The sequence below is a fragment of the Odontesthes bonariensis genome, chromosome 22 (assembly GCF_027942865.1).
Source record: "Odontesthes bonariensis isolate fOdoBon6 chromosome 22, fOdoBon6.hap1, whole genome shotgun sequence".
Taxonomy (NCBI): domain Eukaryota; kingdom Metazoa; phylum Chordata; class Actinopteri; order Atheriniformes; family Atherinopsidae; genus Odontesthes; species Odontesthes bonariensis.
The window spans coordinates 4461022-4530596 of NC_134527.1; the positions used below are offsets into that span (position 1 = coordinate 4461022).

General features: G+C 42.1%; 5 protein-coding genes across 7 annotated transcripts; 4 read left to right on the plus strand and 1 right to left on the minus strand.

Annotated features, from left to right (window-relative positions):
* The first annotated feature begins 2613 nt into the window (after positions 1-2613).
* On the plus strand, positions 2614-34180 carry ghrb (growth hormone receptor b). Of its 2 annotated transcripts, XM_075455885.1 has the most exons (9): positions 2614-2678; positions 11315-11402; positions 20929-21064; positions 23238-23416; positions 25662-25840; positions 25936-26080; positions 26200-26290; positions 29882-29951; positions 32019-34180. In XM_075455885.1, exons 2-9 carry the CDS (start codon positions 11324-11326, stop codon positions 32883-32885), a joined length of 1746 nt encoding a protein of 581 aa, XP_075312000.1. In that variant the 5' UTR covers positions 2614-2678; positions 11315-11323; the 3' UTR covers positions 32886-34180. The 2 variants fall into 2 exon arrangements, with proteins under 2 accessions (XP_075312000.1, XP_075311999.1); XM_075455884.1 differs by lacking the exon at positions 2614-2678 and having other exon boundaries at positions 11300-11402.
* Positions 34181-36198: 2018 nt separating this feature from the next.
* On the plus strand, positions 36199-44162 carry ccdc152 (coiled-coil domain containing 152). The gene is made up of 8 exons (XM_075455326.1): positions 36199-36261; positions 36808-36913; positions 39075-39143; positions 39242-39306; positions 39994-40129; positions 42419-42546; positions 42806-42938; positions 44026-44162. The coding sequence occupies exons 1-8, from the start codon at positions 36199-36201 to the stop codon at positions 44160-44162; spliced, it is 837 nt and encodes a 278-aa protein (XP_075311441.1).
* Positions 44163-45312: 1150 nt separating this feature from the next.
* On the plus strand, positions 45313-57081 carry nim1kb (NIM1 serine/threonine protein kinase). Of its 2 annotated transcripts, XM_075455725.1 has the most exons (4): positions 45313-45397; positions 46067-46333; positions 52987-53255; positions 55941-57081. In XM_075455725.1, exons 2-4 carry the CDS (start codon positions 46069-46071, stop codon positions 56706-56708), a joined length of 1302 nt encoding a protein of 433 aa, XP_075311840.1. In that variant the 5' UTR covers positions 45313-45397; positions 46067-46068; the 3' UTR covers positions 56709-57081. The 2 variants fall into 2 exon arrangements, with proteins under 2 accessions (XP_075311840.1, XP_075311841.1); XM_075455726.1 differs by lacking the exon at positions 45313-45397 and having other exon boundaries at positions 46066-46333.
* Positions 57082-57759: 678 nt separating this feature from the next.
* On the minus strand, positions 57760-59647 carry LOC142372470 (growth arrest and DNA damage-inducible protein GADD45 gamma-like). Its single transcript, XM_075455377.1, has 3 exons — positions 59402-59647; positions 59078-59285; positions 57760-58671 (listed from the first exon to the last, which is right to left on the minus strand). The coding sequence occupies exons 1-3, from the start codon at positions 59542-59544 to the stop codon at positions 58558-58560; spliced, it is 465 nt and encodes a 154-aa protein (XP_075311492.1). The 5' UTR covers positions 59545-59647; the 3' UTR covers positions 57760-58557.
* Positions 59648-64905: 5258 nt separating this feature from the next.
* LOC142372478 (growth arrest and DNA damage-inducible protein GADD45 gamma-like) lies at positions 64906-67417 on the plus strand. Its single transcript, XM_075455389.1, has 3 exons — positions 64906-65172; positions 65658-65865; positions 66456-67417. Exons 1-3 carry the CDS (start codon positions 65072-65074, stop codon positions 66567-66569), a joined length of 423 nt encoding a protein of 140 aa, XP_075311504.1. The 5' UTR covers positions 64906-65071; the 3' UTR covers positions 66570-67417.
* Positions 67418-69575: the final 2158 nt, after the last annotated feature.

Here is a 69575-nt window from a genome sequence, read left to right on the forward strand (position 1 = left end):
AAACGTGAAACGTGAAAGCGAAAGGGTGTTGTATTTATGACAGTGTAACCGTACATTACCTCCAAGCCTGTAGGGGGAGCTCCAGAGTGGGCTTTTTGAGAAGTTACATTGTATTGCTTTAAGAGTAACCTGGCCAAGTTTGAAGTGTGTAGCATTAAATCTGTAGGACGAGTTCGATCATATGCAAGGCGTGGAATCGGTCAAAAATGGCACAAAAACTCACTTTCCATCCAAAATGGCCGCCTTCCTGTGGACGTGTGACCATGGCGGCAGGAGACTTTTTTGTGCGTCTGGGCATGATGAATGAGTGTACCGAATTTCGTTGTCCCACGCGAAACTAACCCCAATGCGGGGGCCATTTTTAAGCATCGTAGGGGGCGCTACAGAGTCAATGAGCGACTCCCAAAAATATAAAGTTTAGATTCTTTCATGTCGTCGACTGGCAGGTGGTGCTCGCAAAATTTCAAGAGTTTTCAAGCACCTTTTGCCAAGAATCGGACGGAAGACGGACGGAATAATAAGAATCCTTACAGATACAATAGGGTCCATGCAGTTTCACTGCTCAGTCCCTAATAAAAATAATGATGATGATGACTGAGGACAACAGCAGATGTTTCAATCAGACCCCCTGATTGTGTATCTGATCTTCTCCAACTTGATATGGTACATGATTTCCCTAATCCAATGACTGTATGTTGGAGGTGCTGGGTCTTTCCATTTCAATAATATCTGTCTTCCAGCTAACAGAGAACAGAAAGCCACCATTATTCTTTCCCACATCTCAAGACGGGAGTCTATCTGGGTTACACCAAAAAGTCCAATGAATGGAGAGTGTTCGCAAAGATCTTAGAAAAGGTCTCAAAGATGGGCTGCCAGAAGGTGCAAAGCTTTGGACATGTCCAAAACATGTGTAAGAGCGTTGCTGGATCTCGCCCACATCTATCATTGCATACTATGGTTTTATGTTGTCTTGGTGCCTAGACTCTTGTGCAGATGTTCCTGAAAAGGATGTTGAATCCTAAAGTACTTTCCTGCATTTTTGGACTTGTTTTTCGTCTTTAGTCCAGAGCAAACAGCGTATATTTATTCCATAGCAGATCTGGAATACAAATTGGTCTGGGCACAACACACATTTCCACTGTGTGATGGATACAGAAACATTTCTGATCCACACCGTGATCTCTGCCCGTGTGGTTGTATCAGCTATCAGTGAAGGCTGGTCCATGATCAGAGATCCTTAGACTGAGGATTGCTCCCTTGCCCTTGACACACTGAAATTCCTCTAGTTTCCTTGAGTAGTTTAAGGAATTGTGGCAGAAATATGCAAATCCCTTCCAAACCTTTGGATGACTTTTCTCACAGATGGGCTTTCATACACCAAACCGAAGGTAATGACCCAGTGGTGACTCACTTTATCCGGCCAAAATGAACTGATGGTCAGGATGTAAACTCAACTCCTGCACAAGAGGACATAGCTTGTAAAATGTAGTGTGTACATTATAAAATAATATAATGTGTGTGTCTGTGCAAAGCATATAGACAATCTGTGGGTGGTCCACAGGGGTGGTCTGATGACACGGAGAGAAAAACAAGTCATTGCTGACATATGAGTGGGTCAGAGTCACATGTAGCACCAACTGGACTGAAATGTGACTCCACTGGCAGGAAAACTCTCACTCAAAGACAGCGGAGAAGCGGTTCTGTCGACTCTGTCAGGCTTTTATTTTGTTAAAGTCTGTTGCTGTCTGCTGCGGAACCGGGAAAGAAAGTAATCGGCGGATCCACCAAACATGGAGAAGGGTACGGAACTTTTACTCGACCATTTTCATTTTAAAGTTCTTCCAGACGGCGGAGTCGACAGAACCAAAGTCATCTGTAAACACTGCCAAGTTGAATTGTCTTCTCAGCGTAGTAGTTCCAGTCTAAAATATCACTTAAAGGCAAAACACACAACTGATCGCAGCAAGTCATTCAAGGAAACAGACAGTGGAGCGAGGCTTCTACATAAAAACTACAGAAAGATGCTGATGTTAAAAGTGTGTTTGCACAACAAATGTTATGGCACTTTCATTCATATGGCAGCACATTTAAAATAAAGCTAAATGCTAAAAGCTATACAGCCCTAATATTTTCACTGCATATCAGGAGAGAAAACTTTTAATTATGAAGGTGAAACTTTTTTGACTGTTTGTTCTGCCTTCTCGTGTCTTTTTCTATTCTTTGAAGCTTAGAAACAGAAGCGAACAACTGGAACAGGATCATGGGTTCAGACACTTTGCTTGTCGGCTACCGTCGATCCTCCTGCACTACCCAGCCTCCACCAGCAGATGGCGCCGCCCGCTCTCCCCGCGGTTTACTTCTTTTTTTTCCTCGCTGCCGTTTCAACCAGCTGCAGGCGGACAGGCGGAGGAGCTGGTCTTGGACAGCTTCGTTTGCACTCTCGGAGAATCGCTCTCACGGCTGGCTGTTAAACTGTGAACGCGCAGCTCCTTCAGAGCGACTTTGTGTGAAATATTTGTGTCAGTTTGTTGCGGTTTTCATCGAGGACACCAGTGAGAGCCGCAGCCCGGGGAACAGAGCAGGGTAGCCCGGGGAACAGAGCAGGGTAGCCCGGGGAACAGAGCAGGGCAGCCCGGGGAGCAGAGCAGGGCAGCCCCGCTGTCCGCTCCGCCGCAGCGGTGAGTGACTTCTCCCGTCTGTCCTGCACGTTGCTGCCTGTTTACTCCCCTGAATGTGAACCAGCAGGATGATTATCTAAAGAAAGCTGAGATTTCCCCCCCTTAAATCAGTCTGAGATCATGTGGGGAAAAGTTAAGAGCCATCCCTCTAAAAGTGAAATGGAGTGATAGTTTTAATGATTGATTATAACAATATTCAATATTTTTTGCGTATAAATGTTTTTGCATTAATATTTTAAATGTGAAATAGATGCTTTAAGAACCATATTCTTGCATACTTTCTTGTCTGTTATGCTGTTGCACCTTTCACTGGACTTGTTAGGATTTTTCCTTGTGTAATATATCCCTTTTTGCCTTGAATACAAAGAGTTTTAACTCTTTTTTTTTTCTTTTTTCTTTGCACATTTGAGTCCAGCCTCAAGGTTGAAAAATGTTTAAAAAAATTTAAAGCGTTATTCTTGTGGTTACTTTGACAGAGGAGAAAAAATTTGGTTCAGTTGGAAAATAATAGTTCTGTTATTTCGAGCATTATTTGGTACAAAAGCTGTATGGACCAAGAGAAAAAAACAAGAAAAAAGCCGATTATTTGAGGCAAATATGTGTGTTTTGGAAGAAATGGTTGCCTTGTGCTCTGAATCTTAAATGGAAAGAACCATCCAGAATAAAGGCTGTGATTTAATGGGGGTGTATCAATGCAAGAATGGGTTCACATTAAAGGGGAAGTTCGTTTTTTTTTTTTTAAAGCTGGACCTTATTTATGGCATTAAATACCTTCATCTACTCACCGATAACAGTTTGGTGAAAGTCGGCGTCCTTCGGAAGATATTTATGGCGTGTTTCCACGAGCACGCAGTACCTGCAACCAGGTACACTTTTGGTATCACCTCAGCCCTGGTTCCAAGCGAGCCGAAGCGTTACTAAAACGTGACGTCAGCCGACTGCCTTCCACTGATTGGCCGATGAGTGTCGTCACTGGAAGCGTCATAACCGCGCGACGACCAACTAGAATGTAAATAAAGACAAGACTCCACATTTTACTGCTTCAGTTTGTACTGCTACGAGATGGCTTCGCAGAGGAAATCCACTCCTTGGTCGGTTGAGGAGGTCCGGATTTGTACGTTGCTCGGCGCCGTGTAAATGACGTCACGGAGGTTTCGCGTAGCCGTGATACTCTGTTGTAATGGAAACACAACCAAACCGAGCCGTGCCGAGCTAGTGGAAATGCGCCATTAGATCACTGGAGATCGGCGTATATCCATATAACGGGAGAGAACAGGGCAGAGACCATACAGCCTCTAAATAAGGCATTATCTGTCTTTATTTCACCAATACTTTAAGACCAATGAATGAATGAACGCGTACTATTGCACTGTTAGCCCAGAGCTGCCGTGTTGTTGTTATCTGGGGCTTTGTACACACGCGTCTAGTGGGATGACGTCATCAACGCGCACCGCTGCAGCACAGCTCATTCACTCCATCGTACTCAAAGTCGTCAAAATCTGCTAAATATAGTAGTGTAGAAAGCCCCCAATAGCAACAACACGGCAGCTCTGAGCTAACAGTGCAATAGTACGCGTTCATTCATTCATTGGTCTTAAAGTATTGGTGAAATAAAGACAGATAATGCCTTATTTAGAGGCTGTATTGTCTCTGCCCTGTTCTCTCCCGTTATATGGATATACGCCGATCTCCAGTGATCTAAATATCTCCCGAAGGACGCCGACTTTCACCAAACTGTTATCGGTGAGTAGATGAACGTATTTTATGCCAGAAATAAGTTCCAGGTTTAAAAAACCCCAGAACTTCCCCTTTAACAAACTAAACAAACCATGAAATACGTTGGGTTCGTCCCATATGCAATGAAACAGAAGTCCAAATAAATGTTCTATATGCCTTTTCCATTCTGTCCCAATTTGATTTGTTGTACGGATCTGAAGTGCCTCTTTTCCAGAAGTATTCAGACCCTTTGCTGTGGCGCTGCTGGTTGTCATCAGGTGCATCGGGTTTGCTTTGTTGGTTCTTCAGATGGGCCTCGAACCCAAATTGAGTTCCATGATGGCAAACTTTCAGACGTAGTTCTGTGAGGCCAACGCCCGTATGGTTGCAAAGTGTTGGGACAAAAACCAAAGTCCATCCAGCGCCGTGCAGACTGACAAAGCATCAGATCAAAAGCCTGAAACCAACCCTAAAGGTCCTTCCTGTTTGGATCCTGAGTATTTACAGGCGACGCAACAGGATCCCTGTTGTGTTTGGGTCTGTTGGGTATTTATTTTGATCTAAAAAACAGTTTAAACCATTCTAACAACTCTAAAATTCCCTGAGCAACAGTGTTATTTCATGAAAACGATAAACCTTGGATGAAAGGATCTGGATCCAGATCATTCTAAACCTCTGGTGCGGGCTCTGAAGTAAAACGAGACGAGGCTTTCTATTGGTTGAGACTTTGTTTGACTGCAGTTTGCAAGTGAGGAGGAAAATGGTGTGCAGGGAGAAGGTGATGAAGACATGTTCACTTTGTAATATTGTCTTTTAGGTTCAAGGAATCGGGACATGTTGACTCTTTTACCTCATTTAACATTTAGCTAACCTGGAAGAATATCGCGTGTTGGAGCACCTTTGTTGTTATAGTTACAGTCCTGATCGGATGGTTATCATTTTGCTTCATTAAAACAATGTCGACTTTGGAGAAAAACAGTCGTCATGTGTGTTTTTCAGAAGACTAGCTCGGCTGAGTTTGCAGGTTTGTGTCGTGTTAACTGTGTTAGCCGACTTTCTGCAGCTTCAGGCGAGCAAATAACTTATAAGACAAAACAATAAAGCAAAACGAGGGACTTAGTGTGGCTCGGAAAGCAATGAAAACCGGCCTTGAACTTCTACCGTGACGCTCGTAGCGTCCCCTTCTCTTCATCCGAGTAGATTCCGTGCTGACTGCAGCAGTGAGGTGAGTCGAGTCTGTTGCTGTTACAGAATCAGTGTGAGTCATCCCAGAGGTTAAAGACACAGTCAAGTGAAAGTGGCGAAAAGGAGCATCACTCTTTCAGTGTTAAAGGGATAGTTCGCCTCTTTTGACATGAAGCTCTATGACATCCCATATCAGCAACATCATTTATGAACATCTTCTTACCCCCTGCTGCGTCCTGTGAGCAGAGTTCCAGCCTCGTTTTGGTGTTGACGAAGGTAGTCCGGCTAGTTGGCTGGGGTTTAAAAAATAAAGCGTTTTGCTTCTCAAAACAATATGCGTTCAAAAGAGTAATACATTTGCATCTCAAAATTGTTTTCCAGGAAAAAGTCAGACCTCACAATCGCTTGGCCCTATTTTCTCTCCCTTCGTATCACTCCCTGCTGCAGACAGCCGCGCCTGTTACGGTGTTTGCTGCTCCACTGCACTTCGGTCTGCACGGTCTACACAATGTTCATAAATAATATTGCTAATATGGGATGTCATACAGCTTCATGTCAAAAGAGGCGAACTATCCCTTTAATGTTTTATGTTTCAGGACAGAATGACAATAAATCATCTCACCAGGTCTTCAAACGAGGTAAATACATGCTCAGTGTTTGACATATTACGCTTACACTGGAACAAAAACTAGAGAAAGATTATTTACACGTGGAAAACATTCAAGAAAACTGTCAATCCTCCCAGAAGCGAACGTTCCAGCAAGTTCCCTCTCAGGTCCGACTGTGTAATGTTCTGAGAAAACATGGAGCTGCGTCTCTGCAGGCATCGGCGTTATTGAGCGCCAACAACGTGACTCGTTTGGAAGGGTTGCAGGAGAAAAAGCCTCCTCTGTCTGAAAAGAACAGCTCGAGTTTGTAAAGCTGCACCTTAACAAACCACAAGACTCATAAGCTTTCTGAAATGAAAAGATGCTAATTCAATAGAATAAGATCAGAAAATCAATAAAACAGACTTTAGACTTGAGTAATTTGTTGCAGCGTTCAAGCCTTTAAATGGCCTCTCTGACCAAAAGTCCGAATCCTGTAAAGTCACTTACAGAAACTTCTGTTTAAGAAGCTCAATACTTTGTTTCCTGCCAAATGTCGAAAAACATCTATTGCCTTCAAACTAGATACTTTGTGGGGAACGTTTGATACTATCTCATCTCTCCTCATACGACAATCTCTTAAGCCGGGTTCAGACCGCAAGATTTACACTCAGTGAGGTTACATGGCTCTGAAAGGATCAGATTATTGGCTAAATTACAATCAGAATGAGCTGAGCGAGGGTAATTCTCCTTGGATATATGGCGGTGAATGAATGGGATCAGAGGCACAAAGCGTGTCATACCCCGGTATGATAGGTGGCGCTGTGCCCATTCCAACTGTTGCTAATAGAGCCGCTTCCTGTTGACCTCTTCACCACCAACAACAACAACAAACTCAGGCATTGGAGAAAGATGGAGAACGCAGAGCCAGATGAAGCTACGTCCCTCTACATTTGCTCTGTGATGAGCTGCTTGTTGCACAAACTCGATGCCCAACGGAGCGTTCTCCATCGCGTTGTTTGTTTCTTTCTGACGGCGACAACAACAGGAATATCGTCTCCTTTGACTTCCGGGTCACGACCCCGGGAAAACATCTGGAGCATGCGCAGAACGCAAAGTCTGATTCACCACGAGCTTCAGCGTCTACAAGCAGGTTTAGAGTGACTTTCAACCCAGTTATCTCGGGGTCTGAATCCGATCCAATTCTTAGTCAGATTAATTAACATGCACTTAATAACTCAGTCTGATTGTAATTTAGCCAATAATCCGATCCTTTCAGTGCCATGTGACCCCACTGTGTGATGTCGGACCCAGCCTCTCTTCGTATGCGCTCAAGTTACGGAGCTGATCTGTGACAATGGGTCACGTCTGACTGGTCTTTATCCAGCTGTTCCAGCTGCCATGCCGACAGGCCCCTCCCTCCTCATTAACATTACATTGCAGCTCCCCATGGGGCCCTTTGCACGCCTAAAATCTGTCCACCTCAACATTTCCCAAAGACTCCGAATTCTAATGACTTTAACATAAAGACGAGATTTAATTCACTATTGACAATAGCTGTTCCTATCACACTCTTTAGAGCAGCTCAGATACATTTCACATACACGTGTGAAAGGTGGTGAGAGGGAATGAAAGGGGTCTAAAGGTGAAGCTCAAACTGGCGCCACGTCCTTCCTGAACTCCATTTCAACAGGAAAAAGCACAAATAGTCAGAAACCTGTTGCTGAGATAGCAGCTGTTAAACAATCTCTCATGTGTGCAGATGGAGGGATGTTGGAGCACGGGGTGCAGAAAATAAATGCCATTAATTCACTGCAATCCAGGTTAATGACACCAAGTGGATTGTTTTTTTTTTAACTTATAATCTTTGTAATAGCAATGAGCTGAAATTGAGAGCCTAAACTCTGGATTACTGCAGGATTACTGATTAAATTTTGAATATCTTTAGTCAGACACGAGGACAATGCCTCCCAAAAATCCTGTTTGAAGAATATGCGACCTCTGCAGGTGAAGTGTAAACATTTGCTCCAAGTGGTGAATGACTGCATGGTAAAAAGGGAAATATATATATTAACTAGGGCTGGGCAAGTTAACTCGTTATTATCGTGTTAACCCATTTATTATTTAACGCTGATAAATATTTTATCGCGCATTAACGCATGTTTTTTTAATTTATTAATTTATTTTTTTTAATTTTTAAAAATCAAACATTTTGGGGGGCTTTTGTGCCTTTTAATGGATAGGAAGGTTGAGAGACCGGAAAAGAAAGTAAATAGCGGATCCACCAAACATGGAGAAGGGTACGGAACTTTTACTCGGCCGTTTTCATTTTAAAGTTCTTCCAGACAGCGGAGTCGACAGAACCAAAGTCATCTGTAAACACTGCCAAGTTGAATTGTCTTCTCAGCGTAGTAGTTCCAGTCTAAAATATCACTTAAAGGCAAAACACACAACTGATAGCAGCAAGTCATTCAAGGAAACAGACAGTGGAGCGAGGCTTCTACATAAAAACTACAGAAAGATGCTGATGTTAAAAGTGTGTTTGCACAACAAATGTTATGGCACTTTCATTCATATGGCAGCACATTTAAAATAAAACTAAATGCTGAAAGCTATACACTACTTTTGAATTCATCTTTGGATTTTGCGTACAAATGCGATTAATCAGGGAAATAATGTCATTAATTAGATTAAACATTTTAATAGTTGCCCAGCCCTAATTTTTATTAAGTATTAATTAAGGCTTAATGGTGTTTCCTAAAGGGGGAACTGTTAAACCTGGCAACGCAGCCCGCTTAAACCACCTGCACGCTAGCTCCTTTAGCCAGCGCGAGATGCAGGCACAATGGATCGGTTTTTAATTAAAAAAGGGCAAAAACCAGCACAAAAACCATGCTCATCCTGAATGTCTCACTATGATTACAACAACAAACAACAAATACAACATGAAGAAAGTCAAGGACATGCACGCCAGCTTCCGCTCATCCCAGTATAAAGGCAAATGTGGTCTTTAATTGAAAATGTATTGGCTGTGTTATTTCTTTTTTATATGTACAGGCATGCAAACTTGCCACCTTTCGGCGAAATTCGCCGTTTTGAAATCAAAATGGGTCATTGTTCTGAATCGCATAGATCCGAGGAGAAAAAAAAATGGGGGGGGGGGGGGGGGGTTGAGCATGTCAACTAGCGAGTGAAACTGTGAACCTCAAAACTACACTAGACCTATCACCGCCGCTCTCTTGTCGTGACAACAAATGACTGACAAGAGTGGCGTGTGAGGGCGAACCCCTATTCCCCCCCCCCCCCCCCCCCCCGGACCCCACACGGTGGAAATTGCGACAAGGACAGGTAGGGATTAATGTTTACAGTTGTTAACTTCTGAAGCTAAAATGCTACAATTTGACTGATGTCCTGAAATAGTCTTCATAACGAATTGTGTCGTTAGATCAATTAATGTGCTTTTAATAGTGTCTTTAATACAAGTGTCAGCTAAATGTCTTGATAACAGACTTGAAATAGTCTACAATTCCTCGATATTTCACCGCCTCACAGAACGCTGTTTGTGTTAGTGCTACTCGAGGTAACTGTAGAGTGGCTAACTAGCGCCTTCCACACAAGTTCAGGGCTTTGCTAATACTTTTAGCCAATGTCAATGGAGACCTTAATTGTCGCCGGACTTGGCTTTTTAACGAGGTATGCCCCTTCATAATACCCTCCGATAATCACGGAAAGGGAACATTTTGCCCATTTGAGGAGGTCGTTTCATTCGTCGTGAGTTTATCAATGCAGAGTCCGGAGAGCTCTGCCACAGGTCGTATTTGAGAGTGTGACCCCCATCCCCTCGCTGTTCGCCCACACCCCCGTTGATGATGACAGCCTACAGGTGCACTCGTGTTCATCCAGTATGATGCACCATCAATCGAAGTTAAAAGGGGCACAATGTAGGATTACGTAGTGCTCGTGGCATGCATGTTTCAAAACTTACACTGTCATGAAAAAATGCCGTTTAACTAAGCTTGCCGCGAGAATGTTTTTCATGTTAGAGTGCCAGCTGTCGATACAAATTTGTCTCTGGCGGTACGTCAAGTGAATTGCTGATATAAGTTTTTCCCGTGGAGCTCGTTTGGCTCGGCGTGGCAAACGTTCACTTTCATGGTTTAATGACAGCGGACCGCGAAAGTGGTCGGGAGAGTTATCGTTCACTTACTAATGACATACCGGTAGGCTATTACTAAGCATAGGCTGTCTTGGGGCAGTAATTAATTAAACTTTTAATCCTACATACTTGTAGTATTCCTTTAAGGACCATGGGACTAACTTTTTCGTTAAATTTAATGTAATTAAATGTATGATACTACAGTTAAATGCTTTTGAAGACCTGTGATGTTATATGTCAAACACATAGGCTAATAGTACAGTAAATGCAATTGATAGGCCTACTGTACCTATAAATTCATCTTTTATGCTGCACAGCTGTTCTCTACTTAATGCAAATGGGACATACTGTATATTTTATAATATATATTTTGTATAATTTACAACTTAATGCGTCTCATGTTTTGATTTCAGGATGAGAGATTTAGGAGTGGAGGATGCTCTTTGTATTAGTTAGTTATTTTGTAGTGTATTTATTAATTCAATAGTTGCACTTATAACACAAACTACGAAATCCACTTTTCCGCGCGTGCCGTGTGTCCGTGTACCCTTGTCACCTTTTTCACCCCTGACCAGTTTGCATGCCTGTATGTAGAAAAGCATATTTCCAAAAGGGGACTTTAGTATGTTGTCGTAAAAGTGGCTCTTCCCTTGATTTTGCTCTGCTAATGTGGTGCTTGTGAAAAAAATAGTGAGTATCACTGCTCTAGTGAATGGAAACTGGACTTCTAAATAACAAATTCGCTGCTCAGAGAGCATCAAAGGTTAAGAAATGCAGAAGGAACTGTTGTGCTTGGCAGAAATGGTTCATATTTTAGATATTCATTGCCAACAGAGCTCATCCAGCCAAATTGTGTTTTATGGAAACGTGATTGGATAACTGATCTGAAGCAGCCTGTTTGATGTTGTGTGGGTGGGTTGGGCTTTCATGGCTGGTGCGGTTCATCTGGGTGGACCTGAGAAACTAACACTAGCCACATGTTTCCACTACAGCTCAACACCATGGCTGCTTTTCTCAGCGGGCTCCTCGTCCTCCTTCTCATCCTCACAGCGTCAGCGCTGGATCCAGACCCTGAACAAGGTAAGATTTTTGATTTTCCGTTCACTCGTGTTGCATTGGAAGAGTTTAACTCGGCTCTAAATGATGCTTAATGCACACCACATGCTGACTTCTGTTGTTTGGCATTTGGTTAAAGCCCAGACTTTGGTTTTAGTAAACACTTAACATTCCATATGAAAGGGGGCTTTTAATTTACTGCTGCTGAGAGCTTTTTAAATCATAACAAGTGTATGCTTGCCGTGCAGCTTTGGCATTTAGATGAGCACAACATGTGTTGCACAACACTGAAGCCCTCCAGAGAGAGCCAGCAGATTTCCAGTGAAGTGGCTCACCAGGAATTCTGCAGAGCAGAGAGCTCCTGAGTCCTGAACAACGGGAAACTGTTCAGCGGGGAGGCCTGCTCCGCTGCCTCGGTGGCCGACCAAAGGCTGTGTTTTCACACGTGTTGTCCACACACATAAAACTGGGTCTGGTTTTCCCGTTTAAGTCCCCCGCTGACATCCTGTGTTTTGTCTCGTTGTGTAACGCTCTGGGTAAGTGAGCGGAGCTGCCGCCGAGGACGTGTTCTCCCGCTGCTCGGCTTTGTTTTTGTGCTTTTTTTGTGGCCCCGCACACAAGGCCGCTGTGTGTTGACGCGAGCGCTTTATCACCGACAGTGAGGGCCACCGGCCTGTTTGCAGAAATCAGCGGATTATTCAGAGTTAATTTGAATCTCTGCCGTCTTCTCAGACTTTGTTGAGTGATTCCCGTTGGTGCGATGCCACTGGGATCTACAGATAAAGAGCTCTGCACATAACCTGGTGAAAAATCTAAAACCTGTTCATGATTTCAGTGTTTCTCCTTATCATTTAGACTCAGGCTAACAGCTATTAGCAGTCAGAGGCAGCAGAGACAGCCAGTCTACACCGGCCAGCTGCCTCTAAACCTTAGATTCACCTTATCTATTGGTGAAAGTGGTGATGAACCTGCAGCTAACCTTTTTAGTGCCTTTATTTTATATCATTCTGCGGTGATAATACAACAAAGTGCACTCAGATAGCAGTAACTTTACCTCTGCTGGGAGTTTTTATTGCAGTATTGCAGGCAAAACATCCTCTCTCACACACAAAATGGTTTCTCCAGATGTATCTTTTTTGTTACTACTTACCTTTGCAGCCTTTTGTTGCCCCCGGCGGCCCACCGCTCCAGTGCATGGCGTTTGCCTCCATGAGTGCGTGTTCAGGTGCCAACCTGGATGGGTTCGAATCTGACAATAAATCTGATCTTAAACCTATGGAGGCATGACGATGCCATCGAATTTGGTGTGTTTTTCTATTAATAAAGTTAATAGACTGACATCATCTATGAAATTTCCTCGGTTGAAAAAGCTTTGACATTTTTACGCCTCGAAGGCAATAAATGTTGTTTTTTGTGGAAATGAACTTGTGTGATGACCTGATACGACCCCGCGCCATCGCAGATGCTGGATTTTGGAATTGTTTTTGGTGATAACTGTGTGGATGATCCTTTTGGTCTTTGATCTGGAGCACACGGTGTCCCCCTGTTCTGACCATAATAAACATTTCCACTGTGATGTGGTCCATCCTCGATGCCTTTAAAAAAGTATCCGCTACCTTCTGCATTTCCTGTATTTCTGTCTTACAAGCTAAAATTTTTGTAATGTTTCTTTCGTTCGATCAATCAAATGGGCCCGTTCCTTTGACGGTGCAAAATATTTGTGATTGAAATAAGTCAGCAGCAGGTTTCTCTGGGTTTATCAGTTATGCCTATGGCAGAACTGCCCCATCTCCTTTAAGTTGGAAGAATCCTGTTCTTTTGCATCTTTAAGTTCTGCCACAGACTCTCTGTCAGATCGAGGTGCCATCTTTGACTTTTAGTTTACTTATCGTCGTCAACAAGCTGCAAGGGGAACCACAGAATCAGTCTCAATTCTCTGAAAGACTCAGTGGTTAGAGTGGGTTGATCAAATTTGGTGGACACTGGACTGACAGCTGGAGGGGTGGCCACGGTCGAAGTGCCCTTGAGCAAGTCCCTGTACCCCCATGCTCCCCGGGCGCTGTGATTGGCTGCCCATCTGTCTCCATCTGCTCGTGTGTGTGTTCAACAGGAACCTGGATGGGTCAAATGAATGTTCCTTTTATGTAGCATCATTCTTCCAATAATGACCTACTGGTGCTGCCATCACCGTACTTCACTGTGGGGATGGTGCTCTTGAAAATGATGAGAGGTGTTGGATTTGCTGATCTGATGATGGTGTCACTAAAAAGCTATCTTATTATTATTATTTTTCTTTAAATATAGCGCTTTTCTGGTCTAGTTGATCAGTCACAGGCTGTGTTCCAAACCGCATACTTCTCCTACTACTCATACTAACTTTTTGAGTTACAATGCGAGTTTGAGTAAGCGAGAAGTTCCCGGATGCATACTAGATTCACCGAAATGTTGGGTATGCATCATAGGGTTACTACTCATACTCAAACTACCCAAGATGCAACGTTACGTGATGTCGCCGATCGTCATTTCCTGTCAAAACGACTACCTTCTCGCCTGAAAATGTTTCAAATGTTTCTAAAGTTTACAGAGTTTAGAGCTTAAGCGAAATCAGCTTCAGGCCGGCTGATTTTGGCTCGGGCAGGAGCGAAATGCATTGTGGGTAAACGCTCTGCATACTGTCTGATCGACATTATACAGTATGCAAGTATGTAGTATGCGGTTTCGAACACAACCACAGTGTGCTACCCTACAAGCCACATTCACCCAGTCACACATTCACAGAGCACGTCTTAGTGGATTTTCACTGGCTGCAGAGGTCTTTTTTCCTGGATCGCACACCGATGGACACATCAGCAGGAAATGTAGGGTTCAGCGTCTTGCCCAAGGACACTTGGATACGTGGCCCAGGGAAGCTGGGAGTCTAACCACCGACCTTCCGATTTCAAATCCAAAGTGTTTTTTCTTCCATGACACCCAGTTTTCTTGCGCCTCTCTCTTAGGGTCACCTCTGGCCTCTTCGTCACCTCTCTGATTGATGCCCTTCTTGCCTGGTCAGGGTTCTAGCTAGGATGAAATTATAGCGTAGTGGTGTAGGCGAGGGAGCGAAGCGACCATGCCCGGGGGGGATGGTGCGGAAGGGGTGCGATGTGGAGATTTTGGAAATTTAAGGGAAAAACTGGCCATTCTAGGGGTACCCAAAGGAAGAAATTGTACTTTAAAAACAATAAAGTCTTAATGGGAGATGTTCCCATCTTTGCTTTTGGTTAATTAATTCAGTTAATAGAGGTGAAGGTCAGAAGCCCCCGGCATCAACAGAGTGTCTGCCCTCAATCTCTGTGCACCACTTTTGGGAGTTTACGTGCTCCCTGTGCTATTTCACTGCAGTTTCGTACAGCTGTCTGTACAAACGCACCTCCTGACTGAGCCGGGCTGCGCCGTCTTTTCAAGGCAAGCGCCAGGCCTGAAACGTCATTTTGACGCCACGGTCCGCCACCACCGTGACAGACGCGACAACCAAGCTAGCGCCTTCAGTCAATCGCGCCTCGTGGAGAGGAGTGTTTCCTGTTCTTTTCTCGAGCGCCAAGTCAACTGCACGTTCAGCTTAAATGATAACCTGATCAGCTCATCACATATTGTATGTAAGAAGCTTTGAAAAAGCACACCCACCTTGACCGTTTTTGCTTACTTCAAATAGGGACGGGTTAAAATAGGCTACAGCTATTCTAACATGATTTCTGCCGAATCCCCTTACGTGTGCGCTTCTGCGTGTGAGTAACCATGGCTACGGAGCACTCTTACCAGAGATTCTAAGAGCCGTGGACGCGGAGTGCCTCTGTCTGGAGCTACAAGCCCTTTTTCCATCAACGACATGATTCGCTTTAATTTGATGCGCATCAAGAAGTTAGTGCGATACATGTGATGGAAAAACGGTTAAATCGCTAGAACGCCTGTTTTGTCGCATTAAATCAATTCGCTCGAAATAGGTGGTTCAGGGCTAAGTTGTATCGTTACAGAAGTGATGGAAAAGGTTAATGCGATTCAGACTAGCCACGCATGCGCAGATGGTATCGGTAAAGCGCGAGGATTCGAATGTTGTTGAGCCGCTCAGCCGCCCCATTTCACCTATCCTGTCGGTATCAAAACAGCAGCAACAACTAGTAACAACAATGTCCGATGATAAAAGAAACAACTGGTCGAGAGCAGAGACTCTGCTTTTTTTAAACACAATTCGGGAGGTCCTGAAGCAGCATAATTAATTCTCGCCTCGCTCTCATCGATGAGAGCGAGGCGAGAATTAATTATGCTGCGGATGAAGGATCCTCCTTCTTAAATTTCTGACGGCTATAAGCTGACATAGCAGCACTAGCAGCATGTTTAGACCTCTAAATAAGTAACTAGCCTAATAAATAACGAAAGCCGGTGGTGAAAAGGTACGTAGCCTTGAAAGTTATAGCAACTGTTATAACAGGAGGCTGACAATAACAGCGCGAGCAATTAAATTCCCGCTACCGAGCATTCTAATTCGCTAAAATTCGCCACTTTTGTAATGGAAAATCATCTGATCGAGTCAGAATGATGCGCATCAGCACGTTCCGGTGATGTCATTTTATTTCGCTAGAATCGTCCTGTTTGATGGAAAACCAACCGAACGCATCTTATATCGCAACAAAGTAATGCGATATAACTTTTAATTCGCTACAGAATCTGATGGAAAAAGGGCTACAGTTTCGTCTGCAGTTGTACTGACAGGCAGCGCAACCTTTCTTGGCTGCCATCGCGAAAAATGTGTCAAGTTTGTCAGAAAGGTGAAAATGGCATTGATCTGGCGTTATTGTACAAATAAATACAGACAAAATGCCGCTACGCTGTATTGAAAATAAGCGTAGCGGTCCAAAAATGAGCGTAGCGGGCCGCGACGCAAGTTTGCGCTAGCTAGAAACCTGCTGGTTTGGGGAGTTTCAGCGGCATGCTCTCTTTCTCAGCAGGTTCGTGGATTTAACGGCGTCCCGGAGATTTTTTTGTACTCTTTTGCAACTCAACTGGAATTTCGTATTTCTTCAGACTTTGCCTGGTCGTCTTCACTGTCGTTACTGACTCTGAGGCCTTTCACAACAGGTGTATAAATACTGAGATCGTGTGATGTAAATACGCCCTAAGGGTGGATTTACCCGATCTAGAGTTCCTGTAGAAATCCCAAAATATGTCCTTTTTTTCCCCCACTCTATTCAGACATTTTGGACCCAAAACATAATCTTTTCTTCAGTCGTTTTTTATGCCTAAATCGAAATGAGTCGACCAGCACACACCGTTTTTCCCATTAATAAACTCCCACGGTTCACATCGGAGGGTAGCAGCGGGCTGACGTGGTCGTTAAAGTTTGAGAGCTTAATAGAAGCTGTATGAGACTTGTTATTTTAAGATCACCCAGAATAAACTCTTCTCACTTCCCAGCTACTCTGAAGCCACCAGCTGTGGATGCACTACTTCTAGGAATTGATTGGACTCCGTGGGGGGATAATGAGTGTTGTTTTTTTCCTGCCCGTGCACCCCTGTTCCTATCATTAGGAAACAGGAAATTGGCTGTTAATGTTTACATTTGTTGACTGGACTCTTCACATTTCACCCATACAGCCTGTTAGCTCAGTAAAAGGTTTTGAAGCATAATCTCCGGTGAGTGCATTGTGTAGGAAATGGCTTTTCTAAATGCCGAACATAAGGCATTTCCCCCTGAGGGCGCACTGATTGATGTCTGAACATGTGACCCTCTAAATAAGCGCTTGGCCTGTGCGCTCAGAGCTAAGACATTAATGGCAGCTTCCCACCAGCGCTCAGTTAAAGGAACGACACACAACAGTCATCATCCAGAGGGTGTGTAAACAAAGATAGACAATGAGCTATGTTCTCCATCAAAAGTATTGGTCTATCCTTGGAGGGAAATTCATGTTTGCTCCCATTTCCTGATTCCCTCCGAATCCCAGCTTAGAGGAAACGCATCTGGGCTTATCAGAACAGATTGAGCGAGGATGTTGTGCTTCACCCTGAAATAGACTTTTGGCGGCATAGGGAGGGAAGCCACGATGTAAACATGTTTACTTGGTATCCCAGCGGCAGTTCGGCAACTTTATACACTGGAATCACCAGAACGTCTGAGCGTTCAGCAGTTCTGATGGCCGTGTTCAAAGTGCAGTCTGGATCTGCTGCTCATGTGTTTGCTTACAGCACAAGTGAACTCTGCTTGACAGCTGCTGAGCAAACACAGCAGCACTTACTGTGACGTGCAAGCACAAAAGGAGGGCTCAGAGTGTGCACGTCTGTCTGCCAAGAAGGACCCAGCTGTACACTAACTTTACATTAGATATCTCCTCAGGGTCTTCCAGAGTTTGGCATGTCAAAACTTTACCTTCTTTCCTTTTTGCCGGCTTTATATCACTCCTTTACTCCCACAGTCGTGAAGGAAAGATGTAGAAAATGACAGAAAAAACAAATTGAAGTCCACATGGAAAAGCATTTTACTTTAGTCCTAATATCACAGAACTAAACTAGGCTTCAAACTGACCACAGAACCCTTCTAAAGGTCCAGTGTGTAAGATGTAGTGACATCTAGTGGCAAAGTTCAGGACTGCGACCAACCGAATAAAATCCCTTCTTCGTCCCCTTTTAAGATATTAGAACCGGATTAGTTTTTAAGTGGTTTGGTTTGTCACAAGTGTGTTTATGATACAGGATATACTGAGTACAGGTACTTGGTTAAACTAAAATGTCGGGTTTTACGCATCAAAATAAGAGAACTTTGGATAAATGTGTTGATTCTTTTATTTTTTACCCATATTCCTTCCAATTTGAAAGTCAATATTTGGTCTGAGCTCCTTTATTCTCCAACTCAGCCTGAACCCTCGTTTCTTTAAGGAGTCTTCAGGAATAGTTTTCCAGGCTTCTCGAAGGACTTCCCAAAGCTCTTCTTTGGGTGTCGGCTGCCTTTTGTTCCGTAAACATGAAATCGGATGCCGAACGAAACGAAAAACAGTAAAAGTCTCAGAAAATATCTCTATTTTTCTAGCACTGCACAGATCTGTTGTTATCATATCCAGCGGCCCATAAAGGAAGAAAAACAGAGACTCTGGCTGTGTTCGAAACAGCATACTTCTCCTACTACTCCTACTAACTTTTTGAGTTAGTAAGCGAGTTTGAGTAAGCGAGAAGTTCCCGGATGCATACTAGATTGGCCGAAATGTTGGGTATGCATCATGAGGTTACTACTCATACTCAAACTACCCAAGATGCAACGTAACGTGACGTCGCCGATCGTCATTTCCTGTCAAAACGGCAGTTTCAAGCTAGCTACAACGAGGGTAGATTCACTTCCTGTTTTCAAAACAAAAGCACCAATTGTATGGTAATGGCTTTCCCTATGATAAAAGGCAATGGGTATTTTATTTTGTGAAAATAACAGGAAGTGCGTTGCTCACTGCGGCTAGCTTTAGGAGCGCCGAATTCGTGGGAACAAAATTGTAAACAGCCGGTATTTTGTCAGGTTTTCAACACGTTGGGGATCTAAACGACTACTTTTCTCACCTGAAAATGTTTCAAATGTTGCTAAAGTTTACAGAGTTTAGAGCTTAAGCGAAATCAGCTTCAGGCCGGCTGATTTCGGCTCGGGCAGGAGCGAAATGCATTGTGGGTAAATGCTTATATACTGTCTGATCGATGAGTATGCAGTATGGAAGTATGCGGTTTTGAACACAGTCCATGTTATAAAGTGAAACCGCTCTTTAAATGTGAGTTTCTGTTAAAGCGAGTTAAGGAGTTAAAATACACCACTTATGATAATCTTTTCATAAAAGATTATAGCGTAAAACTGGCATTCTGCAGTGAGCAGAACTACTTCGTGCCACCACATCAGTGCCATAACGTTCCAGCAACTACAAAGCAAGTTATTACTATGAAGGGAGCCGCATATACAAAAATACACCGTGCACAGCAGGGTGTCAAATGGACTCTCCTCCTAATCCCGAAGAAGAACATTTCAAAGGAGGATCTGGTAAACAGGTTATTTTTACCACGTAACTTCCCTTCTCAGAAGCAGCCCCGAGGTATGCATCATCTGCTCGAAGCGCGGCCTCTCGGCCGTGAAAGAGCCATCCTGTTCTCACATTTATCAGCACTCGGCCGCCCTGGGCTCGTGTGTTGATCCCCCCTGAAATGTTGACATTGGTCAGCTGATGCCCTCCGGGTCGTACAATCAGAAGTGTTCGACAGCATGTAACTATATCTGCTGATAAAGACCCTAAAGGTCGAGAGGAGAGGGGACCTTTTAAGATGTTTTGAAGAACCCGATCCTGTTTTTTGTTGTTTTTACGCTTCAAGTTGAGAATCACAAAGAGACAGACTGACTATAGGGATGCATTATTTGTTATTTTCTTTTAAATTAATAGCGTGTGTGGCCGCATAAAATGGGCAAAAGATGAAGAATTCATTGTCCTTCTTCTTGTAAATTATGCCATATTTGTTTTTAATCTATGAAAAAAATAGGTTTTCAAACAAAACAAAACGGTGGAATAAAGTGTTAGAACATTTTATTGTATTGTTTTTTTCCATAGTGATTAAACAAGAGTGCCTTCAGCCAGAGGCTTCTTCAGCCAGAGGCTTCTTCAGCCAGAGGCTTCTTCAGCCAGAGGCTTCTTCAGTCAGAGGCTTCTTCAGTTCTTCTTTCTGCCTTTTCACGGCAAATAAAGAAGGGTTTTGAATAGAGAAACCATGACGCTGATCGTTTGCTGTGGCCTCCACAGTCACCTGATCGAACGCCAGCTGGATATTATGGCAGATTTTGGACTTAACATAATAGACGGTGCTCTGTACCCTTATCATCAACGCAGCAAATGAGGGAATATCTCCAGGATGGTAGAAACAAACTCGAGCTGCCCTGAAGCTTTAGATTGACCTCAAGATTTGAACATTTTCCATCTTTTCACACGTGCACGCATAAAGGCATCATTGGATGTTCCTGCCGTCGTGCATCAGCGCAGTTGATTTCCAGAAAGTCTTTTTTTTTTTCACTCGCAGAGAAAAAAATGTGGTTTTTATTTGCGATCCTTTGCGTTGGGTTGGGAATTGTTTCTCAGTTTTGCCGTGTGAACACAAGACACACAAACGGGCTGAAGCCTGCTGCTGACAGCTGTAGAAATATGCGCCGTGCACATATGGTTTGGATTTAGAGGCAGTAAAATCTGATCTACATGGCTTTTTCTGTGCAAACGGGTTTCTGAGTAAAGCGAAAACAAACAGATTATTCCACGAGAGCGGAGGCAGTGAACTCCGCGGCTGCAGCTTTCTCCTGACAGGCCATAAAACGACTTCCAGGAAAAAGCCCTGCGGCCTGGCTGCCTGCTGGATTCAGGTTACAGCTTTCTCATTGCTTAAGAGCAGCTCAGTTGTCCTCCAGATGCAACAAAAGCACAGAACAGTAAAGAAAGCAAACTGATATATATATATTTTTTTTATTGTAAAATGTGTTATTAGACGCGTAATTTTCCTCTCCTTCTCCCTTTCTCTAAAGCTCCCCTTCAGCAGCGTCCACACCTCACCGGCTGCGTCTCCACGAACATGGAGACGTTCTGCTGCAGATGGAACGCCGGCGCCTTTCAGAATCTCTCAGAGCCGGGAGATCTGCGCCTGTTCTACGTCAACACAAAGTGAGGGGAAAGACTCGGTCCTCACAAACACACATTGTTTGCATTTGAATCTAAGGTGACAAATTTAAGGTCGGTTATTTCCAACGAGACGAATACGTCTTAGGAAGCAGGAAAAGGAGAAACAAAGTAAGGAACACAAGAGCATAGAAGGAATAAAACATTCGGGGATAATGCATAGAAACCGGGTGCCCCCATAAACTAGCCCAAACACTTTCTGTGCCGACACGCCATGACTCGTCTGATCAAGGCTGCTTTATAGATCTTATGTGTACAAACCTTATCTGACTCAGGTGCACCGGCTCGCTCTCTGTTGACAGGGCGAAGTCCACTTTGGGGTCACCGTTGTAACTTTGTTACTTTTAAGATGTATAACACAGTCTGCAGAAAGTGCATTTTTTTAGGTCTATTTTCAGGTGTTATTTATATTTTGTATAGGGCTGGGCAACAATTAAATTTTTTGATCTAATTAATCGCGATTAATCGCATTTGTACGCAAAATCCAAAAATGAATCCAAAAGTAGTGTATAGCTTTTAGCATTTAGTTTTATTTTAAATGTGCTTCCAAGGTAGGAGGTGGCGAGCTGTCTTATCTTTGGTGTTTTTCATGGATACGACTAAAGAAGTTAGAAAGAATGTTGTGTCTTTGTGACAGGCTGCTGATAACAAAGAGCCTGAAGATACGAGTTAAAACGGCTTCTTTGCTAAGTTGTCTGTTATGTGTCGACACAACACTGGTTCATCCCTTGAATTTGATGTTTTTTGTGGTGGGTCAGTGTTAAATGGCGTTACAAACTAGCTGAAATGGTCGGGTACAATTACTAGAATGGGGGGGTGGAAGAATGAAATGCCTTCAGAAAGCCTGGAGAACTACTTAAAGCGCTCCAGAGTTGCCAAAACATCTGGCTGCTTGGAAGCAAAATATAGATGAAGAATGAGGGGCGGCTCGAGACTTTTAAAAGCGCTGTAATGCGCTCGTTACATCATTCACTAACAAAAGAATAGTCGAGTCGGGATACAGTGATTCTGACTCAAACAACTGTGATTTCAGAGCATGAGCAGAAAAATGAACGGGCAAACTGTGCAGGAACAAAGCTTTGTCACAGAGAGGACCCCTGTCCCAAACTCTCAGGCTGTGTTCGAAACCGCATACTTCTCCTACTACTCCTACTAACTTTTTGAGTTAGTAAGTGAGTTTGAGTAAGCGAGAAGTTCCCGGATGCATACTAGATTATCCTAAATGTTGGGTATGCATCATGAGGTTACTACTCATACTCAAACTACCCAAGATGCAACGTAACGTGACGTCGCCGATCGTCATTTCCTGTCAAAACGGCAGTTTCAAGCTAGCTACAACGAGGGTAGGTTCACTTCCTGTTTTCAAAACAAAAGCACCAATTGTATGGTAATGGCTTTCCCTATGATGAAAGGAAACGGGTATTTTATTTTGTGAAAATAACAGGAAGTGCGTTGCTCACTACGGCTAGCTTTAGTAGCGCTGAATTCGTGGGAACAAAATTGTAAACAGCCGGTATTTTGTCAGGTTTTCAACACGTTGGGGATCTAAACGACTACTTTCTCACCTGAAAATGTTTCAAATGTTGCTAAAGTTTACAGAGTTTAGAGCTTAAGAGAAATCAGCTTCAGGCCGGCTGATTTCGGCTCGGGCAGGAGTGAAATGCATTGTGGGTAAACGCTTTGCATACGGTCTGATCGATGAGTATGCAGTATGGTAGTATGCCGTATGTAGTATGTGGTTTTCGAACACAGCCATAGTCTCTGCTTTGCAGCATATTTCTCAGCAGCAGAAGCATGTGTTGTTTTGAGTCAGATTACAGTGTGATTTCATTTGAATGGAGAAACGTAGCGGCGGTGAGGGAAATGTGTCCACACGGCAGCCTGTGCACATCATTTGAGTTCAGAAAGGGCTCGAAAATGTCTTTGTTCCCGTGTTATTACATCAGGAATGCAGCTGCACCCAAACTCTCCTCCACAGCTGCTCCCAAGGCAAACTGTCAGCCTTGTTTTTCCTAATCTAATCTGCAGTTGGCTTTCAAAGTTTTGGAGCTCAACCATGCCCGGGGGTCACAAACACTGTCCAACAGATGTGCAGATAGAACCTGCTTTGTTGAGCAGATTCGTAGACTGACTGTGTTTCCTCTCACTCATCTGACAGCCCGCTCGGTGCACCCCCTAAAGATTGGAGCGAATGTCCTCATTACAGCACCGAGAGGCCAAACGAGTGCTTTTTCAACGAGAACCACACATCCATCTGGACAAATTACAGGCTCCAGCTGCGCTCCAGAGATGAGGGTGAGCTCTATGCCGAAATCAGCTTCGAGGTTCAAGACATCGGTGAGTTGACTGCCTCGGTGCCCCATCGTGATCCCGAGCTTTCAAAAACAAAAAAACATGACACGAGCTTCGGTTTTCCACTGTCAGTCGCTCTGAAAAAGCATAAACAGGGCTGCTTTTGTCTGTTCTCAGACAAAAATGTCTACTTCTGTTCAGTGTAATACAAATAAAGAACCATCAGAGGAAGTACACCGACTCAGGTCGTATCGAGCTGTGGGGCGACTTTATGGAACAGTCTGGAGACAGAAATAAAACAAAGTGCAAATATAGTTTTGTTTTAAAAAAAGGTACAAGAAAATATTTTTAAACAAGTAGATGGAAGAGGAAGGACGATGAGGGATAAATATATGAATAGAATAGGGTTTATTGTTATATTGTAATTTAATTAGTATATGGTATATATTTATTTATATATATATATATATATATATATATATATATATATTCATATTTACAAGGGTATGTGTAGTATATATTTATTTTTGTGATTTATATATTTATTTAGATATTTAGGTAGTGTATATATGGCATATATTTATATAGGTGTATTGTAGTTAGAATATTTACAAACTGAAGAGTAGTTAAAAAGGGAAACTAAAAAAGTATTGTACTTCTTCCCATTCCTTTTTCGAACAGTGTGTGGTGTTTTGTTATGTATTAGCACTTTATGATTGAATTTTTTTATTTTTAATTTTTTAATTTCTCTCTTTCTTTCTTTTGTATGTACAAATAGTTACATACATTTTCTTTTTTGTACATGTTCGAAAATAAAAATCTATCAATCAATCAATCAGGTGATCCCCCAACTTTACCCCGTGTGCCACGATGAGACTGACGTTTGTGCTTCTGAGCACAAATATCTGAGTTCTCCAGATCTTTCAGGTCCCCAAAGAACAAAATCGTACTTACTGTTTTTTGGTGAACCTCTCATATATTTATTTATTTTTTCAATTTTTTGGGGGGGAGAGACAGGAAGCAGGAGGCAGAGAGAGGGGGAAAGACATGCAGCAAAGGTGCGGGACTCAAACTGGGGCCAGCTGCAGCGAGGACTATAGCCTCTTGTACATGGGGCAGGAAAGGGTTTTCATTTATTCTTAGAAACATCACAACATGGAGTCGATGATTTTCCAAAATGTGCAGATATTTGTTATTTCTTGGTGATGTACAAACCTGATTTCAGCTAAAGCTAAGAAAAGAGTAGTTTGCTAATTGATTTGAATTGGGGGTCCAGCATTCTCCTGCTGAAATAACTACCGAACCTCCACTGGAAGACGTTTTCTTTGACGGCAGCATATGTGCCTCTGGATCAGTGCCACCTTCACACGAATGCAAGTCAGCGTTGCCCTTCATACTATCTAAGACGCCGGGTTTTGCACAGTTTTTGCTCATCACAACCTGGATGATCTTTCTCGTCTTTGACATGTAGAGTCAGGTGCCGGATTGGTCCCAAAAGCAGCTGAAAGGCGGACCGATCTGACCACAGAACATGGGTCCAACTGAGATGAATATCTGGCTCCCTGCTTGCTTTACGCAGTCTGAGGTTAGGTTTCCAGATGCAGCGACAGGGAAACTGGTTTTCCGTGGTGCTCTTGAGCTCATGCGGCTGCATTGATCGCAGTGGCGTGATGGTTTCTCGTGCCGTACTGCGGGAAGACTTGAAAATCTTTTTTACAGCCTTAACCTTTTGAGATTTCTCCAAACAACCCATCATTTCCGTGGAAAGACCGAACCTTTGGAGGAAGCTCCTTTTATACATCACCTGTTTCGTCCTAGCTCCTTACGCACTTATTTGTTTCCTAAATTGTCTTCCCATTTGTCTCGGTACCTAACTTACCGCACCTACTCTAGCACTAGTTATGCTCTTAGCTGTTTGGATTTGGAAGGAAATGCACTTATGATTTCTTGTGACCTGAAGTTCTTCTGCCTACCGATGTGGAACACACTTATTGTAAGTCGCTTTGGATAAAAGAGTCTGCAGAATGACCCTAATGTAATGTAAATGTACTGTTATACCCAATCCTGACACCCTCACCAATTAACTTCCTGATTGTATAATCTTCCAGAAAGCTGCTAATTAAAGCTATTTATTCTCCTCTATTAAGTTGGTCACTAATAATCATTTCTTTGGATTTGTGTCTGTAGATTACAATTTGAGTTTTTATTGCATTTTGTTTGTTTGGTTTGTAAGTGCTCCATTTTTCCACGTTAGCCCACGGATGTTTTTTTTTTTTTTTTTGCTCTGCAGTGCAACCCGACCCCCCTTTCAACCTCAACTGGACGCTGCTGAATGTGAGCTTGACCGGCACTTACTACGACGTTATGTTGAGCTGGAAGCCCCCGCCGTCTGCAGACGTGGAGATGGGATGGATGACGCTGCAGTACGAGGTCCAGCACCGCAGCGTCAGCTCGGACGTGTGGGAAGTGGTGGGTGTCTCCGAGGATTTATTCTTTTACTCTTGCCTCTCTGAGAGCGTTGCTTTGTAGTAAGAGATAATGTGAACCCCCTGTTTCCGCCACAGACTGACCTCGTGAAAAGCACACATCGCTCTCTTTACGGACTTCAAACCAACGTCAATCACGAGGTTCGGGTCCGATGCAAAATGCTCGCTGGGAAAGAGTTTGGAGAATTCAGCGACTCTATATTCGTGCACATCCCATCTAAAGGTAAACTCACGTTCATGTTCACAGGCTTGGATGGACGGGGAAAAAGGCCAGAAACCTCAGATAATCTCCATGTTTTACAACTATAAAGCTGATTATTTCTGTGTTCACTCTTTCATCAGCTTCAAGATTCCCAGTGGTGGCTTTGCTCATCTTCGGAACCTTGTGTTTAGTGGCCATCATGATGCTTGTTATCATATCACAGCAAGAAAAGTAAGTAGTTCGCTGCCATCGGGATATCTGTGAACACTGGAGTATGTTGTCATGTTCTATTTTACCCTCAAGATGTAAGAAGCCGCCGAGAGTTCCCGGTGACGCATGAAAAATATAAAAAAGCTCAATTTTCAACAGCCCCCCTCCAACGCTTGTGTATTGCAGGTTAGCAACCACCTGTTGCTGGAATTTTAGGCACATGGAAGAAGAACAAGGTTTTACAAAACATACGTCGATACATGCACTGCAATAATATTTAGAACCATTTAGGGCTGGGCGAGTTAACTCGTTATTTAACGCCGATAAATATTTCATTTTTTGTAAAAGTCTGTTGCTCACAGGCTTTTATTTTGTAAAAGTCTGTTGCTCAGATGGCTTTTATTTTGTAAAAGTCTGTTGCTCACAGGCTTTTATTTTGTAAAAGTCTGTTGCTCACAGGCTTTTATTTTGTAAAAGTCTGTTGCTCAGATGGCTTTTATTTTGTAAAAGTCTGTTGCTGTCTGCTGTGGAACCGGAAAAGAAAGTAATCGGTGGATCCACCAAACATGGAGAAGGGTACGGAACTTTTACTCGGCCATTTTCATTTTAAAGTTCTTCCAGACGGCGGAGTCGACAGAACCAAAGTCATCTGTAAACACTGCCAAGTTGAATTGTCTTCTCAGCGTAGTAGTTCCAGTCTAAAATATCACTTAAAGGCAAAACACACAACTGATAGCAGCAAGTCATTCAAGGAAACAGACAGTGGAGCGAGGCTTCTACATAAAAACTACAGAAAGATGCTGATGTTAAAAGTGTGTTTGCACAACAAATGTTATGGCACTTTCATTCATATGGCAGCACATTTAAAATAAAGCTAAATGCTAAAAGCTATACGCTACTTTTGGATTCATTTTTGGATTTTGCGAACAAATGCGATTAATCGTGATTAATCAGGGAAATCATGTGATTAATTAGATTAAAAATATTGTTTTATTATTTTTTTTATTATCAGTTTTGTAAACCTTAGAGCAGCCGAGCTGGAACATGTTGAACAATAAGAAACCTGCATCCGCTCAGAATATCTCAGGTCGAAGTGATTACAAACCTGAAAAGCATCAAAGAGACCCTGAAATCAAAGCAGGATTAGGATAATATCATCCATCAGAGATGCTGCTTGCTTGAATAGGCAGCAGCTGGACTTCTTTTCTTTGAATCCGATGATGTTTCACCACTCCGAAAAGGCTTCTTTGGTTTTAACTGACTGGTGGTACCTTCAGGTTTCAAAGCTCTTCTTCACACTTTGAGAGTTGAGGAGGTCACGTGTGTCACTGAGCCATCTGGCCATTCTATGGGTCCTTTAAGTCATTGTGACCTATGAGTTGTTTACCTGCATGAGCCTTGTTGCAAGTGGGTGTGAAAACGTCGAGGAGCGCCAAGGCTGCATTACAGGTGTTAGGTGGTGATAACCGAGACGTTGGACCGTCAGATAGGAGTTAAAGGGATAGTTCGCCTCTTTTGACATGAAGCTGTATGACATCCCATATTAGCAACATTGTTTATGAACATCTTCTTACCCCCTGCTGCGTCCTGTGAGCAGAGTTCCAAACTCGTTTTGGCGTTGACGAAAGTAGTTCCGGCTAGTTGGCTGGGGTTTAAAAAATAAAGCGTTTTGCTTCTCAAAACAATTTGCGTTCAACAGAGTAATACAATCACAATCTCTTGGCACTATTTTCTCTCCCTTCGTATCACTGCCTGCTGCCGACAGCCGCGCCTGTTACGGTGTTTGCTGCTCGGTCTGCACAGCAGGCAGTGATACGAAGGGAGAGAAAATAGGGCCAAGCGATTGTGAGGTCTGACTTTTTCCTGGAGAACGATTTTGTGATGCAAATGTATTACTCTTTTGAATGCATATTGTTTTGAGAAACAAGAGCTTGAGCTTTATTTTTTAAACCCCAGCCAACTAGCCGGAACTACTTTCGTCAACGCCAAAACGAGGCTGGAACTCTGCTCACAGGACGCAGCAGGGGGTAAGAAGATGTTCATAAATGATATTGCTAATATGGGATGTCATACAGCTTCATGTCAAAAGAGGCGAACTATCCCTTTAAGGTGATGGTGTGAGAGGAACAATCTGAGCTGGTTTGTTGGTGAGTTACCAACGTTAGCTAACATCGGCTAACGTTCGATGGTTGTTCGTCGTAATCAGTGTTCGAACTATGCCGAGATTTTCGGGGGGTCCCATTTTTTTCTTGGGGGGTGGGGGGGTTCCTTGCTCTTGCGCTTGACTCAGAACGCGGATCTCGAAAACACATAAGAAGCCTACATACAGAATCATAGGCGGACAGCACAGCTTTATGCCAATTACGCACACAGGCTCCACACCTCCACACACGCATCGCGTCTGCAATCATAACTCACCAGGGGAAATCATGTTGGCATGCTCAAAAACATCATCGCGTCAACAATAATACCACACAGAAGAAAAACACAGGCAACATACACCTACTTAACACATCCACCAAAGATCACTGGAAATCAAACAACCAATCTTGCACGGCAACAAGCGTCAACAAACAAATAGGCACGACTGTCATCTGCTCACTGAACATCTCGTTGTTCCTCGGAACTTTTGCTTTTCTGAAAAAATCCAAAATTGTAAAGAGTGCCTTGCTGTCGTTTAGCCATTACTAACGCTGACCACTTGCACTTACATGATCTGAGTGAAGATGGAATGATTAAAAAAACACTTTCTCAAACTTCGGCCACACCCACAACATACATTGTATCAAAACGAGCGTGGGAAAGAGGCACAGCCACACAAACAGGCCTAGAAATAGAATTTGTGAGAAATTATGGGGATAGACTGTGTTGGCAGTCGTTGTCATATTTGTTTATTTTATCTTTGATGTAAACACAACACTTTGGATATGCAAATAGTTCCCGTTACACACGATTTCAATATCAATAAAACACATTTTGCCAATATTTTAGAAACTCCCAAACATTTCCCAAATCATGTTTTCGGGGGATCTCGTGTCAGTTTCAGGGGGTCTCGGATCCCCCGAGTCCCCCCGTAGTTCGAACCCTGGTCGTAATAGACGTTAAAACAAAGTGACGTCACTTTTTTTTACGCCGGCAGAGACGCCGAAGCAGCAAAGACGTGAAAGTCGAATCATTCGGTGAGAAAACGAGACGTGCAGCGTACAGCTGACTTCTCTGGGGGGCTGCATCTCAGCTGTCCCTCACCAGAGACCCCGTGCTTTCATGCAGCGCTTTTCCTGGCAGCTCCATGAAGGATGAACGAGCAGCTGCGTGGAATGAGCTGCTGTCAATCTCTGAAAATATAATACCATCCATATGATCCTCCTGTCAGAGATTAGCTCCAAACACGGTAGCCTTGTTGGCTGCATCAGTGAATCAGCTGGCTTCATTGGCTTCTTTAAGCCAGAAAAACTGTGGCTTCTGTCCCGAAAGGCCGGAGTTTGCGTCACCTACACGAGCAAAATGTCGCCTGTGATGACCACTGAAAAGAAAAAAAACAGCTGGCTCTCAGAGGCTCTCAACCATGTTACCTAACAGTTGTTTTTTTTGTTGTCGTTTGTTTTTTCCTAGGCTGATGGTTATTCTCTTGCCTCCTGTTCCTGGACCTAAAATAAGAGGAATCGACCCAGAATTACTCAAGGTATTCACCACCATTGTGACACTTAATTCTACCTGTATTTACTGGTGCAGTGGTTTTAAATTTAACCTGAATGTCAACACGGCGAAGCGAGCTGCTAAGTAGCTACGAGCTAACCAGTTGCTAGTTTACATTGATGAGTTCAAACGCAGTTTCTTGGGGGTCAGAGAAGGTAAAGTTGGGTTGCCAGGAGCACCCATCATTGTTGTAATTAATGTGCTTTTCACTACTCCTCTCCATGCTCTGTGGGTAAGGTCGTATAGTCGATTTTGCTCACCTTCCAACTTGAGTGAAAATACCCAGAACATATGTGAATATCTGTTTGAATTCTCCAGCTGCTACAGAAAGGAGCTCCAATGCTTTCTTAATGATCTCGTTTAGCATAGGATACGCCGACCGGACCGTCCTTTGTCAGAGCCAGGAGATAATTCCACCTGATAACCCAACACTTCATCCAGTTGTACTAACTGTAGCCCCTTTCACAGTGAGGAATAACCCGCGTTTAATTCGCGAATTTAGCGATACTGATGATCCGGGCTGGCGTGTCAACTCGACTTGCCATTCGACCCGCTTCGGACCCTAGTCTTTTTGCCGAGTTTGATGTGAAACCAATCGATGCGGGTCGGACGTGGGCGTGACGTGAGGAGTTTAAAAGACAGAATGGACAGCTGATTCAGAACAACAGCTTTCTCCACTCGTCGTCGTCAAAACTGTTCAGAGCATTGAACCAAAACACCAACCCTTGTGGTCTTGCCATCTTCCACACTCTTCTTACAGACACACGTGTGTTCAGAGCCATGACAGCTAAACGTCTTCGTCGATTGCGTCGACGCTGTTTGCGTTCTTCTGCTTCAAATTGTCGATGGATTTCCTCAACTTGGAGATTATAGTGCTCTTGTATTCTCTGCATATGTTCTTCGGCGGCATCCCACGTTGTGACCATCCACACCCCGTAAAATAACATCTCCATGAACTGCATATACACTTACAAAAACAAGTCCTCAAGGTGTCCCGCCATCGTTCGTTTGAAAGATTTGATGCAGACAGGTGCATTTAACCCTACCTCCGACGCATGGCTTGTACCTACGTCATTGTACACGCCCAGCATTTTATGTGTTCCGTGTGACGCTCTGCCACTAGGCAACTCCCCCTGAACTCGGCTTCAGGCGACACGGATCACCTAATACGCCAAGCTTTCACATTGCTCGACGCGGGACGAAGTGGCAATTTGGACCCGCGAAGGTAGCGGATCTCAGTGTGAAAACAGCTACCGATTCACCTGGATAAATAAGATGGCAGGAGGATGAGATGTTGCTGTCCTTTCTCAGTTAAAAGAATTGTATAAGAAAGGGATGTTCTCTATTATCTATCATGGCATATAGAGTATGATCTTCATGTAACTATGTGATAACGATTGCGAGGTCAAGGAGAAGACAACAGGAGGTTATTTTTTTGCCTATCCACCTGGACCCAGCTGCTGCTTTCTCTTCTTCTTCTGCTGTTTCCAGGGCACTATGGCAACTCACATCCCATCTAGTGGTACAAGGTGGCATTGCAGTGAAATTCAGTCCATACTGAAAGTATCTGGTTTATATATCTCGGCTACCTCATGCTTTGGCAGTTTTTTTTTTAATAATTCCCTGGGTGTTGATTTTGCCAGTTCTGTTCATATTTGTAATTTAATTTTTAATGTTTTAAATATCCTGATTCTTTTATCAAATTAAATTCTTTGGCCCAAATCCCTCCCATAGAGTGAAAGCAACACATCATCCGTTGGTTAAAACTAACCTTTCTCACGACGGTCTAAACCCAGCTCACGTTCCATCGCTTTGCTTTTTCTTGGATGGAGAAGCTCATAAACCTCAAACTTTTAAGCATGTTGACTTCTGTTTGTTTTATGACCTACTGGGGGGGGGGGGGGGGGGGGGGTGTTGCTGGGACTGGTGCCTTTTTTGGAAATGTTATCAGAATCCCAGACTACCAGCAAATAACTTATGTTCACTGTTATTTTACTGGTCAGAAATGACCATTTTAAACCTCCTAATCAACCTTTTCTCTTTCTTCTCACAGAAAGGTAAGCTTCGAGAGCTGGCCTCCATCCTGGGGGGTCCCCTTGATTTGAGGCCAGAGCTCTACAGCAAAGACCCCTGGGTGGAATTCATCGATCTGGACATTGAGGAGCAGAATGACAGACTGACGGACCTGGACACGGACTGTCTCATGGACCGCTCTCTGTCCTCCAACTGTTCTCCGTTCTCCGTTGGCTTCAGAGACGACGACTCGGGCCGTTCCAGCTGCTGTGAACCGGATCTCCTGAGCGACTCGAACGCGTCACCGCTCCATTCTCCCGTACCAAATCAGATGCTCAGTAAGGAACCGTCGTGCCCGACAGGCTCCACGTCCGGTTCAGGGGACCAAAGCTTCACCCCTGGAGAGCATTCTCTTGTGTCAGCGCTGAGAGAGGCGATGTACACCCAGGTGAGTGAGGTGAGGTCATCCGGCAACGTGCTGCTGTCCCCCGAAGAACAGACCGAGCTGGAGAAGGACGCCAACAAAGACGTCACGGCGGAGGAGGGAAAAGAAAAGAAAGAAGCTCGGCTCCTCGTAATCGAGGCAGACTCCAAAGACTACACTTCAAAGCTCAACGCGTGGAATATTAACCCAGAATCCTCCACAGGGGACACCGGGGAACCCTTCCAAACGGGAGCAGAGAATGGCGCCGCTCTACCGCCATCGTCTCAGCCTGAATCTGACGCCGTCCCTGGGTCCACACTCCCCCCGGCTCCGGTCTACACGGTGGTGGAGGGCGTCGGCAGACAGAACAGCCTCCTCCTGACGCAGAACTTGACACCCGGCCCCCACCTGACAATGCCAAAGATGGTGCCCACACCGGGCGGCTACCTGACTCCTGAGCTTCTGGGAAGCATCACACCCTAAATCTGTGGTAAAATGAAAGAAAATCGAGATCTACGCTCTCGTCTTTAATTTGAAATAGTCTAAATGACTAATTCAGACTAAAAGGCAGAACAGTTTCTGGAGGTCGGCTGTTGATGGTACGAGACTGAATGTCAGCCTGCCTTAAAATAGTTTCCGGGGGGTCAGGAGGCCACCACCTCTGCCTCCTCAGACTTACAGGGCGCCATCTGACAGGGCAACGTGGTTGAGAGTTTTCTATGTTTTTCTTTGTTATGGAACCATTTAATGATAAAACTGGAGCTGAAAAACTGCCTCAACATTTCAGGCTCTGACAGCTCAAAACATGGGCTGTGTTCGAAACCACATACTACATACTGATCGATCAGACAGTATGCAGAGCGTTTACCCACAATGCATTTCGCTCCTGCCCGAGCCGAAATCAGCCGGCCTGAAGCTGATTTCTCTTAAGCTCTAAACTCTGTAAACTTTAGCAACATTTGAAACATTTTCAGGTGAGAAAGTAGTCGTTTAGATCCCCAACGTGTTGAAAACCTGACAAAATACCGGCTATTTACAATTTTGTTCCCACGAATTCGGCGCTACTAAAGCTAGCCGCAGTGAGCAACGCACTTCCGGTTATTTTCACAAAATAAAATACCCGTTGCCTTTTATCATAGGGAAAGCCATTACGATACAATTGGTGCTTTTGTTTTGAAAACAGGAAGTGAACCTACCCTCGTTGTAGCTAGATTGAAACTGCCGTTTTGACAGGAAATGACGATCGGCGACGTCACGTTACGTTGCATCTTGGGTAGTTTGAGTATGAGTAGTAACCTCATGATGCATACCCAACATTTCGGCGAATCTAGTATGCATCCGGGAAAAAAAGTCAGTATGAGTAATATGAGAACTATGCGGTTTCGAACACAGCCCTGATTTATTATCTTAGTATCTTTGTTACAGCTGCCTTGTGTCAGTTTGCCAGAATGGGGTCTAAAAAGTACCCTCAACTAACTGACAGGCAAACGTAAATGTCTTATGAAGTTGTTTTGTACTTGTTTGCGAATGTATGCATCTATTCACTTGGGTTCATGGTGATGAATTCAAGACCAGCATTCATTTTTCTGTTGTTTTGGCCTCCATTAACTCCTGAAAAATACCCATATCTGGTTCTTTAGCTGCTAAATGTTCCATTTTCTTTACCAGCTTGTTACTAATTGTGTCCGTCTGTCCATATTGTGCTTTGAGCTAAAAGTGCCATGAGACAACTATGACTATAATAACCAATAAAATATGGCAACTACAATAAACCATGGGTTGTTTGTTGAAGGATTTTCTTGTACTTTGATGCAAAACGGTGAAATCTTTTCGAAGCTCATAGCAAAACTGAAATGGGATTTTTCACCTGACAGTCAGTATTCATTTATTTTTTTACCTTGATAAGCTTTTTGCATTTAACAATTTTTGTGCTGATTTGTGCATTTAATACGTTCAAAGTTGGAAAAAGTGGTCATAAGAATTACTTTTAATGCAGTTTAATTGTTCAAAATAATATTAATAAAAAAAACATCCATACAATTGTTCTTGTCTTTCATGTTACTAGCGTAACTCATTTTTGTGGTGTGGTTGTATAAACTGGCAATGTTCAAATATTGATGTACAAGGAACATTTAAATAACTTTTGTTCAGCAGAATACGCTGTAAAGTTTAAATTGCGCAGTATCTGAAAGCTATTCTCGAGCTCAGCCATTGTGTATGGAGGAGTAAAAGTGCCAAAATTAAATGCATCGTTAAGTAATTACTTAAAGATGTCTTATTTGGATTGATTAAAAACGAACTTCCCCTTTAAATGTGTCATTAATTAATTAAAATTGGAATTAAATACATGAATCATTAAATAATTATTTAAATGTGTCATTAATTCATTAAAATACCAATTCATTTTGTGTAAAAAAAAAGAAAAAAAAAATCGAATGATTTCACTATCTAATTAATTATTTCATGATCCTTGTGTTGCAGTGAATCATTTATTTATTCTATCTGTCAAACTCGCCCATCAAAGTCAGTGGGCGGATTCCTAGCACCTGATTGGTCACCCTGCACATCCAGTCAAGGCAAATCGATACCAGATAATGGATGATGCGGAGCTAATGAACTCAATCCCACATACTGGGTGGCGCTATTCGCCTTTACGTTGGTTTAGATACTCTATCAGACCCAGAGCAAAGCAATGGATCAGGCTAGATAACAAGGACATTCTGTTTAAACACAAATCCCTTTTTATTGAGTATTTAATAATAACATTGTACATGTGGCTCAATTATTCAACAGGGATGGTCTTCTCTATTCCTATAATGAGTTTTTATCTGAATATAATATCCCTGTATCACCTGTAGATTTTGCCAAAGTTTTTGGAGCAATCCCTTCTGGTGTTTGCATGTTATTTAGATCTCAACCAAGAGTGGAAACCAAACATTTCTCCCTGTTGTCCTTGTCAGACACCCCAGTAGGTAAAGCTTGTTTGACCAGTAATGGTAAAAACAACACACTAATTAGACTCCTGTTTCAAAGGAATTACACCACAGTTCCACATGTGGTCTCATACTGGAACAAATACTCTTACCCAACCGATACCTGTTAACTAATAAAGTCAGACGTTTCATTTAAGTTCATTCATAGATTTTATCCATCCAATGATCATATTGTTAAAAGATTAAAAAAAGACATTGATGTGAAATGTACTTTCTGTTCTATACAGACTGAAATTGTTACCAATTTATTTTGGCACTGCCCTATTGTCCAAAGGCTGTGGAGTGATATCTGTAACTTTATCGCTAACAATATTGATAACGACTTTAATTTATCTTGGAGGAGTGTATTGTTTGGGCTCCCTGACTTTAACAAATCCAAAGAAAAAGCCAACATAACTTTTATTATCAACCTCATCATTTTAATGGCAAAATTTCATATCCATAAATGTAAATTCATGAAAAAAATTGAAAATAATTCTTGCCTTTCTCGGTGAGCCCAGGCAGTACATGACCTCCATTAAATTCTCAAACAATCAGAAAGCGATTAAGACTGTTGATATCTGTGAACACTTGAATATTTTATTGTGACCTCTTTTACCCCCTGGCGTAGAATATTGAAATGTTTCATATGTAATGTAAAAAAAAATTGAAAAATAATAATGAATGGATCAGACTAGATTAGCGTTAGCCCCGCCCACTGAGGAGCTCACAGGTTCGAGCTAACGGCAGACGTTTCCAGAGTAAAAACCGAAGCATTTAAACTACAAGCAGTACATTTGTGTGCTGTATCTTGGGCTAAAACGATGACAAAGTTCAACTGCGTCAATCTTGACGAATTCATGGCGGATTTTGGTCAGTTAGAACAGGTAAAAACGCTAGCTAGTTAGCTAACTCACAGTAAGCTAGCTAACTCACTGTAAGCTAGCTAATTTACAGTAAGCTAGCTAACTCACAGTAATAAATAAGTGAATTTCACATGAAATTGTTGCAATTCCATGTTATTTTTGCTTCTGGTATTACACTTACTGTGTAATTTAGATTCAAGATTCAAAGGTTTATTATCATATGTGCAGTTAGAAACGTGTTTCCCTTCACAATGAAATTCTTTGCTTTGTTGCCCGCACTGGATGTCCAAATATAATAAAAGATAAGATAAAGTAAGCAGGCAACAACAATATTATAGCAGGATTCTTAAATGAAATAAAAATATAGAAATATAGCCTGTGTACATAAATGTGCAGTAGTGCGCTACATTAGCTGTCTTTGTGTTTTCTGTGCTTACTGTTAGCTCTTACTGTTCCAGCATAAAACACCTGTTTACCATACTGTAGCCTGCACTTTGTACATTGACTATAGCAACATGTGGGGCCACTGTTGAATAAAGTATCCGCTCTCACACTGTCGATAAACAGACAATAACAAAGATGAATGGCAAAAACAGCATGTTGGAGATCATGATGGAAGACGCCAACAGACTCATGAAATTCTATCTGAGCAAGGAGAAGAGTCTGGCTGAGGGTGAGCATTTGTTTTTCCTGTCCTGCTTGTTTTTAGGAAGAAATGTGTGTGTTGCCTCAGTTGTATGTCTCCCCCTGTTGGTGATTTTGCCTAAAGAATATGATCAACTTCAGCAAAAAAAAAAACATGAGAGATACATTGATCAGTGGCCAAGTGATAACACTGGATTTTAAGCGGCATACCTGGATGTGTACTGCCTCTCTGTGGGGTCAGATTTTGTTTTTAAGACGCTCAGTAGATCATTTGTCATTTATTTCTTAATTTATTTAAAACGGGGACAATGCACAAAAGCATTAATCGTGAGAGAAGAGATTCCTGGTGCCAGGTTGTAGCAACATTTGCTCATTTCCACCTGTAGTCCCATGGCACGTAAAGGTAAAAACAGATTAAGATTGTAAAATATGACAGATAAAAGTAATATGCAGACCATAATATTTTAAAAATAGACAAAATACACTGGCAAAAAAAGAAAAAAAGAGAGAGGAAAACAGGAAACAAAGGCACCAAAGGCGTGGGAAGGACATTCATGGCCACACATGAATGCTGCACTCACCCCTGCTAACAGACCGAGTTACTCGCGCTGGGTTTTCGGAACAGAGCGTTACAGACTTTTTCAGAGGGGGAGCGTGAGCATTGTAAATAATTTTGTGGACTAAAGGCAAAGCATCTTTATTTATATAGCGCATTTCATACCACAGGCAACTCAGTGTGCTTTACATAAAGACAAGGCATTTAAAAGAACAGCATAAAATCAAGCAATTTAAAGAGAAAAAAAATAGAATAAGAATTAAAACACAGTTAAAAGCAATCAAAGAAGAGGGGAAAAAGAAAGATATAAACTCAACCATAAGCACACGGTAAGAGAAATGTTTTTAACCTGGATTTAAAAGTGCTCACAGTTGGGGCTGATTTCAGTTCTGCTGGTAGTTTGTTCCAGTTGTGTGCAGCATAACAGCTAAAAGCTGCTTCACCGGGTCCAGTTTGAACTCTGGGCTCCGCTATCTGACCTGAGTCAGCAGATCTCAGAGCTCTAAACAGACATTTGAATGTATAATTAAATTCTCAAAACTCAAAATACCATATTTGGCGAGTACAAGATGGTGATGCCGTGGTTTTTTGGCACGGATCTTGAGGCTACTTTTACACAATGACAATAGTGGTTTTGTGACAGTTTTACATGCCTGAGACCAGGATGTGATCATTGCATTTAGGTATGCTTCAAGGGTAAGAGAGTTTCTTATGTAAATGTATTTTATTTATACAGCCCTTTACAAACAATCATTACGGTGTATAAAAGTGCTTTACAGCAGGTAATAAATAAAGAGAGGAATAAGTAAAAACAAATAAAAACAATAAAAGAACAGTGAAAGCAATAAAATACAACAAAATCAAAAAGATAAAAGTGTCATCATACTACTGGGTATTAGGATAAAAGTCTTATTTGCGACGGATCTGGTTAAAATAAAAATTATGGTTAAAAAACTTATTACTACTTATGATACTTATGTTTCTAAAATTTAAAATTATATTTCAACGTATTACTCAGCTTTTTAAAACTGAGCGTTTCATCTAGAATTAATCCCAGATATTTAAATTTCTCTACATGTTTTATTTTTTGTCCATTTACTAAAACAAGGTGGTCCTTAAAAAGTCTTAAATCAATTTTCCTGAAAATAAGACCTTAAAAAGTATTAAATTGTCTTAAATTCAGATTGCATGGGTCTTAAATATTTGTGTATTTTTCTTTTTGCTCTAAAGGAACAGGATTTAAAAAATATATATATTTACTTGATTTTATAAGCATTTGTTCATGGGACTTAAATGTTCTGAAAATATTGTAATAAATTTAATTTAGGACAGTGATGACATTTTTGTGATCTTTTCGCATGACACACATTTAGTCGATGTTCTTAAACTCAACCGTCATTTTACCATACTGTCAGTGTGTACGTTTGGTCTTAAATTTCATTTAGAAGTGGTATTAAAAGGTCTTAAAAAGTCTTAAATTTAACTTGTTTATACCTGTATACACCCTGTAAAATCTCAGGATAAGTTTGAAGTTTACACAGATGAATAAACCTTCTGGATTGAATTAATGTGCATGTTAAGGGGCTTAAACGAACCTCTCAAAAACTGTTCATTTTGCATCACCATGTCGCAGAGAAAGACGGCCTCCTGGTCACAGTGAACAAGCTGCAGCAGACTCTGGAGGAGCAGTGCAACCTCAGAGGTAACCGGTCAGAAAGTTGGACAAAATATGAACAAAAAACGTGAAAACGAGGAATAACCGAAACCCCAAATGTTCCTTGTGTGTGTCCCGTGTTTCAGTGGAGAACGAGAGACTGAAGAATGAAGTGGTGGATTTGAAACAACTGAGTGAAAGAAGAGTGGAGGTGAGTGCAGAAGCAGGATTTCAAGGCCCCAACGGGGCCACTTTAGGCTCGGATGTACATTTAGACTGACCAGCACATTCTCTAAATTAGCACCGACAAAAGCTGGAGTAGCTCCACCAGGGAGCTGCCAGATTATGGAAGTTTTTCTGTGCCATCAGAGTTTGAATACGAATTTCTAATATTGAATTTTTACAGCATCAAAATCAGACTTTGAATTTGAAAAACCAACAGTGGAAAAAAATTCAACTTCAAAAATTCAGTGGAAAAAAAACAGATTGGACAGATCAGCTCATTAGATATTAGTAATATCTGTTACTCAATTTTACTAACACAAATGGCAAATAAAGTAAACTCACTCACCGAAGCACCATCATGGCTGATCTGTCCAGTGGAGCGTAACTTGATTGGCTGCCGTTGGATGAATTGAGACAGGGATCGATTGCTTCTCCCTGTTCTCCCAGACTTTCCACTAAATTTTTTGAAGTTGAATTTTTTTTCACTGAATTTTTTTAAAGCTGAATTTTTTTTCCACAGATTTTTGTTTTTAGAATTTTAATTTTTTTTCCCACTGTTGGTTTTTCAAATTCAAAGTCTGATTTTGATGCTGTAAAAATTCAATATTAGCATTCAAAAACTTCCATACCAGATTTCCCCTGGAGAGCGTGTGGTCTTGTGTGTTGTCATCAGGCTGGAGAGGCCGAGGTTCAGCGGCTGCTCGGCAGAATGAGAGCAGAAGAAGAGCGACACCAGAGGGAGCTACAGGCTGCCCGGCAGCAGTGCAGCGGAGAGGTGGAGCGCGCCCACAGGGAGGCTCTCAGGCTGCGTAAGGCCTCAGAAAATGACTTGATGCTCTCACACTGTGAATGTACAATTTTTCTATTGAGTTCTTTAACATTTAACATTTTTATTCTTCTCATACACAGCCCTATTTTACCACCCGTACTCAAATTCCATTCTTACTGTTTTGTATTTCTAATTTGTTAATTCTTTTATGTTATTGTTGAGTGTTGTACTTTGCGAGTGAAAGTCAAATTCCTTGTTTCTTTAGTCCAGGGATGTCCAAAGTCGGTCCTCGAGGGCCGCTATCCTGCAGGTTTTAGATGTTGCTTCAACACACCTGATTGAAATCAAGACATCATTAACAGGCTTGTGCAGAACTTAACAATCTGTTGAAGAGATCCATTTAATCTGAATCAGGTGTGTTGAAGCAACATCTAAAACCTGCAGGATAGCGGCCCTCGAGGACCGACTTTGGACATCCCTGGTTTAGTCAAACCTGGCCAATAAAGCTGATTCTGATTTCCAAGAAACAGTGTCACACAAATACTAAACAATCGATAAACCTGCAAAACATATACACGCCAAATAGAAGAAAGAGTGGTACATAAATCATAAGAAATGCAGCACAGTTAGGAGTTAAAATGATAATTCTACAACAATGAAGGAAGAAGTGTGATCTCATTAGTGTGATGTCCTGTGAATAGGCATCAGTTACCACAGATTTAACTATAAAACACTTGTTAAAGTACTTTTGTGTGGCACTGTTGGAAATACCACGGGCTCCCCTCCAGGTGCTGTTCCTAATACAAGATCTTTCAAAGAAGTTGGCCCTGGGAGGAATCTTGTTCCTCCTTTGGAAGACGCTTCAGACAAAGTGAAGCTGTGCCTGAAGTTAAATTCAGTCAGTGGAAGGGGGAAACTACTCTGATATGAAGCTCTAATATGACAGCATGTTATCTGAAGATGACAAACCCACATTTGAAAGCCAGTTTTGAAGGGGGCGCCATATATAGCTCAACTGGTTGGACCGGAGCCTCGTGTGCAGAGGCTGCGGTTCGAGTCCCGGCCCGGGGCCCTTTGCTGCATGTCTTACCCGCTCTTTCAGCCCCCTTTTCCAGCCGCCTACTCTCAAATAACCAGCCCCCAAAAAAACCTTTAAGAAAGAAAACCATCAATGAGGAAAGAGTCCTGCTGCCCCCGCTCACCTGTGCTCAGATGCAGGAGGCTTAGGACTAGGGATGTAAACGGTTAATCGACTATCGATTAATTGTCGATAAGAATTTACTCGACTAAATTAAATTAATTGTCGACTAATTGAATTTTATAATCTAAGACCGTTTCCCACAGGAAAACCCGAGATTCTCGACCTGACACAAACACGAGGCGGTCAAAACGGAGTGGAGTGTGGGAGCATTTTAGATTAATTAACGATGAAAAAGACACACAATGCAAACTCTGCGGTGCTACATTGAAATTCAAAAGCTCTACAAGTTCGTTAAGAGGGCATTACTCAGAGAATTTGCGGGATGATTGAAAGAGAGATGATGCCAATTAGCACAACCCGGGGGCGAGGGATTACGGGAGCTAACACAATTCATGGAGCCAGGATATGATATCCCTTCGCCAGCAACCGTAACTTCCCACTTGGAAGTACGCTACGAAAATAAGAAGGCTAAGCTAACAACATGTTTGTCCATCTTACTGTCACCTTCCTCAGGGATGATTTAAGTTGTGTTCAGAATATATTTGAAGGTTCCAGGGCTAGTAATCTTACTGTTACCTTTCTCAGACCGAGGGGGATTTAAATGCTGCTGCTAATGTTTCCACTTTTACATATGTAGTTTACCAGATTATTACGTGTAAGCTAGGCCTAAAATTTATTTTATTTTGCTTAATGTTTCACATGCAACAGGCGAGCCAGTGCACAATTATTTTTTTATGTATTTTAATTTTCTGTCCATAATTTATTTAGTTAAACTACATAAATGCCATTAACTGCACAGTATCCTAACTGGTACAATAAAACATCAATTGTGCAATATAACATGCATTTTTATTCAGTAAATAAGCAATATTTGGCTTTTTATGTTAAAGACACTATTGATACCGTGAGAAATTTACATTCTCAGGAAAAAAGCCGCTTATCAGTTAATCGTTAATCGATCGATAAGGTCAATCAACTAATGATTAATGAATTAATCGATAATTTGCATCCCTACTTAGAACTCTTCCATTACATTCCCCCCCATGCGTTTCTATTCCTCTGACTGTGTGGGACTGTACGGCTCGGAGTTGTCTGAGTTTGACTTTGCTGTTTGTGTTTTGTCTGCAGTGGAAGCCAAAGATCGGGATGTCCAGAGGCTGATGGAGGAGAAGGATCTGGATCTGCAGGAGATGAAGAAGAGGCTGAAGGACCAGGAGAGGGAACGGCAGAGCGAGCTCCTCAAGCTGCAGATGGAGGTGAAACAAAGCAGAGAAATGTTTCTTTTCCTCTTATAAACAGTCCAGTAGTGGTTGCTAAGGAAACATTTGTTTTCTTAAGCTGACAGCCGAAGGTGGCGGCTGTATTATAATGAAGTTTGAATCAGGTTAGCTGCGTATCTGGAGCTCTATGTGCATCACATGGGTGTAAAATCTGCACTGAAATAACTTTCACTTCTTCTCTGGTTTGGTTTTTTCGCGGCGGGTTTAAGCTCGTTTGTTTTGTGGCTTTTTACAGTTTGGTGCTAAGTTGGCCAGAGTTCAGAATACGGCTCAGCAGAGCCAGCAGCAGCAACAGCAGCTGCACGGCCCCAGCATGCTTCCACAGAGCGTCTACAAGAGGGTGAGCAGAGCACACTCAGCCTTTCACACCTTTATAATGTTTAAAAAGTCCCATCTATAGCAGCGTTTCTTTTAAAAAAGTAAATCTGTCGGTCATTGTGCAACATTTTTATTCCCATAAATCTGATACTTTGGTACGAGGCATTTTGGATGTTGGCTAAACGTACACATGTGTGTTACTCTGGGACGGATGTGCAGCTTTTCTCCTTCAGCACTGAGACTCGGTACTTAAAGGGACAGTTCGCCTCTTTTGACATGAAGCTGTATGACATCCCATATCAGCAACATCATTTATGAACATCTTCTTACCCCCTGCTGCGTCCTGTGAGCAGAGTTCCAGCCTCGTTTTGGTGTTGATGAAAGTAGTTCCGGCTAGTTGGCTGGGGTTTAAAAAAATAAAGCGTTTTGTTTCTCAAAACAATATGCGTTCAAAAGAGTATTACAATTGCATCACAAAATCGTTCTCCAGGAAAAAGTCAGACCTCACAGTCTCTTGGCCCTATTTTCTCTCCCTTCGTATCACTGCCTGCTGCCGCCTGCCGACAGCCGCGCCTGTTACAGTGTTTGCTGCTCGGTCTGCACTTCGGTCTGCACAGCAGGCAGTGATACGAAGGGAGAGAAAATAGTGCCGGGACTCTAGTTACCTCTATATTCTTGTTTTTCTTATTTTTATTTTTTTATTTTTTTTACAGTAGAGTAGGTTCTTTCTTTTTCTTTTTGTATTGTTGTTGCTCTCACCTGTAAATGACTCGTACTTTGTATGGTTGTTTTTCTCACTTGTAAAGAACTCATATTAACGCAGAATGCTCGTTAGAGCACATAGAGCGAAGAAGAGGATTGGAATAGCGGAAATATGACGTAAAGGTGCAAAACAGTGACTGAAATTTAGAAAGATCTAGTCAGTGGAAGAAAAAAAAGAGAGAAAGGAAGTTATAAAAATATATATATATATATATATATATATATATATATCCTAAAGATCCTGAATGCAACAGCAGCTTCTGATGGTTAACATGAAAACATCACCTGTACGGACGATGGAATGAGACACGCAGCAGAAAACGTGTGCGTGTTTGTGTGCAGATTAACTGCGTGTGCATGTGTGTGCATGTGTGTTTCCTCAGAAGCTGCAGTTTTTCCAGGAGGAGAAGAACAAAGAGATTGGGGCCCTGCGTCAGAGAATCAGAGAGCTGGAAGAGCACCAGCGCGCCAGCAGCCTCGCTGACGGCCGCCTGAAGCGAAGGAAGATGTAGTTCAGCCAGGCTGCTGCTGACCTGCGGGTGCATGACGTGTTCGAAATGTTCAGAAGTGTAGAGAAAGTTTCATCTCCTCAGAGACTTTGCTTGTGGAGTTTTGCTGGTTTCTCCTGCTCTGCTCGCAGGTGACGGTGTGCAGAGCACATTTTAACACATGCTGGATGCTCCTCTAAGAGTTTAATCCAATTAGACGCCTGCAGCGAAGGTCCGGGGGAAGGAAGGGAGGGAGGGGGGTCACTTCTCAATGAACCGCGGAGGAGGACGTCTAATCCTCTTCCAGCAATTAAAGCTGTTTATCTGTTCCCATTCAAAGAAGTAATTTAACTGATTTGTTTGTGTTTTCGGGTTTTTCGGCATTTCGCTTCTTGATCAAAGATGGAACCCTTTGGGTGTAAGGCTATCCTTCCTAACCTTTTGTTTTCTGTGCTACATACTGACAGCAGAAGCTGAAATGATCAGTCATAGAAGAGCCACATCTCATTAAAGAAGGCTTTCATTGTTCTCTGGTGTCTGTGACGCTGCCTCATGACGAGGTATCGTGCCTCCCTGCCGCTCCTCCTCACTGGGACGGCACACCCGAAAGAACATGTCCCGCCTGGTGAGGTGCTGATCTTATACGCTGTAATCTTTTTATCTGGGCTGTCTAAAGGGGACAAGAGGGCTAATCTTGATTGGGAACATTGGGTAATACCGTTGCATAACGTTGCAACTCCACGAAAGCCAGCTCACCCTCACCGGGATAACGCGGCCGTTTCCCCTTTCACAGTTCTGCTTCCTTTGAGCAGCATCTTTATTCCAGAAACACAAAATGTACACAAAACACTCCTCTGTTGCTACTAAGTCAAACGGTGGTCATTTGAATAGATCAGGGCCGACCTGAATTAAAATAGGACTCAGGTTCATGACACCATCTTGACCTCTTGCCCTTCAAGGAGGGAGGGGCCGGTCGGGATCGAGGGGCGTGGCCTGAGACGTCCATACTGACGGTCCACTTGAGGAATTGCTCAGACTGTTCTGCCTCCGGAGCTCAGGTGCACTCGTTGGGGCTGTCGGTGCGCAGTTAGAGAGGGAAGACAGAGAGATTAAGATGGCATTGTTCTGACTCCAGCATGTGAGGGAAGCTTTCTTTTTGCCTGCGTCCCTTCGGACCAGAAGAAGAACTTCTGAACTTGTTCGATTTGCCGCGGACGCTACGGCCATGTTTTGATTCAAGCCAGCTCTACGGATTCTTGGTAAGAACAGTTGTTTTTTTACATTCTTTATCACTTTTCTTTAGAGAAAAATAAGGCTCAAGTCGTTGATAAAGTAGAGCTTCATGCATCCTGCAACTCGTTCATATATTCCACTCGTCTTGTTCCTTTTGGTGCACACACTGTAAAAAATTTCCCCGTGAAATAATTACTTTTATTTTACAGTGCAGCTACTGTTATTTCTTTTAACAGTATATTACCGGTTTTTGGATTACAGTATATGGCAGTAGGAGAACTACAAATACTGTTTTATGCTGTTAAATTACAGTTATCTGCTGGTATTGTTAAATGACTGATTTAACTGTTAATTTACATGTGAGGAATGAATATTTATTTTACAATTATTGTAAAATACAGTCGGATACTGTTGTAAATCCACCGTAAATATACAGCTTGTCCTGATTCAATTCAATTCAATTAATTTTTATTTATAAAGCGCCAAATACAACAAATGTCATCTCAAGGCACTTGAATAATAAAGTCCAATTCAAGCCAATTGGAATTCAATTAATTGTAATCATAATCATTTATAAAATAATCCAATTAATTCATTTAGAGCCAATTCAAAAACTATTTCCCAGCTAAGGAAACCAACAGATTGCACTGAAACTTGTTGCTAACAGCTGCATGTTTCTGTGCTGCTCGCTGCAGAAATGCCGGGCCAGTACGAGGTGTCGGGCAAACGGCTCAGCCACAGCAGCTACAGCCTGACGGACAGCTCGGACGGCGGCCCAGAGGACGAGGACCCCGCGGTGCACCTCACTCCCCTGCAGAAGCTGACCAGCGACATGTGCAAGGACGAGAAAACCATCAAGGAGCTGATCATCGGCCGCAGGGTTGGCTTCTACAAGGTCCGCGGGGAGATCGGCTTCGGGACCTTCTCCAGGGTCAAGCTGGCTTTCAATGCCCTGACCAAAGGTAGATGTTTGCTCACGTCTCTCCTTTCCTTTAGTACAGAAACCGAGCCTTCTGAACCCGTTTAGGATCAGCAGAATGCTGCTGTCAGTTTAATGAGGCAAAGCTTTGAGAGGCGACCCTCACACCTTTGTTGTTCAATTCAATTCATTTTTATTTATATAGCGCCAAATACAACAAATGTCATCTCCAGACACTTAAATAATAAAGTCTAATTCAAGCCAATTGGAATTCAATTCATTGTAATCATAATTATTTAAAAATAATCCAATTCATTCATATAGAGCCAATTCAAAAACAGTTTCCTACACTGGAAAAAATCAAAGTCTTACCAAGTATATTTGTCTCATTTCTAGTTAAAATATCTCATTACACTTAATATAAGACACAACGGCCTAACAAGTACTATTTCAGCCAGATATAGGGACTTGTTTGAAGACAATACATCTGGAATATCTTGTTAAATGAAAAAGTCTTGAAAACAAATTGTTTTGAGTCGCATATCATATGAAACAAGCTTTTTTTACATTTGAAGAGGTTTTTAAGCTAATTTCGAGAACACTTTTAAATGCCTACAGAAAGCTGACACTACACCCAATACATAATGATAATACATACACAGAGGAACAATAATGATCATTGGACTCTACACCAAAACATTTCATAAACGCATGAAATTTGCGATTTTTAATTTGCCGCTAGAAAACCTTCCTGGAATTCCAGACTGGGGGCGGGGCTTCCGTGTGACGTCACAAGTGCCATGGTTTTTCCTGGCTGCCTCAGTGTTGCCAATTTAGCGACTTTTGGCCATCTCTGGTGACAAAAAAAAATAATCTAGCGACTTAGCGACTTTCGGGCTCAATCAAAGAAATCAAAAGCAAGCAAAGAAATCAAAGAAGCACTGCAGGACGGTGGCAACCCAGCATTTCCTGTCAAAACAGCAGTTTCAAGCTAGCTACAACGAGGGTAGGTTCACTTCCTGTTTTCAAAACAACAGCACGTAATGGCTTTCCCTATGATAAAAGGCAACAGGTATTTTATTTTGTGAAAATAACAGGAAGTGCGTTGCTCACTGCGGCTAGCTTTAGTAGCGCCGAATTCGTCGGAACAAAATGGTAAACAGCCGGTATTTTGTCAGGTTTTCAACACGTTGGGGATCTAAACGACTACTTTCTCACCTGAAAAGTTTCAAATGTTGCGGGGACAGAGGAAGCAGAGAGACCTGCGGTCGGAACTTGTGTCTGTGCCTCCCTGTCCGCCTGCCTCCTCTCTGGTGAAATCAGCCGGAGCCATCCCGCCGTGTTCAGCTCCCTGCAGTGCGGACACTCAGGGGGAATCCACCTGGCGTAGAGCGGACACACCGCGGGATGGTTGCCCTGAAATCAGCCGGCAGAGCGATCATCAAGAGCCCCGACGTGGACATGATCGCTCTGCAGGCTGATTTCCACTCTCCACCTGGCGGAGAGTGTGTTCGCTCTCCGCCAGGTGGATTCCTGTCCGACCGCGGGTCTCTCTGCTTCCTCTGTCCCCGGTGGTGTGAGCTGCTGAGGGCAACACACGCACTTCGTACATCTACTCGCAATAAAAACTGCACTGAACCCAACGTTTTATATTTCCAAGCGATGTCCCGCGGCACACATCGAAATTTACTGTGAAGAAGCTGTCCAGGTCTGGCAAACTGCTGGCTTCGCTACTAGAACTACTGGGGGTTGTTCCAGCAGCTGGCACTCGTGACGTCACGCACCTGTCGTTCCAGTTTGCCAAATTCGAGTCAAATGTGGTGATAGTTTATTGGGCCTAATGAGGACTATCCAGGGGCCTAAAATTATTTTAAAATCATAAAAAAATTCCATGGTATATAAGGAATCGATCTGCTATTTCAGTTTTGTGCAAAAAATCACCTTTCTGTTGGCCTTTAACTCAAAAGTCCTAAATATCACATTTTATTTCAAGAAATCTTGACAGGCCGATTTTCACTAGTTCCATTGGCAGATTTTTTGCTTATTTCAAGCAAAAACGTCTCGTATTTGTTTTTTTTTTTAAACTTATTTTTGGAGGGGCATTTTTCCAGTGTAGCTAAGGAAACCAACAGATTGCACCGAAACTTGTCTTCAGTCCAATCTCCCGTCATGAGCGTGCACGAGGCGACTGTGGGAGGAAAAACTTCCTTTGAACAGGAAGAAACCTCTGGCAGAACCAGAACCAGGAAGGGTGGCCATCCGCCTCCACCAGCTGGGGTTTGAGAGGAAAGAAAAGAGGGGAAAAACCCACTGTAACACCATCAAAAGGATATTGTTGTTGGAAGAGTTCGGGACGGGCCCAAAGTTTAGGCGTCTGCGGCGGTGGTTTCCTTCATTTCCTGCAGCCGGTGTGTAGCAGACAGCTTAGATCGGGCATCCATCTGGTCCACTCTTACTGTTTCCGTAGGATTTAGGAGGGTGAGTAGCAGCCAGGTGCTGTTGACACAACATCGTAAAAAAGAAGAGTGGCCCAAAAAAGTCTCTAATCCATCATTACTTCAACTTCTATCTGCTAAAAACGGTTCTACAGGCTGATGAATAAAGGGGCGTACCAAGTCCTCACACACTGCTTCTACATTTTGGCTTTATTAGGCAAGGCAAGTTTATTTGTACGGCACAATTCAACTACAAGGCGATTCAAAGTGCTTTAGAGAGACATTAAAACAGTAGAAATAAAAAGCCTGATTTAAATTTTAAACAAAAAACAAAGAAAGAAGAACAATAGATAGAATCAGGAGTTAAAATGGGATTAAGTTTTGAAACTCAATCTTCAGATTTGGAGCTTTATTCAGATGCAGCTGAAAATAGGTGTGTCTTTAGTGGTGTTATTCATTTAAAGTTGTATTGTAAATGTATTTTATTTATACAGCCCTTTACAGACGATCCTTACGGTGTACCAAAGTGCTTTACAGCAGGTAATAAATAAAGAGAAGAAGAAGTAAAAACAATAAAAGAACAGTGAAAGCAATAAAATACAACAAAATAAAATAAGATAAAAGTGTCATCATACTACTGGGTATTAAAGCCATCCTAAATAAGTAGGTTTTTAGCCCGGATGTGAAGAAGCCCAGGTCAGAAATAAGACGCAGCTGGACGGGGAGATTATTCCAGAGCCTGGGGGCAGCTTTGAGAAAAGGGCATTATTAGTATTGACCTTTAGAAGTGAAAGTGGGTGTATTTTCCCTCTAAAATAAAGGGTTGCAGCTCTTTGAGGGCTACCCGTGAGCAAGTGCACGGTCAGGCATGAACACACGAACTAAATAAGTACACTGTAAAGAATTGCTGTATATTTACGGTGGATTTACAACAGTATCCAACTGTATTTTATAATAATTGTAAAATACTGTTGAATATTCATCTCTCACATGTAAATTAACAGTTAAATCAGTCATTTAACAATACCAGTAGATAACTGTAATTTAACAGCATAAAACAGTATTTGTAATGAATTGCTGTAAATTTACGGAGGATGACCACAGTATCTTACTGTAATTTAGAATAACAGTAAAATACTGGCGTCCTTGCTGACATGTTCTTCTCAAATTGATTTTTTTATTTTATTTATTTAGTCATTTATTATTATTATTATTAGTTAGTAGTAGTATTTTTTTATTAGAATTTGTATTATTGTTGTTGCTAATATACAATCATTGTAAATATTAAATTTTTTGAGCTAATGACTAATTGACTAATTTGAATTTCCCCCATTGGGGGATGAATAAGTACAATAAGTATTTTTCTATTCTATTCTATTTTACTATTATTTTACAGTGAAATTGTTTACAGTGTAGGTTTTATAGTGGCAGGAACAGCAAAGGTCAGTGGCCCTATCAGAACGACCTTCAGGGGAGAGTTCATTGTCTTTTCTTCCTTTTTTTACAACAAGAAGTTTTACTTTACTTTAGCTTTACTTTACTTTAGCTTTACTTTACTTTAGCTCTACTTTAGCTTTACTTTAACTTTACTTTAGCTTTACTTTAGCTTTACTTTAGCTTTACTTTACTTTAGCTTTGCTTTACTTTAGCTTTGCTTTACTTTAGCTTTACTTTACTTTAGCTTTACTTTACTTTAGCTTTACTTTACTTTAACTTTACTTTCGCTTTACTTTACTTTAGCTTTGCTTTACTTTACTTTAGCTCTACTTTAGCTTTACTTTTACTTTACTTTCGCTTTACTTTACTTTAGCTTTACTTTAGCTTTACTTCACTTTAGCTTTGCTTTACTTTACTTTAGCTCTACTTTAGCTTTACTTTAGCTTTGTTTTACTTTACTTTAGCTCTACTTTAGCTTTACTTTAGCTTTGCTTTACTTTAGCTTTACTTTAGCTTTGCTTTACTTTACTTTAGCTCTACTTTAGCTTTACTTTAACTTTACTTTCGCTTTACTTTACTTTAGCTTTACTTTACTTTAGCTCTACTTTAGCTTTACTTTAGCTTTACTTTACTTTAGCTTTGCTTTACTTTACTTTAGCTCTACTTTAGCTTTACTTTAGCTTTACTTTACTTTAGCTTTGCTTTACTTTACTTTAGCTCTACTTTAGCTTTACTTTAGCTTTACTTTACTTTAGCTTTGCTTTACTTTACTTTAGCTTTACTTTACTTTAACTTTACTTTAGCTTTGCTTTACTTTAGCTTTACTTTACTTTAGCTTTGCTTTACTTTACTTTAGCTTTACTTTACTTTAGCTTTACTTTACTTTAACTTTACTTTCGCTTTACTTTACTTTAGCTTTGCTTTACTTTACTTTAGCTCTACTTTAGCTTTACTTTAACTTTACTTTCGCTTTACTTTACTTTAGCTTTGCTTTGCTTTACTTTACTTTAGCTTTACTTTAGCTTTACTTTACTTTAGCTTTGCTTTACTTTACTTTAGCTCTACTTTAGCTTTACTTTAACTTTACTTTCGCTTTACTTTACTTTAGCTTTGCTTTACTTTAGCTTTGCTTTACTTTAGCTTTACTTTACTTTAGCTTTGCTTTACTTTACTTTAGCTCTACTTTAGCTTTACTTTAGCTTTACTTTACTTTAGCTTTGCTTTACTTTACTTTAGCTCTACTTTAGCTTTACTTTAGCTTTACTTTACTTTAGCTTTGCTTTACTTTAGCTTTACTTTACTTTAGCTTTGCTTTACTTTACTTTAGCTCTACTTTAGCTTTACTTTAGCTTTACTTTAGCTTTACTTTACTTTAGCTTTGCTTTACTTTACTTTAGCTCTACTTTAGCTTTACTTTAACTTTACTTTCGCTTTACTTTACTTTCGCTTTACTTTCGCTTTGCTTTACTTTACTTTAGCTTTACTTTAGCTTTACTTTACTTTAGCTTTGCTTTACTTTAGCTTTACTTTACTTTAGCTCTACTTTAGCTTTACTTTACTTTACTTTACTTTAGCTTTGCTTTACTTTAGCTTTACTTTACTTTAGCTCTACTTTAGCTTTACTTTACTTTACTTTCGCTTTACTTTACTTTAGCTTTACTTTACTTTAGCCTTGCTTTACTTTACTTTAGCTTTACTTTAGCTTTACTTTACTTTCGCTTTACTTTCGCTTTACTTTAGCTTTACTTTAGCTTTACTTTACTTTAGCTTTGCTTTACTTTAGCTTTACTTTACTTTAGCTCTACTTTAGCTTTACTTTACTTTACTTTCGCTTTACTTTACTTTAGCTTTACTTTACTTTAGCCTTGCTTTACTTTACTTTAGCTTTACTTTAGCTTTACTTTACTTTCGCTTTACTTTCGCTTTGCTTTACTTTACTTTAGCTTTACTTTAGCTTTACTTTACTTTACTTTAGCTTTACTTTAGCTTTGCTTTATTTTTTACTTTAGCTTTAGCTTTGCTTTACTTTAGCTTTGCTTTATTTTTACTTTAGCTTTACTTTACTTTAGCTTTACTTTAGCTTTGGTTTATTTTTACTTTAGCTTTAGCTTTAGCTTTGCTTTACTTTAGCTTTACTTTAGCTTTACTTTACTTTGCTTTACTTTAGCTTTACTTTACCTTTGCTTTAGCTTTACTTTAGCTTTGCTTTATTTTTACTTTAGCTTTACTTTACTTTAGCTTTACTTTAGCTTTATTTTACTTTAGCTTTGCTTTATTTTTACTTTAGCTTTACTTTACTTTAGCTTTACTTTACTTTAGCTTTGCCTTACTTTAGCTTTACTTTAGCTTTGCTTTATTTTTACTTTAGCTTCACTTTACTTTAGCTTTGCTTTACTTTAGCTTTGCTTTATTTTTACTTTAGCTTTACTTTACTTTAGCTTTGCTTTACTTTAGCTTTACTTTAGCTTTGCTTTATTTTTACTTTAGCTTTACTTTAGCTTTGCTTTACTTTAGCTTTGCTTTACTTTAGCTTTACTTTAGCTTTGCTTTATTTTTACTTTAGCTTTACTTTACTTTAACTTTACTTTAGAAGTCTTCAAACAACCAGCAGCAGAAGAGCTCAGACTTTAGTAGTGAAGAAAGATTTATGCTTTAATGCTTTAACATCATATCCACAAAGAGCCTGTAGAAGTGACACCTGTGTTAGCATTTATGTCTGCATGCTTTAGCATGTTTAGCCCCCTCACAGCTCCAGTGGGCGGAGCTTGGGAGCCGTCCCGCCCTTACCGAGCTCACCCCCGCTGTCTCTCTGCCCCCCCCACAGATAAAGTGGCCCTGAAGATCCTGGACAGGATGAGATTGGATTCCCAGGCCCAGCGTCTGCTCTCCAGGGAGATCAGCAGCATGGAGACCCTGCAGCACCCCAACGTGCTGCGCCTGTACGAGGTGGTGGAGACGCCGAGCCGCCTGTACCTGGTGCTGGAGTACGCCGGGGGCGGAGACCTCCACAACCGCATCTACAGCGAGGGGAAGCTGTCCGACAACACCAGCAAGATCACCTTCGCCCAGATCCTCTCCGCCATCAAATACATGGTGGGTGCTGGTTTGGTTCTTTTTCCCATCATGCAGTCTGATCGGGCAGCTTTAGCTTTACTTTAGCTTTAGCTTTACTTTAGCTTTATTTTAGCTTTATTTTAGCTTTACTTTACTTTACTTTAGCTTTGCTTTGCTTTGCTTTGCTTTGCTTTACTTTAGCTTTGCTTTACTTTAGCTTTACTGTACTTTAGCTTTGCTTTACTTTACTTTACTTTAGCTTTGCTTTACTTTACTGTACTTTAGCTTTGCTTTACTTTACTTTACTTTACTTTACTGTACTTTAGCTTTGCTTTACTTTACTTTAGCTTTGCTTTACTTTACTTTAGCTTTGCTTTGCTTTACTTTACTGTACTTTAGCTTTGCTTTACTTTACTTTACTTTACTTTAGCTTTACTTTAGCTTTATTTTAGCTTTACTTTAGCTTTGCTTTACTTTACTTTAGCTTTGCTTTACTTTAGCTTTACTTTACTTTAGCTTTGCTTTACTTTACTGTACTTTACCTTTGCTTTACTTTACTTTAGCTTTGCTTTACTTTACTGTACTTTAGCTTTACTTTACTGTACTTTACTTTACTTTACTTTACTTTACTTTACTTTAGCTTTGCTTTACTTTACTGTACTTTAGCTTTACTTTAGCTTTATTTTAGCTTTATTTTAGCTTTACTTTACTTTACTTTAGATTTGCTTTACTTTACTTTAGCTTTGCTTTACTTTACTTTACTTTAGCTTTGCTTTGCTTTACTTTACTGTACTTTAGCTTTGCTTTACTTTACTTTACTTTAGCTTTGCTTTACTTTAGTGTACTTTAGCTTTACTTTACTTTACTTTACTTTACTGTACTTTAGCTTTGCTTTACTTTACTGTACTTTAGCTTTACTTTAGCTTTATTTTAGCTTTACTTTACTTTACTTTAGCTTTGCTTTACTTTACTTTAGCTTTGCTTTGCTTTACTTTACTTTAGCTTTGCTTTGCTTTACTTTACTGTACTTTAGCTTTACTTTACTTTACTTTACTTTAGCTTTGCTTTACTTTAATGTACTTTAGCTTTACTTTACTTTACTTTACTTTACTGTACTTTAGCTTTGCTTTACTTTACTGTACTTTAGCTTTACTTTACTTTACTTTACTTTAGCTTTGCTTTACTGTACTTCAGCTTTACTTTACTGTACTTTAGCTTTGCTTTACTTTACTTTACTTTACTTTAGCTTTGCTTTACTTTACTGTACTTTAGCTTTACTTTACTTTAGCTTTGCTTTACTTTACTTTACTTTACTTTAGCTTTGCTTTACTTTACTGTACTTTAGCTTTGCTTTATTGTACTTTAGCTTTACTTTACTGTACTTTAGCTTTGCTTTACTTTACTGTGCTTTAGCTTTGCTTTACTTTACTGTACTTAAGCTTTGCTTTACTTTACTGTACATTAGCTTTGCTTTACTTTACTTTACTTTACTTTAGCTTTGCTTTACTTTACTGTACTTTAGCTTTACTTTACTTTAGCTTTGCTTTACTTTACTTTACTTTAGCTTTGCTTTACTTTACTGTACTTTAGCTTTGCTTTACTTTACTTTACTTTAGCTTTGCTTTACTTTACTGTACTTTAGCTTTGCTTTACTTTACTGTACTTTAGCTTTGCTTTACTTTACTTTAGCTTTGCTTTACTTTACTGTACTGTAGCTTTGCTTTACTATACTGTACTTTAGCTTTGCATTACTTTACTTTACTTTACTTTACTTTAGCTTTGCTTTACTTTACTGTACTTTAGCTTTGCTTTACTTTACTTCAGCTTTGCTTTACTTTTCTGTACTTTAGCTTTGCTTTACTTTACTGTACTTTAGCTTTGCTTTACTTTACTTTGCTTTACTTTAGCTTTGCTTTACTTTACTGTACTTTAGCTTTGCTTTACTTTACTTTACTGAACTATAGCTTTGCTTTACTTTACTTTACTTTAGCTTTGCTTTACTTTACTTTACTTTACTGTACTTTAGCTTTGCTTTACTTAACTGTACTTTAGCTTTGCTTTACTTTACTGTACTTTAGCTTTGATTTACTTTTCTTTACTTTAGCTATGCTTTACTTTACTGTACTTTAGCTTTGCTTTACTTTACTTTAGCTTTGCTTTACTTTACTGTACTTTAGCTTTGCTTCACTTTAGCTTTGCTTTACTTTACAGTACTTTACTTTACTTTACTTTACTTTACTTTACTTTAGCTTTGCTTTACTTTACTTTAGCTTTGCTTTACTTTACTTTAGCTTTGCTTTACTTTACTGTACTTTAGCTTTGCTTTACTTTACTTTAGCTTTGCTTTACTTTACTTTACTGTACTGAACTTTAGCTTTGCTTTACTTTACTTTACTTTAGCTTTGCTTTACTTTACTTTACTTTACTTTAGCTTTGCTTTACTTTACTTTAGCTTTACTTTACTTTACTTTACTGTACTTTAGCTTTGCTTTACTTAACTGTACTTTAGCTTTGCTTTACTTTACTTTAGCTTTACTTTAGCTTTGCTTTAGCTTTACTTTACTTTAGCTTTACTTTTATTTAGCTTTAGCTTTACTTAAGCTTTACTTTAGCTTTATTTTACTTTAGCTTTACTTTTATTTAGCTTTGCTTTACTTTACTTTAGCTTTACTTCACTTAAGCTTTCAAGGTTTCTCAGCGGTCTGTGTGTGTTTCTGTGTGCAGCACAACCTCAACATCATCCACCGGGACCTGAAGGCGGAGAACGTTCTGTTCACCAGCAGCGGCTGCGTGAAGGTGGCCGACTTCGGCTTCAGCACGCAGGTGTCGAACCGCAACCAGACCCTGGACACCTTCTGCGGCTCGCCGCCCTACGCGGCCCCGGAGCTCTTCAGGGACGAGTCCTACATGGGGCCTCAAGTGGACATATGGGCCATGGGGGTCCTGCTCTTCTTCATGGTGACCGGTTCCATGCCGTTCCGCGCCGAAACCATGGGCAAGCTGCGGCGCTGCATCATCGAAGGCAGCTACACCATCCCCCCCTGGGTGCCCGGCCCCTGCCAGCGGCTCATCAGGGGCATCTTGAAGAGCGTCCCCGCCGAGCGCTACGCCATCGACCAGATGCTGGGCTGCGATTGGCTCTTGCCTGTGGAGTTCCCCTGGTCGCTGCTTCCTCCCGAACCGCCGAGCGCTCTGCAGAACCTGCTGGACTCTGAGAACGGCAACCTGGAGGAGGACGAGGAGGAGGAGGAGGAGGTCCGGAGCTCCCTGGAGGAGCTCGGTATCATGGCGGAGCACCTCCAGAACAACCGGCTCAAAGACAGCCGCAGCCCCATCATCGGGGCGTACCGCATTCTGCGGCACCGCGTTCAGAAGAACCGGGGCTGCGACTGTCCGCCGGTGGTCCGAGGCATGGTGAGGGACCCCAAGAGGGAGGGGCTTCGGGCCTACAGGGGCCTCAGGCACACCTCCAAGTTCTGCGTGCTTTCATAGGAAGTCATTCCACCATAAAGAACACTCTGTACAGACTTCTTTTTATACTGACGCGTTAAAAACACAGTGTTTTTACACTTTGTAGCTTTGTTTTACTCTGTCAAAGGCAACTTTTTAGGTAGCCTTACATGTATATATATCTGTGTGTGTGTGTGTGTGTGTGTGTGTGTGTGTAAGTGCCTGGTGAAACGAACAAAGGTAAAAGCTGAGTCTGTTCAAATCATTAAATGATTAGATTTTTTTCCCAAAGAAGTAAAACTATCGAGCACTTTAAGATTTTTTTACACGAAACATAAAAAAACAACAAAGCTGCATTACTGATTTATCAATTTTCTCTTTTTATCAAGCGATCCAATAACAGTAAAACTGTGAACTGAACATAAAGTGATTTTTAAAAAAAAAGAGACGTGTGTGGTGCTGATCTTTCATCTGAGAAAGGGTTAATCACGTGTTCTCCCATCAGAATGCTAATTGTTTCTGATAATAAAGTGGGTTTTTTTTTTTAAAGTGCAGGTTTCATTGTTGTGGAGCAGGTGGAGCAGAGCCTGTTTACCAAAGTTTCACCAAGTGTCTGCGAGTAAATACCGGCCCGACAGCAGCTGGCGGGGCACCAGATGACATCCAGGAGCCCCCCCTTCCCTTTATTCTCTTCACAATAACCAGCACAAACCCTCCAGCATTGGCCTAACTAACCCACCCACACACACACACACCCCCCCCCCCTCGGACTCCACCCAGCCTTACCCTGCCCGACCCCCACCTGCACGGAGTGGCAGATGGCGCGGCGTGGCAGCGGAGACATCTGCCGGCCAGACAATGGAGGCTCTGTGCGGACCGCTGGAGCTGACAGGCCGGGGAGCTGCGCCATTGTGGGCCGCACCATACACATGCAGATGAGGGGGCGGACCCCCAACTCCAACCCCCCCCCCCCGTAAACACAGGGAGCAGATGACGGGCCTCAGAGCCTCATATGCAAATCTTTCTCGGTCTCATTCTTCTCCAACCCGCAGCTTTGCAAAACAAAGTGAAAACACAACTGCAAAAGTCACATTTCAACGTTTTTTTATTGAGTTTTTCTTTCAGCTTCCATTATCTGCACAGTGAAACTGCTAACAACAAGAATAAAGTTTGTTTCCAGCGTTGTTCCGAAATGATCAGCAGCCTACACATATTAAAACAAATCTTCTTTTTTTTAAAACATTTTTCTTCAGCATTCATCTGAATGTTTCTAAGATATTCAAACATAATTTACATAACTTAATTTAGTCGTTTTCTAAAGTGAAACCTTTAGATAAAGGACATTTCTTTCTTTTTTTTTAAGTTTTCGAATATTTTTTTGTCATTTTTAAATTTCTAAAGTGAAACCTTTAGAGAATTAAGACTATTCTGGAAAGTGGGAAACTTCTCCGCTGACTGCAACTTGCTGTGGTGTTGCTCAGCAAAGAGGCCATCTTTAAAAAGTCCCTTTTTAAGAAGGCCTCTTCCTCGGCACCGCTTCTTCTCCTGCTGCGCGTGCTTCAACGTGCGACTTCTGCTCTGCGGGAGCGCAGGACGCAGAAGCCGCTTCTCCTTCCTCTCCAAACCTCATCCGCACAAAGAATGAGGGTCGATGCGTCGCTCTCGTGGCATACCTGACCTCATTCACAGAAAGAATGAGAGCCATCTTGGCATGGACGGGACGAGAGGCGACATTCACGGGGGGGCCCCTCGGGCCGGCGCCGCGCTGCCTGGACGGGAATCCTCCTCAGGAGCATCCAGGGATGAGCAGAAACAGCTTCATCCTGTTGGTCAGGATGAATATTTCCAGGTGAGAAGCTTTGCAGCATCTGAGCAGGTGAGGCGGCCCAGATCAGCGCCCGGGGAGGCTGATCTCAGGGACCCAGTCGTTCAGGCGGCGGCTCTCCTCACAGAACAGGTGCAGCTTCTCCAGAGCGGGGTCCTCCCACGAGCCGTCGGCCGGGTTCTGTTCAAAAGGAGAAAGGAAAGTGGTCTGAGTGACAGCTTTCTGTAAACAGGCGCCTTCAGATGTTGAGCTCTACGCATGGGCGTCGCACCCGTGGGGGACTTTAACAGCAAGATGATTTCACCTTTTTGAATTTTCAATGACCAAATAAAGTTTTAACAAATCATAAAATGTGTTTTAAAGACTGTAGAATAATTCCATCCAGATTTGAGCAGTGTAACTATTGTAGTTTCCATACAGGACCTCGTTTAGGGCGATTAAAAATGCAGTGAAATGGCCCTTTATGCCCATCCATTTAATTTGTGAATCGGATGCCAGCTTCAGCGTCGTGTCTCTGGGCTTGATGTGCCCCCCCTGGAACACCCCCACATGTAAAATCCCTGCTCCTGCTCTGAGCTCTACGCACCGTGATGAGGACGCAGTGCGCGTCTTCCAGCTGCTCCGCCTCGGCTCCAACGATGGCGGCCAGGCGCTGCGTGCCGCTCACCCTCACGATGCTGATGGCGTTGTCGAAGCAGAAGGACTGGATGAGGGTGAAGTGGATCTGGAGAGCGATGTCGCACTCAAACTCCTCGTCGATGGCCAGGATGCAGAAGGACACGCTGTCCGGGTCTCTGTGGGAAACACGACAAAAAGAGCTCCGTGAGATTTTACTCACGACAGATTAAAAACAAAAATGTCTGCAAATGATGAGAAAGTTGCAGCTGTCACAGCTGAGCTTCATACTTACAGATTCATGACTTTGGCGCACTCGTAGACCCCCACGGTGAGGGAGTCGTTGTCCTTAGCCGCCACCAGGACCTCCTCCAGGGCTTGGCCGGCGCACGGAGCGCGCTCGGCGGGTTTCTGGATCAGGATTTCCTCAAGAGTCATGATGGAAACGGTGAAGATATTCCGCAGCGGGAGAGCTGGACACAGAGTTCGGTGTCTGAGAGTAAAAAAAAATCCGCGAGAGAGCAGAGTGCCTTCCACGCGGCGCTCCTCTTCTTTTATAGCGCGCAGCTCGTGCTGGGCAGTGAAAGCGCCGCGCCCTGATTGGCTGGAGCTGAATGGTGTATTGGTATGATAATGCTATTGTCACACTCTGGCTCGTGGCAGATTGATGGGGGTCACAGAGCCGCGCACGTTCCCTTCTGCACGCAACAGCCCGGCACGGAACTAAAAATAGCTTCATTAATTAATTTGAAAGCTTTGCTGTTTGGCTAAAAAACATTTATCTTTAGCATTTATCTGCTAAACTCTGTGGGCTTAAAACATTACGGCAGGGATGCACCCTGCAAACCAGCTGCACCCCCCCCCCCCCCTTAAATAAGCCTTTCTGCAGAATATTTTGCACAGAAACTTCTTATTGTTGTTTTTGAGCGCTTTACTAAAACAAATTTGGTTTAAAACTACAAATCACCACCTCTGAGAGAGAAAACTCACCCAACTCTCAATGTTTTTTTCTCTTTTAATCTTGTCTTTTGGTGATAGTATTAAGGAGAAAGTGCGTAGCCCCCCCCCAGCAGAGAGAAAGGGCAGGTGGATGATGCCATCTGTGGACTAGAAGCGGGCCATAAAAACGGTCTCATTGTGCGCACAGAAGCCCCCTGTATTATCGCCCCCCCCCCCCTTCTCTCTCTCTTTCCATACAAATGCAAATGGCCAGCGCGTGCCAGAACTGCACTTACTACTGCTGGCCCATGCTGACCACGTGGCCATCAGCTGTCCATAAAAAAAAAAAAAGGTTTTCTCTGGGGAGTCATAGAAGTGGATTCTGTTGAGCTTAACTTTACTGCACTTGTTTGGGCTGTTTAGTGCGCAGATGCTGCGCCATTTTTACGCATTGGAGCAGATCTCGTTTATTGGGTAGTAGCCTACTTCTCATCCATTAAATGCCCACCAACAACCCCCTGCAAGCCATCTTTTTTTCATTGCGCGATGAAACTTTTACGCACGAATCTCCATCACTGACAGAGCAGATTATCCAAAACATCTCGCGCTGACTTGCTGCTGTTTCATCAGCATGACAATGCAGAAACACATCGCGCATCAGGTCAGCCCTGCTGCCACGGCGCGCATGAGTGTGTGTGCGTGTGTGTGTGTGTGTGTGAGGGGGGGCTGCAGGCACAGGTTGGCGGTGATTGATTCAGCGCTATTGTTCTGCGGAGGGCAGAGCGGCAGATGGAGAACTGTCGCTATGAGGGGGACCACCTGCCCCCCTCCATATCCCCTAAACCTAAATCAACTTCGACCCCAGGGGCTCGTCGAGCTTTTGTGCACGGGTCTCCACATTTGGCGGCCTGTTGTCTGAGTTTAGATGACATCTGAATGCCAAAGAGGAGCGATGACGGTCCAAACATCTCACAAAGGAAAGTGTTGTCTCCAAACGCGTAAAAAGCAGATAAACATCACCTGTTTGAGCCGTAAACACGTGTAAGAATGTCAAAAAGGTGTTTTACTCAACAACAAAACGCTTACCTGCATGCGCATGGCTGTTGTTTGTTTACACAAACCTCGCTTTCAGTTTTGTGTCCTCGCGCTGCAAACTTATCCGCCAATCAGCTGCGCCGCCAAAAGTCTGCTTTTGGATCCAGCTGACGGGGACTCCAACACTAAGCTATTTTAAGACGGGATCAGCTTGCATGACCGCAGGGCAGGCGCGTGCAAATCGAAACCGACCTATTGTTACTGCAGCACATCTGCCAGGCGGAGCGCGCGACAGGTGTCGGTGACCAAAGCTCCTTCTTTGTGGCCTGCGGTGACTCAGCGGAGCCAAAACCTCTGCGAGATAAAGGAAGCTGCCTCCAGCTGCCAGATAAGGCAAAGCTGCTTAGACGGAGAAATTAGGGGCAGACATTTAATCACCCTTATGTTGATCAGAAAAGTTAGTTTTGGAGTTATTAAACGCCACACATTGAACGTAAAGCGTGCTGTGAATGCGTTTCTGCGTTTTGTTTAACTCGGACACTTAAAAAGCAGCGGCCTCTGCGCTCAGCAGGTGCCGCATGTCCCTCTTTGTCCGCCCTCTCTTCACCTCTCCTCCCCCCAGGGGACAGATGGCATCTTTCCGTTGCCATGGAGAGCGGCGCAGACAGAGAGATGAAGCAAGCAGGCATCCCCAGATGCCACGCGCCCGAAGTGAGATCCGTCTTTAAGCATGCAAAGCAGTGGCGCGTGCCACTTCCTAATCTACAAAAAGAAAAAGAGAACAAAGTGTGAAATTGGCCACGAGTTAAAAAGAAAGAAGGAAAGAAAGAAAAGTCAACCCTACATCTAAATTCATTCTTACTGAAGAACAGCTAAGTTTGATGTCTTTTCCAACAACCTGAGAGTTTTAACAAGGGCTGGGCAACGATTAAAATGTTTAATCTATTAATCACATGATTTCCCTGATTAATCACGATCGTTTGTACGCAAAAAATCCCAAAATGAATCCAAAAGTAGTGTATAGCTTTTAGCATTTAGCTTTATTTTAAATGTGCTGCCATATGAATGAAAGTGCCATAACATTTGTTGTGCAAACACACTTTTAACATCAGCATCTTTCTGTAGTTTTTCTGTAGAAGCCTCGCTCCACTGTCTGTTTCCTTGAATGACTTGCTGCTATCAGTTGTGTGTTTTGCCTTTAAGTGATATTTTAGACTGGAACTACTACGCTGAGAAGACAATTCAACTTGGCAGTGTTTACAGATGACTTTGGTTCTGTCCACTCCGCCGTCTGGAAGAACTTTGAAATGAAAATGGCCGAGTAAAAGTTCCGTACCCTTCTCCATGTTTGGTGGATCCGCCGATTACTTTCTTTTCCGGTTCCACAGCAGACAGCAACAGACTTTTACAAAATAAAAGCCTGTAAGCAGCAGACTTTTACAATAATAAAATAAATAAATACAATTTTTTTTAAACAGCATTAATGCGTGATAAAATATTTATCGCCGTTAAATAATTAACGAGTTAACTTGCCCAGCCCTTTTTAACCTTAAAGCTTTCCTCTCAGGGATGTTAAAGACCAGGAAAATGCTCTTTTTAAGGCACAAACCATATACGATGCTGTGTGAGACACCCCTCATTTCTTTATATTTTGCTTCCAAGCAGCCAGACCTTCTCATCATCTTTCTTTGGACAGAAGCTGCTTTTTCACTCGTTATCAGTCCAGTCCTCCTTAAACTTTCACTTAAACGTGATTTCTGAATAATTCAAGCATAAAAAAGACACCTAACTCAAATGGTGAACTAGTTTTGTGTCAATATTTATTTATTATTTATTATAACAGATCCCCATTAGTCCTCACCACAGTGATTCTTCCTGGGGTCCAAATATTCACACTTCAAACTACAAACATAATCCAATAAAATAAGATACAATCATTACAATTAAAACAAAACCAAATCTAACAAAATGGAACTGAGATATAATGCAATTCAACCTTTAATTTGTTGCAAAAACAAAACAACAAAACATTCCATTCTACACATTGGGGAGTTTCAGAATAGGCCAACTAGCTAAAAATTGATTTCCTTGCTAATTACAGCTTATCTTAGTTTATTCTTGAAGCTTACTTTGTTGTTAATCATGGTTAAATGTAATGGGAGCTTATTCCAGTATGTTCTATACATTGTAGTCTTCTTTAGCGCATTAGTTCTTGGTAAAGGCAGAGTAAAGTGAACACCAAAGCATATCTGGTAACACAGCCATGTCATTCGCTTAAGCTGTAAACTCTGTAAACTTTAGCAACATTTGAAACATTTTCAGGTGAGAAGGTAGTCGTTTAGATCCCCAACGTGTTGAAAACCTGACAAAATACCGGCTGTTTACAATTTTGTTCCCACGAATTCGGCGCTACTAAAGCTAGCCGCAGTGAGCAACGCACTTCCTGTTATTTTCACAAAATAAAATACCCGTTGCCTTTTATCATAGGGAAAGCCATTACCATACAATTGGTGCTTTTGTTTTGAAAACAGGAAGTGAACCTACCCTCGTTGTAGCTAGCTTGAAACTGCCGTTTTGACAGGAAATGACGATCGGCGACGTCACGTTACGTTGCATCTTAGGTAGTTTGAGTATGAGTAGTAACCTCATGATGCATACCCAACATTTCGGAGAATCTAGTATGCATCCGGGAACTTCTCACTTACTCAAACTCGCATACTAACTCAAAAAGTTAGTATCCGAGCCAATGATTTGATAAAGCACGGCCTTTTTTCAGATTTTTTTAGATTTTTTCAGCTTTGCTAAATGATGATTATGTTTTGACTTCCTTAGAATTCCCATCAGATAGAGCGGCTGGTCTTTCTACACGAGAAGGCATCCATGTTTCTGCCATAAAAGACATGGAGAAGGAGGGTAATGTTCAAAAGATTCCAGTGCAGCACCATCTTGACCCCCCCTTCCACCCACGATTCCTCCACCTCTCTCACACCTGATTGCAGACTTTAACGCCTAAATGTGATGCAACAGAGAGTTTGTGACTGTCTCACGAAATGGTGCGACACCATGTTCACCGAGGCAGCTTTTTACCACCTCAGAAACATCAACAGAGTTAAAGGTTTCCTCTCCCAAACAGACCAGGAGAAACTCATCCATGCAATCATCTCCAGCAGACTCCATCACTGTAACGCTCTTTTAACTGGACTTCCCACAAAGAGCATTAAACATCTGCAGCTCATCCAGAACGCTGCTGCTGGAGTTTTAACCCGGACTAAGAGATCTGAACACATCACAGCAGCTTTAAAGCAGATAAATTCAAAGATATCGTGCAGATTTCATGCATAGACACATGAGAACAGAAATGTCTTTAACCTGGATTTAAAAATGTCTCCATTTGGTGAAAGCTTAATCTCCACTGGCAGTTTGTTCCACTTGTTGCTTCTCCATGTTTAGTCTGGACTCTGGACTGGACCAGCTGACCTGAGTCCTTGGATCTCAGAGCTCTGCTGGCTTTATATTCTCTGAACACATCACAGATGCATTCTGGGCCTAAACCGTTCTGGGACATTTTATTTGTGGACAACAAGAGCCTCAAGTTGTGGTTGGTTAACTTAAAATATTATTGTTGACTAGTCAGACAGTTGTAATGGCATCGCCTGTAAGTCTGCTTGCCGACAGCCGCCTGGTCTTCCTGTGTGGTTTTATTATTCCTGTAAACTGAAGGAATCGGTTAAAGGTCAGGCACTTTCTGCATTTGATCCTTTCAATCTGAGCCACCCCCGACTTTCTGAGACTTTTCTATGGGCACGCGTCCCCGAGGCTGGGGTGGGGTGGGGGGGCCGCTGGCCCCTTGTTGCCATTATGCCCCGGACAGCCAATCAGGGAGCGAGCGTGTGCCGGCTCTGCGGTATAAAGCTGGCCGACTCTTTGCAGCAGCACAGTGACTCCTCTCTGGACTTTCATCTGAGCAGAACCGTGTTATTCTACAGAAATCATGCACTCCCCTGGAAAGACCCTGAAAGAAGCTCTGCTCGGTGCTCAAAGCGAGGATCGACTCACTGTTGGAGTCTACGAGAGCGCCAAAATCATGACTGAGTAAGTAAACTTTAAGCATTGCTTAGATGTAAATGTACTTTATTCATACAGGCCTTTACAAACAATCATTACGGTGTTCCAAAGTGCTTTACAGCAGGTAATAAACAAAGAGAAGAAGAAGTAAAAACAAATAAATGTGATTTTTAAATGTCTAAATATTATCTAAATATATCTAAACACCTAAATGTAAATATTTAGATATTTAGATATAAATATAATATCTTTCTTTTTTTTAAATAATTTTTTGGGGCTTTTTATGCCTTTAATGGACAGGGCAGGAAGTAGTAGGAAGTAGGGAGCAGAGAGAGGGGGAAAACATGCAGCAAAGGACTGTAGCCTCTGTACATGGGGCGTCTGCTGTACCCACTACGCCACCGACCACCCCATAAATATAATATCTAATATAAATATCTAAAGAAATGTGACTTTGTTACTCTGTTAAACTCAGCGGCAGCTAACAGAATCTGACTTTTCTTCGCCCACAGAGACCCGGACAGCGTGTCCTTCTGCATCCTGGCCATCGACGAGGAGTTTGAGTGCGACATCGCTCTCCAGATCCACTTCACCCTCATCCAGTCCTTCTGCTTCGACAACGCCATCAGCATCGTGAGGGTGAGCGGCACGCAGCGCCTGGCCGCCATCGTTGGAGCCGAGGCGGAGCAGCTGGAAGACGCGCACTGCGTCCTCATCACGGTGCGTAGAGCTCAGAGCAGGAGCAGGGATTTTACATGTGGGGGTGTTCCAGGGGGGGCACATCAAGCCCAGAGACACGACGCTGAAGCTGGCATCCGATTCACAAATTAAATGGATGGGCATAAAGGGCCATTTCACTGCATTTTTAGCATTTTTAATCGCCCTAAACTAGGTCCTGTATGGAAACTACAATAGTTACACTGCTCAAATCTGGATTTAATTATTCTAAAGAGGCTGTAGTTTCATTAAAACCTTGTTTGGGATTAGTGAAACCTTTTTCTTATTTGTGAAAATGCAGAATAGAGCAATTTTACTGCTTTTTTTGTATTTTGATCAAACTAAAGTAGGTCTTGTATGGAAACTACAATAGTTACACTGCTCAAATCTGGATAGAATTATTCTACAGTCTTTAAAACACATTTTATGATTTGTTAAAACTTTATTTGGTCATTGAAAATTCAAAAAGGTGAAATCATCTTGCTGTTAAAGTCCCCCACGGGTGCGACGCCCATGCGTAACGCTCAACATCTGAAGGCGCCTGTTTACAGAAAGCTGTCACTCAGACCACTTTCCTTTCTCCTTTTGAACAGAACCCGGCCGACGGCTCGTGGGAGGACCCCGCTCTGGAGAAGCTGCACCTGTTCTGTGAGGAGAGCCGCCGCCTGAACGACTGGGTCCCTGAGATCAGCCTCCCCGGGCGCTGATCTGGGCCTCCTCACCTGCTCAGATGCTGCAAAGCTTCTCACCTGGAAATATTCATCCTGACCAACAGGATGAAGCTGTTTCTGCTCATCCCTGGATGCTCCTGAGGAGGATTCCCGTCCAGGCAGCGCGGCGCCGGCCCGAGGGGCCCCCCCGTGAATGTCGCCTCTCGTCCCGTCCATGCCAAGATGGCTCTCATTCTTTCTGTGAATGAGGTCAGGTATGCCACGAGAGCGACGCATCGACCCTCATTCTTTGTGCGGATGAGGTTTGGAGAGGAAGGAGAAGCGGCTTCTGCGTCCTGCGCTCCCGCAGAGCAGAAGTCGCACGTTGAAGCACGCGCAGCAGGAGAAGAAGCGGTGCCGAGGAAGAGGCCTTCTTAAAAAGGGACTTTTTAAAGATGGCCTCTTTGCTGAGCAACACCACAGCAAGTTGCAGTCAGCGGAGAAGTTTCCCACTTTCCAGAATAGTCTTAATTCTCTAAAGGTTTCACTTTAGAAATTTAAAAATGACAAAAAAATATTCTAAAACTTAAAAAAAAAGAATGAATACTTTGAGAAATGTCCTTTTTCTAAAGGTTTCACTTTAGAAAACGACTGAAACAGTTGTTAAAATGATTTGATTATTTTAAATGAAGACTTTGAATGAATAACCAAGAGAAAAAAGTAGCGATAGAAGAAGTTTAAATGTTTAAAACGGACTCCTCTGAAGCTGTTCTGATCTTGTCAGAACTATAATATTATATCTAGGTGTAAATGAGTGTTAACTGTAGGTGGATAACGATCAATCAAAGGGAAAAAGGTCATGTTTTATTTGAGCTTTGACTTTGTCTTGAAAGTAGAAATTTTATAACGACAAAAATACCCTTTAAATGTTTGTGTAAAATGAAGTTATTTGTTTCCTTTCTGTCTTTTGGTTTATGAAATAAAACGTTTGCATTGATCTTTGCTTACTGGCTGCTGTTTGACTTCTCGACTTTTAAGCGTCGTCCTTAAGTAAAAGCAAAAAAGTTAGCTCAGGATATCTTTTGTGCACCTTTTTATCACATTTCTCACATGCAGACATAAAGGTAAATACATGCTGAAATGCAAGGCCTCGTTTTTTTATCTATTAAAGGCACAGTCAGACAATTTATCTCCCTCGTGGACACTGATATCTCTCTCCTCTCTCTGTGAAAGCAAAGAGTAACGAGATGAATGTAGAATAGCAAAGGATTAAGAAGTGTATGTGTAAATGAAGATGACATGAGATTTATTTATTGATCTCTTGGTCAGGTATCTTAAAAGTAAACCCCATCCACATGGGATTTCTCAGATGATTCCATGTGATTTTCACGTTTTTCTCAAGCATTCAGTATAAAACAAACTTTTCACCACCTCTTCATCCATCCATCCATTTTTTCAATGCCCGCTTAAAGGGATAGTTCGCCTCTTTTGACATGAAGCTGTATGACATCCCATATTAGCAACATCATTTATGAACATCTTCTTACCCCCTGCTGCGTCCTGTGAGCAGAGTTCCAGCCTCGTTTTGGTGTTGATGAAGGTAGTCCGGCTAGTTGGCTGGGGTTTAAAAAATAAAGCGTTTTGCTTCTCAAAACAATATGCGTTCAAAAGAGTAATACATTTGCATCACAAAATCGTTCATCCAGAAAAAGTCAGACCTCACAATCGCTTGGCCCTATTTTCCAGAGATGGGGACTCGAGTCACTGTGACTTGGACTCGAGCCGCTGTTTTGATGACTTGTCTCTTGACTTGACAAAAAATAAAAGACTTGAGACTCGACTCGGACTTGGAAGTTAAAGACTCGGCACTTGACTTGAGACACGATGACTTGAATGACTTGAGTGTTAAGCATCTAGCATAACTTCCAACTTAATTTCTTCATTTGAAGATCCATTCTGACCAGTAAGTGCTCGTCAAATTAGCTAATATTATCCTGTTAGCCTAGTCGGTAGTTAGCTAGCGTTAGCTTGATATGATACGGGGTGGACAGGTTGGACACATTGGCCAATGATGTTTACTGACAGTTACTTATATCTTGTCTTTTCACTTTATTAAGATCAGATTCTGCAGGTAAAATTGCAATAATAAGGTGACTTGACTTGCCCAAGAAAAAATTAATTGGGACTTGCAAATGTGTGACTTGGTCCCATCCCTGCTATTTTCTCTCCCTTCGTATCACTGCCTGCTGTGCAGACCGAGCAGCAAACACCGTAACAGGTGCGGCTGTCGGCAGGCGGCAGCAGGCAGTGATACGAAGGGAGAGAAAATAGGGCCAAGCGATTGTGAGGTCTGACTTTTTCCTGGAGAACCATTTTGTGATGCAAATGTATTACTCTTTTGAACGCATATTGTTTTGAGAAGCAAAACGCTTTATTTTTTAAACCCCAGCCAACTAGCCGGACTACCTTCATCAACACCAAAACGAGGCTGGAACTCTGCTCACAGGACGCAGCAGGGGGTAAGAAGATGTTCATAAATGATGTTGCTAATATGGGATGTCATACAGCTTCATGTCAAAAGAGGCGAACTATCCCTTTAATCCAGACAGTGGGAGGAAGCCGGAGTACCTGGAAAGAACCTGGAACCCTGTCGCTGTGTCGCAGCCCCCCCCTCTTCACTCTTTTTACATCAGATACAGTGTCCTATTTCTCCCTGCCAACCTGTTGCTCCTGCGATAATTTAAATCCTTGCACTTCAAAGCGAACCTCTGTGACTACTTTCAACCGGCAAGATTTTCTTTTCATTTCTTCAAAGGCGTCGGCTGAGTGTTAAATTTTGCTGTGGAAAATGGAGGAAGGTTACAATGTCTTATGTAGACATGTGAACTCAAAAGATCTAAGATATTAAGATATTAAGATATTCGTCACGTCAGACGAGTCAGTCTGGTTTCATATAAATGTTCCTTTTTTACCCCACAAGCAAAATGTCAACATAACAGTAAATCATTTTGCGTCCTTCACAGCAGTCTTAATCACCGTTAAGCCAGAAAAACCTGCAGTAAA

What these genes read in the sequence shown, in the direction of transcription:
- ghrb (XM_075455884.1), top strand. Translation starts at nt 11,300, where the DNA reads ATGTTTCCACTACAGCTCAACACCATGGCTGCTTTTCTCAGCGGGCTC. An exon ending in CTGTTCTACGTCAACACAAA is followed by an intron (nt 21,065 to 23,237) that starts GTGAGGGGAAAG and finishes CTCATCTGACAG; the next exon opens with CCCGCTCGGTGCACCCCCTA. An exon ending in CGTGCACATCCCATCTAAAG is followed by an intron (nt 26,081 to 26,199) that starts GTAAACTCACGT and finishes CTCTTTCATCAG; the next exon opens with CTTCAAGATTCCCAGTGGTG.
- ccdc152 (XM_075455326.1), top strand. Translation starts at nt 36,199, where the DNA reads ATGACAAAGTTCAACTGCGTCAATCTTGACGAATTCATGGCGGATTTT. An exon ending in TGAGTGAAAGAAGAGTGGAG is followed by an intron (nt 39,307 to 39,993) that starts GTGAGTGCAGAA and finishes TGTTGTCATCAG; the next exon opens with GCTGGAGAGGCCGAGGTTCA. An exon ending in TCCTCAAGCTGCAGATGGAG is followed by an intron (nt 42,547 to 42,805) that starts GTGAAACAAAGC and finishes GGCTTTTTACAG; the next exon opens with TTTGGTGCTAAGTTGGCCAG.
- nim1kb (XM_075455725.1), top strand. Translation starts at nt 46,069, where the DNA reads ATGCCGGGCCAGTACGAGGTGTCGGGCAAACGGCTCAGCCACAGCAGC. An exon ending in TTTCAATGCCCTGACCAAAG is followed by an intron (nt 46,334 to 52,986) that starts GTAGATGTTTGC and finishes CCCCCCCCACAG; the next exon opens with ATAAAGTGGCCCTGAAGATC. An exon ending in TCTCCGCCATCAAATACATG is followed by an intron (nt 53,256 to 55,940) that starts GTGGGTGCTGGT and finishes TTCTGTGTGCAG; the next exon opens with CACAACCTCAACATCATCCA.
- LOC142372470 (XM_075455377.1), bottom strand. Translation starts at nt 59,544, where the DNA reads ATGACTCTTGAGGAAATCCTGATCCAGAAACCCGCCGAGCGCGCTCCG. An exon ending in TGCGCCAAAGTCATGAATCT is followed by an intron (nt 59,286 to 59,401) that starts GTAAGTATGAAG and finishes TGTTTCCCACAG; the next exon opens with AGACCCGGACAGCGTGTCCT. An exon ending in CGCACTGCGTCCTCATCACG is followed by an intron (nt 58,672 to 59,077) that starts GTGCGTAGAGCT and finishes CCTTTTGAACAG; the next exon opens with AACCCGGCCGACGGCTCGTG.
- LOC142372478 (XM_075455389.1), top strand. Translation starts at nt 65,072, where the DNA reads ATGCACTCCCCTGGAAAGACCCTGAAAGAAGCTCTGCTCGGTGCTCAA. An exon ending in AGCGCCAAAATCATGACTGA is followed by an intron (nt 65,173 to 65,657) that starts GTAAGTAAACTT and finishes CTTCGCCCACAG; the next exon opens with AGACCCGGACAGCGTGTCCT. An exon ending in CGCACTGCGTCCTCATCACG is followed by an intron (nt 65,866 to 66,455) that starts GTGCGTAGAGCT and finishes CCTTTTGAACAG; the next exon opens with AACCCGGCCGACGGCTCGTG.